Source organism: Lactuca virosa, chromosome 6, assembly GCF_052849685.1.
Source record: "Lactuca virosa cultivar CGN04683 chromosome 6, Lactuca_virosa_CGN04683_v6, whole genome shotgun sequence".
Taxonomy (NCBI): Eukaryota; Viridiplantae; Streptophyta; class Magnoliopsida; order Asterales; family Asteraceae; genus Lactuca; species Lactuca virosa.
The window spans coordinates 45,219,851-45,291,939 of record NC_136431.1 but is presented as its reverse complement, the minus strand read 5'-3'; the positions used below and the strand labels follow the sequence as shown (position 1 = coordinate 45,291,939).

General features: G+C 34.9%; 1 protein-coding gene across 1 annotated transcript; it reads right to left on the bottom strand.

Moving 5' to 3' along the window:
• Positions 1 to 21,237: 21,237 nt before the first annotated feature.
• LOC145120715 (GDSL esterase/lipase At5g03610-like) lies at positions 21,238 to 26,082 on the bottom strand. Its single transcript, XM_079056518.1, has 5 exons — positions 25,981 to 26,082; positions 25,656 to 25,883; positions 22,347 to 22,618; positions 21,749 to 22,055; positions 21,238 to 21,606 (listed from the first exon to the last, which is right to left on the bottom strand). Exons 1-5 carry the CDS (start codon positions 26,039 to 26,041, stop codon positions 21,392 to 21,394), a joined length of 1,083 nt encoding a protein of 360 aa, XP_078912644.1. The 5' UTR covers positions 26,042 to 26,082; the 3' UTR covers positions 21,238 to 21,391.
• Between the last annotated feature and the right edge of the window lie 46,007 nt (positions 26,083 to 72,089).

Here is a 72,089-nt window from a genome sequence, read left to right as displayed (position 1 = left end):
AGCTTCGAGGATCAATGTTGCATGAAAACATTGCTCCTAAACCACCAAAAACTCAAAAATGGATGTGAGAGGAGAAGGGAGGCTCAAATCTTGAAATGGAGGCTAGGGTTCTCCCAAGAGGTTCTAGATATGATGGAGGATAAGAATATACCCTAAAACATGAATCCTTACTTTTAAATACCTTGAAAACCCTAAAAATTTCATAGGCTTTGAGTTGCACAGTTCTCATGTCGTGAGAATATATTCTCACCTCGTGAGAACGGGTTTTCACCCAATTTCACTCCAACTTCAAACAGTCATAACTTCTTTGTTTCAACTCCGTTTTCAGCGTTCTTTATATGCACGGAAAGGTATTGACGAGCCCCAAAACCCTATATAATTACTTTTGACTTAAAACACATCAAACTAAAATCCTTAATTCAAAAAGAAGTCTGAAACATCACTTTTCCCATTTTACCCTTTGACTCCAAGACACAAACCAAGGCTTTAATCACTTATCAAATATTATCATCATCCAATAAGGTCTAAACCCCATTCCCTTGAAGCCTAAGGCCTTTACTTGATTCATTTATTATCCATAATCCCGAAATAAGAAACTTCTCGAAACAGGATGTTATAGTTGGAGCCATCCAGAATGTTCTGAATGCTCTAGTTATTGAGAAGAATATCAGCATCAAGTCTTATTCTTGTTGACAATACTCTTTCTCTCATCCAATCACCATTATGGATGCAAGACGCCTCCATCAATACAATGAGTCTTACTTTCATCTACTGACTCATAATCTGATAAAACCTCGAGTGCCCTCTTGTTGATCTTGTCAACTCATTAGTTTCATGGATTAGATTCAGTTAACTCATTGGTTACAAAGACTAGTTCCCGTTCTTATCTTGTTCTTGGTGAACATGAAGCTTGAAATCAATCTGCAATACTTCAACGACTAAAGGCATTTTCTCTCTTTGGTTCTATGAATTGTGTTTTAGTTTGATATATTTGATCTTGTTTCCTCATTATTTTATAAAAATGGTTTATGGACAAATTTCTCGGAAAAAGGAGGTTCATTTATGTCCCTTCAATTCAAAAGATTTGATGAATTGGGTCTTTATCTTATTTCTGAAAAAGCTGCACAAATATCGCTTTTAGAGTATTTCTTTGTTTGACTAACTCTTTTGTTTGTATTCTTTTATCTTGTACCATTTTAAATGATTTGACAATGACATTTCATAAGCCAAGTATGTTATTATTGAAAAATCATTGTCCCTAGAAGCATGTTGTTGTATGTGCCTAAATCTCTCTAAGTATCTCATCAGTAAGACCATCTGTTAAGATGGCATTGAGTCACCCCCTCACACTGATTGTCTAGCATCGTCTAAACTTTCAAAGTGAGATTGCCTGGTCCAAATCAGAAAATTATAGAAAGGCTTGGGTGTTTATTTTTGGTTAATCACTTCTTACCTGACTCCATCCCTATAAGCATGATTGTCGTATGCATAAAGTCTCATGTTCTGCTGAAACATCGAGCACAACCCAATGTCTTACCTTGATTGCTAGTCATCAGCGTAAGAGATACTTGTCTGGTCCTTAAACGACAAAGGGTTATTCATGTCCTTGACCTCCTAGTCTGAGGAATGACATGGTACCATTGAACAGATTAAGGGTGAACTTCAAAGTTATAGACTGTAACTCCACTCTATGATACAGAAGTTGAACCACTTCTTGTTGATGAGCTAAATTTGTTTATGATTCAAGCTGATTTCACCTCAGCGTGACTGACATAATCTATTATCTCCTTAATTCTTCTCAATAAAACTTTACAATTCACTGTGATATAACACACACTGATAAAAGTTTGTAACTCTATGTCGATGGTTAAGCTAAAACACCACAGCTTATCACACACATCATTCCACTCTTGCCCTTTTATTCTAACAAAAGTGATTAATGAGTCATCGTATGAAACCACACACTGATGAAACCTCGCATTACTATGTCAATGAATGATAGTTCAAACCCATACAATCAAAAGACATCATACTAACTGAATTACCAGGTGCAAATCTGATACACTGATCACTTCCTCCAGTACCAAATATGTTGTTGATGTAAAAAAGGGGTGGAGAGAGAGACATATACTTGATCCAAAGAAGCGCTAAATCGAAGGGGGCAGGTAAAAGCTAAATCTAAGGGGGAGCAGATATCCGTTGAGACTCATGATACACTGATAATACACTGGTTGTTTGCTGATGATACATTGGTTGTTTGTTGATTTCTCTTGAGATTAGCAAAAGATTGGAAGATCTTCAAATTGATGAATTCAGGTGGATAAAGCCTGAAATTGTGAAAGAAGCTGATAAATTTTACAATGGTTCTTTTGATGACTCCCCTGAAGAAGATTAGTTTTGACATCATCAGATAGGAAGATATTTTAAGGTCACACCTTATGATCTGATGAGTCAAACACCTTACATGCTGACTGGAAGCGTCATCGCCAACATCAGCCTCAGCGCCAGCGCCTCAAGACCTTTTTAGCGTCAGCGTCTAGATAGTGATCATATGTAATCTTTGTATATTAGACAGTTATATTAATATGTATAGAATAGATAGCAGATCTGATATCTTGGTGATAAGGATCAATTCTTATTATAGATTAGATATAATTCATTGAATGAAGGGAAATACTAGTATAGTTTAGTATATATTCAACATTAGGGTGAAGCACTAATGTGAACTTTTTGGTGACTGTTTTTGTGACATTCGTTCTCTTGGTGAAGAACAACCCCTTTCTTGGTGAAGAACAACCCATTTCTTTGTGAAAAACATCTTTATGATTAATTCGTGTTCTTTACTTTTTCTGTTATTTATTTGATTTAGTTAGTTTGTTATTTGTCAATTATACTTGAAGTGAATCCGATCGATACAAATCTTCAAAACTAAAGTTCAGTTATTCAATAATGAAACATAACAAAACACTAACCTCGCTAATAGTAGAAATTTTGATCGTTGCAATGTATTTCTCTCTAATGGTGTGTTTGGTTTATGCATGACGTGTGATATTCACATGGTTAAAAAATGAATTGGTAATGACTACTTCTAATTTTGAATAACTATGGAATCTTTGATAATTATGTATAGAAAATATGGGTGTTCATGGTGCAGTTTAAGCACAAACAGCACCATATATACGGCTTGAATTTTTCAGTAACCACAAACACACTAAACCACATTATGCAGTGTGGTTTTGTATATTTGGTTTGTGTGGTTTAAGTGTGGTTTGAAATATTATTTAACATTGTAAAAAAATTTTGTAATAATTAAATTTAAGCAATTTTTAATTTAGTAAATAATCTTTTCTTAAATCAAAGCTTATGTATCAAATAATGCTTAAAATGCACAATTACAGGTTGTTGATATAGTATTAGAAACATATATTTTTCAATGATGTTCGAAGCATTTTATGAAATGAGGAGGAATTTTATTAATATTGCATGTGTTTAGATCACACTTAAAGCTTGTTTATAATATCCGACCATTAAAATTTGATATTTAAGCTTAGACTATATATCAAGTATATCAAGTAACATACGCTTAAAGAATATAGAGAACAACTAAAATCGGTATATAGATCTAGTGAGTAACTTTTGTTTGATCGTTTATATATATATATATATATATATATATATATATATATATATATATATATATATATATATATATATATATATATAGTAGTCGTTTATCCGCGCCAAGCGACGGGTGCAAATAGTTTTTTTCAAAAATTAGTTTCTAGGGGCGGTTAGTTGTTTTGCGCAAATAGTTTACTACATATAAATAGTTATTAGTAAGAGTTATGTTTTTGGAAGGCCGACCATTTAAAGGGTTCTTTTGGGAGGCCGGTGTCACCTTTCACTTGACGCCATGCCAAGATTCCAACCCGAGTTACTCCCCTTTGGAGCTATAATTACTAATAGTTGACTATACATGTAATTACTAATACTTGACTCTACAATATTAATTGTGCAACACTTCTTTATACATCACATTTGAGGTATAGACTATGTCATCCTTAAACTTTTTTCAGGATTCACTAATAATACTTTTGTATTGTCACGTGACGTCCTATTAGATAATGCAACGTAAAGTTGTCCATTCGAGAATACCGATTCGGATAGATATCTACCTATATTCGGAATTGTTTGTCTTTGAGTTTTATTGATAAACATCATAAAACATATTCTACTTAAGGGCTTTTATGGATTATCCCTAAATATAAATGTATTGTTATTTTCGGTTAAATATAAAAGTATGTTGTATTGGATTAAAAATACATTTTTTAGTTGGATTAAAATTAAAAGTAAATCCTGTTTTGGGGTTTAAAATAAAAAATTATTTGTTGGTTTAGGTTAAAATAAAAAATAATTTGCTATTCTGGGATAAAAATAAAATACTATAATGTTTTAGGTTTATTTTTTATATATATAAACCTTATTTTCTGTTAAAATTTGAACTGTTACTCTTTGGTTTAAAAATAAAAACATATTCCTACTTTGAGATAACAAAATATGGTGATTTTTATGTTAAAATAAAAACAAAATATGGTGATTTTTATGTTAAAAATAAAACTATGTTGTTGTTTGTTTAGGTTTTGGATTTTGCTTTTGTTGGATTTTCGTTGTAAAGTTAAAACATTGCATTAAATTACAAATATTTATATGACAAAACTTATGAGAATACTATTATAAAATAATGTTCCGTAAGTTACACTAATTTATGAAATTAAAGACTTCCGGTTAAGTTTGGAATGTTTAGTTTTGCTTATAAGTACACTACATGCTTTTCGACGAATTAACCAAACTAAAATGTACAAAATAATGTCTCGTCAATGATCAAACTACTCATGCCACTAAAAGTTATTCTACTTCGACAAAATAGTATAAAAAATATCTTTTTATATGGTCACAGTTCCAAAACATGTTATCCAAAAAGAACATCGAAGTTGGATAAAAAAAATAACTCCAAAACATTAGTTTTTTTTTTTGGCTTAATCGTGCAATATGAAACATAATTTGCAAAAAACATAGCAACTTATTTTTTTTCTTATTGTAGAAAAAACAACGTACTATGGGAATTTAATATCAACAAATAACACCTTAATAATAATAATAATAATAATAATAATAATAATAAAATAGCAACTTAGTCTACAGAGAGAATAAAAACAAAGTAACCAAATCATGATTCATGAAAAACACTACTGGGACTGCAAATTAATAGAAATAAAATTAATAGTCACATGAGTAAAAAAACATACACCGGCTATTCTTGTATTATACCATTGTTTTGTTAATGCATAATACTTAAATGAGAAAAAAAAAACAATAAGATGTTATATTCTATTACACATACAAATAAAAATACGTTGGTATTTCTTGAATTTTGACACAATCTTGAGTTGAATGCAAGAAATAGCAAAGTACTTTTATTTGTTTGCATAATTTAGCATCGTACTTTCATCAAAAATTTAACAAAGGGAATTAAAACTAAAAAAGTATGTTACTATTTCTTGCATTTAGAACCTGATTTGGATAAATGCAAGAAATAACAATGTACTTTTCGGTTGTGGGTCTATGTCTGCACATATGAATCGTTGTAAAGTAAAGTGTGTTGCTATTATTTGGACACATGTACACGAAAATCATACTTTTCCAAAACCAATCCCTAATTATTAAAATAATTACAAAAACCAGCATATAATTTTTGTTACAAACAAAGTATAGCATTTTCTAATATAACATGTTACTAAAAATGAGAGTACAATGCTATATTAAACATTAAAGTATAGAAACGACAAAGGAAGAATACGGTTAATCCATGCACTAACCAAAGGCATGCTTCAATTGATCATCCTGTGTATCAGGAAGAAAGGAAAGTATATTGTTATTTTTTCATTATCCCTTTGTAAAATAATCATAAAATTACAAAGATTTTGCAACTGTAAGCTGATAAAATAATCATAAATAAAGTAATATAATTGCTTCTATAAACTAACTCACAACAACTATGAAAGTGGACATTAAAGTGATATCACAGAATAAGTGTTGCAAAGTAGGAATAGATCAATAACACTGCACCTTTATACACATTCTTGTAGATTTCCCTGTAAATTTTGAAATCAGGGAGAAATTAGTGATGTAGATCTATTTGGATAATACAATTATCATCCAGGGAGACTTGGGTGACAGAAGCAAGAATGGGATCTGCCAACTTGACCATTCTTAAGTTTAATGGACATATTTTGAGCTATTCAGAAAACCCAAAAAGGATAAATGACAATTGGTTACAATTTAGAAACTATACACATGTATCATTTGGTCCACATTGTTATCATTATCACATTATCCTTCTACATCAAGCAAAAAGAAGGATCAAGTGAAAGAAGAAATACTATTTTCAGGATTACCTGCATTCTAGAAGTCAAGTCGACCAACATCTAAGCCAAATCTACTTCTTATTTGGCCAAAAGCAACTGAAATCCCTTGGCATCTAAGGCCTCTAATGCAACCTGAGAAATGTACTTTAAACAATTATACATTTTACTCGTGACATAGCAATTCCAATCACACCAGGTTGGATCCACGGATGGCATCAATTTCATATTTGCATGATTCTTTGTAACAATTTTGTGTTCAGTCCTGTAAGTAGGCGGTGACCTGCCGTTACAGAAGGCAAACTGTAGACTTCATGAATGAAACATATAACATTCTATCAGAATAAGTTTAAGCCAAATAAAAAGTGAACCATTACAAAAACAGATATAAAAGTTAAAAATTAGAAGCATGACTATTAAGAGAAAAAAAAAGACAAACCTAGTGAATTCGAAAGGTATATTGAACCTAGTTGGGTCGATTCCCCTGATTTCTCCACCAAATAATTACAAAGATCTTGGGTACTATGGGTGAGGATCAGAGAAGGTAAGATCATAAACAAAATGAAATAAAAAGATGGATAAAAATTTTAAAACTATACCTTGCATTAAAACCGAGAAACACATAAATATTTGCACAAGATTCACCGCCAAATACGCACTTTCATTGCCAGCGGCCTGCAGGACAACATCTTCATGGGTTATAACTTTCTGAATTTTAACTCCATGTATTCAAGATGCACTTCTGCAAAACCCTAACAAAATCGATATATGAAATTTTGAAGAACCCTAACAAAATCGACCGATTATTTAAGAAATTTCATGTAAAAATCACAGCAAGCACTTTTTCATTGCATTTTATTGATATATGACTGTTGTCTAGACTTTTACCCATGCTTTTTCCTCTCCCATGCCTTCAGGGAGAGTGTGTAAATAACTTGGGTGATGAGGGGGCTGTGCAGCGAAGATAAGATTGATTTTGATTCCTTGATTCCCTTCTTTATTTCCATCCAAATTAATCGGTAGCTATGAGTTCAATCGTGACTGCACCAAGCAGTTGTGACGAAAATCTAGGGTTCTTAGAAATTGGTGGTGGTCGCCGTAAGGGCTAGAGTTTCTGATGCCGGTGATTAATACATATGGTTGTGGAAAAATTGTTTTAGCGTTTTCTTGTCGGTGGGTGGAGGTGGTGGTTTTGACGATGTGTGCTTCTCTGTGCGAGATTCGGGGTTGTAGGTTTTGGTGACGGCTGTAACAGATGTAGAGGTTTCAAGTATGTTGCTTCCTGTGATCACATCGAGTTTGGGAGTGAAGAACCAAATGAAATCCTAAGCCAATACAGAAAATCGAAAAGTACAAGAACTCAAAACCTTATTCTAGAAAACATAAATCGATTTAGGGTTCTTAGATGCTACTACCGGACAGGGGAGCGTTATCGTTGGTTCAACAACCATCGCCACACACCACCACCTCGAAAACCTTCTGCAAAAAAATTGAACCAAATCATCAAAAGAAGAAGATGACGAAGACAAAAGGATGACCGAGGAGATAGCAAACCACACCAAAGAAAAAAAAATAGATTGGATGTAAATGGTGGTCTCTGTAGAGATTATGAATGCATCACAATAAAAAGAAAAATCGATGGAAAATGAAAATCAAAAGAAATATCGTTAAAAAATTAACATCTTAGTTTCACTTCCTTACCAGGCTTCAATCGATCCGGGTTGTTGTTCATTTCCATGCACCAAATTAGAGTTTCACTTGATTCCTTTGTAGAGGCGTGTGTTTATCAGTAAACAATAAAAAGGTGAATGATCTGATTGATGGTGGTGATTGGTTTCTAACCGAATAATGAGAGAGGAGACATTATCATACGTACTTATAAAGCTAGCATGTTTCCTTGAACCTCATGCATTTGAAACCCCCATAAAATTTTGCAAACACCTAATGCATTTGAAACCTCCTATTTTAATGAATACCACTCAAAAGTCTCTTAATAATGATTAACAATTCAAAGGTTTTATAACTTATATAATATATTTAATAAACAATTAATGGATACTCTACTATAAAAAGGTAAATCTTTTTGAGTAAACACACAAATACAAATCACATACAAAATTCACAAAGAAAACAAGTTTAAAGTTTTTTGTATTGGTTTGAGGGCTTTGAACAAGTTTTCGAGCCATGTTATTATGTTGAAGTTTTTAATTTGTAAGTTTGTTATATACTAATTTTTTTTTTTGTATCTTCTTGATTTAAGTATTCTTTTAAGAATATCATTGTATGTTGTGGTTGGAATTTTAATGTAAATTAGATTAGATTCATGTTATCGATCATATGTTATTGAAGATGATATATAATATTTAATTAACTAATGTATACATGTTTGTATGTTCATGTTGCTTCAAAACAATAATTAATTAAAAATCATGGATATGTCATATTATCCATATTATCCATGTAAGCCTTTTTTAAAATGCAAATTGTCTATCTTATCACTTTATATTTTAGTATATGTTTAACATTTTAATTATAACAATAAGTGTTTTTTAAAACTTTCTTTCACTTATTAATAATAACAAGTGGTTTTAAAATTAATAACCAATAATTACAAATAATAAAATCAAATTACATGGATATATCATATTATTCATACAAGTCTCTTTTGAAATGCAAATTGTCTATCTTATCACTTTATTATTTAGTGTATGTTTCACATTTTAATAATAATATTAAGTGTTTCTTAAAAGTCTTCTTTAACTTATTATTAATAATAAGTGGTTTAAAACTAATGAATAACAATTTTAAATGATAATAACATCAAATTATAAATTATATTTAGCTATAAATAAATTGTATTTTAAATGAACATCATTATTGAAATTAGAAAATGATCGCATAAGGAAAAATATAATTAATCAATAATAATAATTGTTAAAAAGAATACTAAATAGATAATTATATTTAATTCTATTAATGAGGAATATGGGTTATGTCAATGAATATTATTGTTCAAAATAATAGAGATTATATATATATATATATATATATATATATATATATATATATATATATATATATATATATTAGTGTAAAAATATTATCTCAAAGTTAATGTCAATAACATAACCATTTTAAACATATATTTTTCAATATTTTAACAATATATTTTTAATCTTCGCTGCGCAACGCGCGGGAATTCGTCTAGTATAAATATATAAGTGAAGATGGTGTTTACCGATTCATTTGGCTTAAAGCTAGGAATATCAATACCAATTTAAATCCTCTTTATTTGGTAAGATAAGCATGTAGGTTTGAATGTTTCAATATTAATTTTACACTTGTACTTTATGCATTGTATTTTGTAATTTGTTGATGGTTTGTTGTATTATTAGCTTAAACACTTGGACGTCTTAAATCTATTTTAGGAAATAGTAAGGTTTGTATAATAATATAGTAAGATATATATATATATATATATATATATATATATATATATATATATATATATATATATATATATATATATATATATTAAACCAGAAACCTAATGACATCACTTGTAAAAATCAGGGCCATTTATTGGGTTTCATTCATTCATCTCAACCCTAGGATCATTTTGATGATGTCATCTCATCCTCACACAATAAAAAAATTAACACGCCTACACCATTTTGTAACACCATATATCAACCTTCGTCAAACCCCTGCGTATTAGTCTCCTCCTACTTCGGTAGCAATTGGTTACCACCATCTTCACTCACCTTCACTTTTATTCAATCTTCTTCTTCATGAGCCATTCATACGGACATATTTATTATATCTTCTTCTTGAGGACTCAATCAGAAGACACAGAAAGGGTTTTGTGTTTGGAGGAAAGGGTTTCCACTTTAGATGTCATTTGGGTTCGAACAGTCGCTTCGATTGTGTAATTTAGTATGTATAAACTTTTAGTTCGACAAGTTTTCTTGATTCGCCTACGTTACTAACCTTGGATTATTTCATTGTTTCCGTTTAATTTATTAGGTTACATTGAATAGAAATATAGCAGCCCCAATGGGCATCGGCTGTGGGTAAATCAGATATGCTAATCCGGTTTTCATCTGATTTGAGGAAATAAGAAAGTGAAGGTGGTGGTTCTTGGTCCGGTGGTGGCAATTTTGTTAGAGGGAGCATCGTCGGTGGTCGACAAGACCGAACAAATGGGAGGGAGAAGCAACGATTGTTCGTCGGTCGGCTTCGCAAACCGATGTGGTCTCCTGGGTTCGACGGTTTGAAGGGAAGAACGCGATGGGGTAGGGCATGAGCGATGGTCGATTGGGTCCGAAGAGATGGAGAGCATGAAGAAGCAGCGAAGACATTAATTGTGAATGGTTCATTAGGCGTGATAAGAGAGAATATGGTTTCAATTTTTGACCAATTCAATTTCGAGATGAGTTCCGTTAGCATCACATCCCATATTTAAGGGATAAGAATCACATTCGATATTTAAGGGATAAGAATAAACAAACTTGAATTTCGAAATGAGATACACATAATCAATCTTATTTTAAATTTAAAAATTCAAAATCTGATCTTTGACTTTTTAGTCAAATGCTGAATTTTAAGTCGTACAAGCCCTTAGGCACTGTTTACAACCATTTTAAGCATTGAATGATCTTAAATATTGGTTTGGTCAATATTAGAAAAAGTCAAAATAATAATCACGGTTTATTGACTAAGTCCCATGTATACTTACCTTTCCTATATTTTTGATGATCTAATCCACTATAAATTACCAAAGCTTCCTATCCTATAATTCTTGAAACCGTAAATCTGTGATCATCTAAAACCCTAATATCTAAAATTCATTCTTTTGCTCGATTACTATAGAAGAAAAATAATCATTGTTCTTTGTGAATTTGATTGGTTGTATGTGTGTGTCTTTTGCATACATAAGCCGCAACAGGTATGTGTTATTTGTGAATTCACATAATTTGTATGTGTGTTTGTGTTTTTTTGGCGAATACATAAACTCACTCTCAATCTCTCTCGGCTCCTGCAGAAAAAAAAAACATAGCAGGTATGTTCAATGGTGTTTGTGACTGTGTGTGCCTGTGTTTACATAGACAATATAACTCTCTCTCTCTCTCTCCCTCTCTCTCTCTCTCTCTCTCTTTCTATCTCTCTAATACAACAGAATACAAATACATAAATATACAATCTCCCCTCTCTCTCTTTATCTCTCTTTTTTCTTTAATTTTGTTTATGTGTTTTTTTGTGTTATCATGATATGATATCGGTTCCTGCAGAAAAAACAAACATAGCAGGTATGTTCAGTGTTGTAAAACTCCCCGAGTTGGCCGATTACTCCTCCGGGTACTCGTTACTCGGCCCCTTACCGAGGCGAGTTACTGAATCCCGAGTACTCCCCGATCGACTCCTTACCGAACTGAGCAATGTTGTAAAACTCGGTCAACTCGGTGATTAATATGTATAATATACTTAATGATTTATTATTTAAAACACACACATGTTATTATTATTAGATATATATCTTAAATTTTCAGTAATTATTCATGAAGTTAGACCGTTATATGTTTTTCTGTTTTTATGTATTCACATGTATCTAATTTTGTTATATATTTCAATCAACTTATGATTTTAGCTTATGATTTTGACTTATATAATTTCCCTAAAAATATTTCTACATGAATTACCGAATCCGAGTACTCCCCGGGTACTCGCGAGTACTCGCTACTCTGTAGTCGGCCGAACAGGTACCGAGTAACGAGTTCTACAACCTTGGGTATGTTAAATGATGTTTGTGACTGTGTGTGCCTGTGTTTACATACTAACACAATATAATTCACTCTCTCTATCTCTCTCTCTAATAAAATACAAAACAAATACATATATATACAAACTCCCTCTCTCTCTTATCTTTAATGGTGTCTCTGTGTGTTTTTTGTGTTAACATGACCGAAATATTCAGCATTTTAGCCTTCTTTTATTCCCTGCACTCTCTCCTTCTCGGTTCCTGCATAAAACATAAATCTTATTAGGTAATTTCTTTGTGAAATGTAATTAATATACATTCTAACTCTCTTTAATTGAATGATTGTGTTTTTTGTTAACCAGGTAGCAGACATATTGCCTCTCTTTCTCGGTCCATGCATAACAAATATATTGGGTAATTTTATTTACAATTTTTTCAATATTCATAATTTTCTTTCTAAAAATAGGGTATTAGGTGAAACACTGGTTTTTTTTCCAGGTTTAGGGTTTTTTGCAAGTTATATGTTCAGGGTAATGGATGTTGAGGTTGTTGATGACTAGTTATGTGATATCATTGTGTGTGATATATGTGGAGATGTAGGCTATGAGCACTTACTTGCTATATGTGGTAGATGTATGGATGGCGCCGAACACACATATTGTATGCAGATCATTAAAGATGAAGTACCTAAAAATGATTGGTTATGTGAAGATTGCAAATTTGGTGATGTTTACGATATTAAAAGGGTTCAAGTGGAACCATTCAACAATCAAACCACCAAATCTAAAAATGAAAAGAAGTTTTTGAATACACGAACAGAAGATGACAAGCAAATAAAAATTCCAAAATTACCCCTACAAGATGAAGTCATTATACTTTCAAATAAGAAAGTTATGAATGAAGAAGATTTCACGCAAAACGAAATTCCACAACTACCCTTGGAACAAGAATACAAATAAAACTCCTACAAGTTTATTGGATTCTGCTTAATGGAGGTTGATTCAGAACAGAAAGGCCTATCAACGACGAAAAGAGCGAAACTCAGCGACAACGCATAATGAAATTCTCCAGGAGGATCCGTATGACTTTGTTTATAATGATATCCCTAAAGAACATCGTGTGTTGAAGGGGTAAAAAGCATGTGTTCATTGTGGAGCAAAATGATTCCAATTTGAATTCCCTACCTTTTGTTGCATGGATGGTAAAACAAAGTTGGCATATTCCTCTATTCCCGAAGAATTACTCGAACTCTTCACATATCGAAACGAATTAGGCAAGACCTTTAGACACATGATACAAGCATACAACATCAACTTTTCATTCGCATCAATAGGCATGGATGTGGATAAAACAATGACAAATATGACATCTGGAGTATACACTTTTTGTGTGAATGGAGGAATATATCATAGAATCGATCAGTTAATCCCAAGGGATGGAAAACCACGGTACTTACAGTTGTATTTTTACGATGCTGAGTATGAGATGTCACATAGACTCAAATGGAAGAATATTGATAAACAAATTGCTCAAAAGTTGATCCGTGTTCTTGCCACAAACCCACACGTGCAAATATTGTGAAGACTTGCCGATCTGGGGCCGCTTGACAATTACAGAGTCACTTTGAATGCATCAGTAGAACTTGACCAAAGGGTATACAACAGTCCGACCACATCCGAGGTACCATAATAATTATTGTCTACTAATTATAAAAAAAATATCATGTATGACATACAACTATATATATTACACACCATATATAATCATATCGTTTCCATAATAAAAATTTCAGGTCGCTGGTATTTGGATTGAAGGTAACGACAACATAGCCTCATATAAACGAAGTATTTTCGTGTATGGCAGATCTGAAAAACCACGAACAATTCAATCTTATTGGGGATGTTATGATCCATTGTGTTATCCTTTATTTTTTCATAATGGTGCGTCTGGATGGCATTCTAATATCCCAAGACATGGATTTCCCATCAATAATATTATTAATGACGACGAAGACATCCAGGATGATTTAGAAGGTACACATATCATAAATTTTTAAATTTTAGTTATATTAACAAAGATTCATGTTTGTACAAATCATTAATTTTTTTTTTGTTAACGATGTCAACATTGTTTGGACTCTAATACAAAAGGAGGGCGGAATACTGTAAGTATGCGGGAGTAATATTGCTATAAGTTTCAAATCCGGTCAAATTATAATGCAATTTTGTTGGGAGGTAGATTACTACAAGAGTTTGTAGTAGATATCTACATCAAGATTGAGACTTCACGTTTGGAGTTTTGTAGAAAAAACCAGTCCAAAATAAGATTTTTCAACGAGACTACTTATATACCTCTCATGAAGTTGACCCCATCCGATAAAAAAATTTCATTCTGTTTTCAACGTAGGCAATTCCCAATAGCAGTTTGTTTCGCTATGACCATTAACAAAAGTCAAGGACAGTCATTATCAAATGTTGGATTATACTTGCATAGACCTGTCTTCACCCATGATCAGTTATATGTAGTTGTTTCTCGTGTAACAAGCAAAAAAGGTTTGAAGGTACTCATAAGTGACGAGGAAGGCCGTTCAACTAATAAAACAAAAAACGTTGTCTACAAAGAGGTCCTGCAACGTTTATAGATATTTATCGATTTCAGTGTTTCTTCTTCACATTTCAATAATAACAATAGCCATAAACTTTCTTTTATAATTATTATGCAATATATATAAATGTTTTTTATATTTTTTTAATACGTTCCCCCCGCGTTTAACGCGGGTTATAATCTAGTGTGTGTGTATATATATATATATATATATATATATATATATATATATATATATATATATATATATATATATATATATATATATATATATATCAATGTTGTAACAATCGTTCGGCGGTCGACTGGGTCAAGCGATTAATCGGTTTGGCGGGGATTAATCGGGGACCCAATTACGAATAAAACTATTTTAAAACTTAATATATTCTAAGAAAATTAGAATTTTAAAAAGTTAAATTATTAAATTTCGAATTATTTGGTATAGTATTTGAATATTTGAATATTTAAAATTTTAAAATTTTTTAAATTTTGGTGTAATATTTGAAATTTTGAAAATTTGAATTTTTTAAAATTAACCCGCCTATGAGCACTAAAGACCACCTAGGAGCGCCAATGACCGCCTAGCCCGAGTTTGACCGATATTGACCAAATTCCGCCAAGCATCCCTACTCGCAAGCAGTTGCAGACCGGCGGCCGCCTAGGCCAATATTTACAACACACACACACACTCACTCACACACACACACACACACACACACACACACACACACACACACATATATATATATATATATATATATATATATATATATATATATATATATATATATATATCTGTGTGTGTGTACCAACTGATCATTATGAAACGAAGATCAGTAAATAATGTGAGTAAATTTAAAGTCGAGAGGGGTGAATGTTGACGATACTACAAGGGTACAAACCACTGAATAGGTTAAGGTATCCTTTCGTTTTGTTATTACATAATTATGTTTACATAACGTATTATAGGGGGTTGTTAGACCATGAGTATGTGATAGGAGTTCGTGATATGGTGTTATTACGAACTCGATGGTATGTTTAGTAGATGAATTTCATGATGAAATTCTTAATTTGGTTGGTAAGATTTGTAAACCCTAGTTTATCGAAATTACCAAATACGTGAGATTAAGCTAAGGGCTTACAAGGCTAAGTCACAGTTGTATTTGGGAACTTGATTAATTTGGTAACAAATGGTTACCGAGATTAGTTATTGGTTGGTTGAATTACCACTGTGGTCGAGGTATTGAATGAAGTCCTAGTTGGTTGGGACAAGTTCTGGGGAACTAGATCTTTTGTGTAAATAGGTGTTGACAAGAGGACATTAGAGAGGCAGTGTAGAGCTTAAGATCAAAGCATAAGTTAGTTTTGACTAACCAGTCAAGTGAGTAACCACTCATTTTCTAGATGATGATATCTAGTTATAAAGTGATTATGTACTATGATTAGGTGTTAGTAATATTATGGTTGCATATAAAAATACATGGGGATATATATATATATATATATATATATATATATATATATATATATATAACCCCTTTTTTATTTCAAGCTCAGTGGTAGAGCGGTCGGCTGGTAACTGATTAGTCGGGCGTAGGTTCGAATCCTACTTGAAAAGCTTCCCTGGACTTTTTTGACTCTCTGGTTACTCCAGCCGTAAGTAAATATATATATATATATATATATATATATATATATATATATATATATATATATATATATATATATATATATATATATATATATATATATATATATATGTATTAACTTTGGCTAAGGTATATCCAAAGAAGTGTAATATACCATATGGTGTTCATAATATTATCTATATAGAAGGTGTAAAACAAATTTGGTATGTCTTAGGTGTAATGTGTTTATAATGTGATATGTATTAACAACTTAGTGTTATATAGGTGAACCTTATGGGGTATTATAGCATATCACTCTTGTGTATATCCAAAAGGAGGTGTTATAGAATTGATGGTTTTTGGTGAACCTGTGGACGATGTAAATCCATTGGTGTTTTTTCGTAAACCTTTGGACAATATAAATCTATTGGTGATTATTTGTGAACCTTTGGACAGTATAAATCTATTGGTGATTATTGATGAATCCTTACTGGGTGTGTTAAGTAGTGTGACTTGCTAGGTGTTGTAAGTCAATATTCATTAGGTGTGTTAAATGGTATGTGAATTGTGGGGTATGAAGTTATTTTTTTTGGAAAGGGAACTTCCCTAACGAGGGTTTCTGGGCCAGCTTTCGCGCAACGACTAATCCCCCGCTGCAAACATGAGGCTTTGTCTCATGCCCTGGAGTCACTGCAGGCGAACCTCCATGGCCACAATGGCTGAGTGGTGTAGGATACATTTATGTCTAGCTAACATATGAATAATAAACAGTATTGTTTTGAAAAGATACATCTTAATATACTGTAGAGACTAACAACTAGCAGTACGAAGGATTATTGTAACTGTCAAATAGAAATGTTGAAATTTAGGTGATCATTGGTGACATATCCAATGCAAGTGGTAATATATATATATATATATATATATATATATATATATATATATATATATATATATATATATATAAAGTGAATATACCCTTAAGAGTATATAAGCTTAGGTACCCAAACCCACCATAATACGTCGTTTTGTTTGATATATTCATTATAATGTTCTTAAACTTCAACCCCTAACTTGATTTACTTTCAAGATTCTCGAAATTTCACTATTATCTTCCTCTTATATCACATCTTTTTGCTGGACACCTACTAAGCTATATATTTTATAGCTGAAAAGGAAAATTGTGTAAGAGGAAGAGATAAATGTGAAATTTATAAAAATCCTGGAAGTAAATCAAGTTATAAGTTGAATTATAAGAACATTGGAGTATTACAATGTATATATGATATAAAACGATGTAGTATAGTGAGTTTGGGTACCTAAGCTTATATACCCTTAAGGGTATATTCACTTTTCCCATATATATATATATATATATATATATATATATATATATATATATATATATATATATATATATATATATATATATATATATATATATATATATATATATATGGAGATTGTTGGTGAGAGATCCAATGCTAGTGTCAAAGAATATTTATCTATGGGTGGTAATGCGCAATGTGGTGATTATAAATGTCAATTTGGCTTCAATGTTAGCCATATATATTATTTAATTGTGGCATATGGGTGAACCGTAAATCAAATACCTAGTGATAGTAGAATACGTTAACTATAAGAGTATAGTAACCTCAATGGTTGTAATACTATATTTGTTATAGTGGTGGTTTATTTAACTGTAATCCAAACGGGGGAAAATTCATTGATGTGTGTGTGCTTGTATGTGTATTGAATTTGCATCAGATTTCCCCAGAACTTCATTGATGAAGTTCATTCGTGTATGTATGTGAATTAAATCACTAAGGAAGGTGGGTGTTATAGGTGTATGGGGTGGATAATATTTTCCTTTTGTTTTTTTTTCAATTACTGAATTATTATAATACATAAAAAAAAACAAATTAAAAGGGCAAAATAGTGATTTTAAGTAATTTTAAACTTTTTAGGGACCAAAACCACAAAAAATTTCAGTTTTTGGACTAAGGGTGCAAGTTGAAAAGTTTTTGGATTCTATCCACATTTTTTTATAAACCACAGGGACCAATTTTACAGTTTAGTCTTTTTGGAAACTTGTGTTTTTTTGGTCATTTGTTGGCACAAGTCTCCAATTTTGGTATTTTTTGGAATTTCACAATTAAATAAGATTCAATGTAGTAAGAGTTAGAGTTGCTATATAGACTTTCATTTGCTAGTATTAAAAAAAACTTAACCGAAATCAAATTTCAATTAACTAATTAAGTATAATAAGCGAAAGAACATTTCCAAACGTAGTAATTAAATAAGATAATTTCAAGAATGAATATGGCAATTGTATAATATAATTTCAAGCGTTCCATGGTTTCTAATGAATATGGTTCAAGCCAAGAGGATTAACTTGAACCATGTTCATTTTAATGATCTCCGAGAGTTATGTAGATATATATTTGGATATATAAATATAGATAGATATAGACAAAATTGCAAAAACGGTCCCTATGGTTGGCAAATTTATGTACTTTTGGTCAAAAACGAAATGTTGGTGCACCATTGGTCCAATTTTGAATACCTTGTGCGATTTTGGTCCCTATGATTGACATCTTTGTGTGGTTTTGGTCCACACCCAACTTAAAAAGACGGATATGCCCTTATATTTCTTTTATTAATTTCCTTTTTAATTTCTTATTATTAAAAGAAAAAGAAATAACACCTACCCCACCCCTCGTACCCCACTCACTTATATTCTCTCTCTCTCTCTCACACACACACACACACACTCTCTCTCTCTCTCTCAGCATCGTTGTCCCTTTCTTCCATCGGATCTATGGTGTAGAACGAAGTCGTCACCGCTCCTTCCTCGATGTACGAACATATCTGGGGCGTCTGGTGGTGCTGGAGGATGGTGGTGGCAGTAAGGGTGTTCTTGAATGTGTTTTCTTGAAAGAGAGAAAGAGAGATGAGAGGTGAAGAAGATGAAAGCTACCACCGGAGAGAGAGAGAGAGAGAGAGAGAGAGAGAGAGAGAGAGAGCGAAAGAGAGAGAGAGGGCCATTCTCTAATTTTTAATTACTTAAAATCATTAAAATTTATATAAAAATAAGAAAAACAAATATAAAGGGTATAATTGTCTTTTTAAGTGGATAGGGACCAAAATCACTAAAAAGATCCAATTTTGGACCAGTAGTGTACCAACATTTCGTTTTTGACCAAAAGCACATAATTTTGACAACCACCGGAACCATTTTTGCAATTTTGTCTAGATATAAGACTAAACTGCACAAATGGTCCCTGTGGTATGTCAAAAATTGCCACTTTGGTGCAAAAAGGTTTGGACTAGCATCAGAGGTCCAAAGTTTTCATTTTGTTGCGAGTTTGGTCCAAAATTTTTAAAACTTTCTATAATGACGGATTTTCCCTTTATTATTTTATTTTTCAATTTTCTTTTATTACAACATTATATAAAACAATTAAAAATAAAACAAAAATAAAATATATATCTCTCTCTCAAATTTTTAAGGAAACTTGCAGGTCAGATTATCCCTTCATAAACACCCAACAAACACACAAGCACTTCCCATTAAAATGTTCGTCAAGCTTGCATATATTCCTGTAAACCCCAATGTCCCTCTCTGCAACTTGAAATAATCTGAATTCTTTTCCTTAGCCCTTAGGTCTATGGATTTAGGGTTTTAGATGGTTTGGTATCTTTAGAAAACAACAGCAAAAACTATATGATTTCTTGTTGCGGTTTGGATCTCAAACGCAAATGGTTCAGATCTGGAGGCGGGTTTGGTAAACAAGAAAGCCTTATTTCCGCTCTTGCTACTGGAATTCGTGGTCGCCGGCTATCTCACCTCCATTTCCTCTGCAAGGCTCTACGTCATCACCCCCATCCGGAGCTCCGGATTTGAGTTTACTGGTTCGTTTTTGTTTTTGGGAACATCAACTATGGGGGAAGAACGAGCCATGGACGAAGAAGATGTTGTTCCAGATCTGAAACGAGGGTTTGCAAGCTCAAAACAAGAAGGACGACCGGAGAAAGAGGATGACGAATTCGGTGGTCGTTGGACGATAGATCGAGTGCTAAATCGACTTCGCCATTTCCTCTCACCTGCATATCGACTTCGAACAGCAACAGGTAACTGTGATTTAATCAATGGCGCACAAAAACCCTCATGTGTGTGGGTTTGTTCGACCGGAAAGCAGTGACACACACACACACATCAATGTGTCGATCGCAAACAGAGGGGATGAGCACGAGAGATCCTGAGAGAAATTAGTTGCATTAAGTTTGTAGAGAGAATAAAAAGGAGCGGGCAAGAAAGGGTGTGATCTCAAGATCTGAGATTGAAGAAGATGATGGTGGTATGTGTTCTTGGGATGTGGAGAGAGAGAGAGAGAGAGAGAGAGAGAGAGAGAGAGAGAGTATTTTTTTTCTATTATAAAAAAATTATAAAAAATTATTTTTTTAATTAGAAAAGTATTTAATGAAATAGGAAAAAATAAGGGCAAAATCGTCATTATGAAAAAGTTCAAAGCAGATTGGACCAAACTCGCAACAAAATGAAAACTTTGGACCTCTGGTGCTAGTCCAAACCTTTTTGGAACAAAGTGACAATTTTCTTCACAGGGACCATTTGTGCAGTTTAGTCTAGATATAATAAAGATATAGATTGAGACCATTTTATGTTACAAAAGCCAATACCTAGATTTAAGCAGATGTGATTCAATTATATAATGTGTAGCTTTGTTGGTTACAAAAGGAGAAGGTTTATATATGTAACTTAAAGGCCCGACTCTTGCTTTTTTATTTGATCTTCTAACCAACATAACATTTAAATTTCGAATTTTATAGACTAAAAAAACACATTATCATTTAACAAAACAATCGCCAAAGATCCCTCAAGATTGGGACCCATCAAACGGCTTCCCTAACTTATAACCAAGAATAAAAGATACACAAAACATGCAAAAGAACAACTCCTAATAGTAAATTTGATTCAAAGATGACCTAAGTGTCAAATAAACCGCACGCCATCCGGCCTGTGTTGGATGCACCGTGTCCCAGAAGAACGTGCCCTCAGGTTTACTACAAACAGTATAAAGTTGTTTTCCATTTTCATCTAAACTTCCACAGTTGGAATCGCTTGTTGTGGCTACACAACATGGCTTCAATGGAGTATCAAACCTCAAGCTCCCTGAATTCAACAATTACACATGAATTTAACATTCGCGACCAAATTAGCATAATGCTTAATAAGCAACAAATTAGCGACGGAAATGGAAATCAAATTTGTCACTATATTCAACTTCATGAAAACAAATCAATTTATGAAATACCTGTGAATTCTCCTTTGTTTTTTAGGACTGTGTTGAAGGAGCTAAAAAGATCAAGGATGAGAAAAGCCGAACTATTGGTGTTGTTGTTGAGTGTTGCTACGACTTGTTGCAACAATTGGTTGTGGAAATTGACTGCTAAATTTTGTGTGTCGTTGCATTGATTGTATGATGATGAGACTGTGATTTGTGGAAGGCAGCCTAGAGGTTGTAAGCCACCAACCACCACTCGTCGTATACCAATATCGTGAATTCGTTTCAAGTTTATTGATATTTGATTGACAACACGGGTGATAAATGTAGGCAAACCCTACATAAATTATTATCATCACCCATTTAAAAATATGATTTTATTAGAAGAAAATAAAATCATGGCAATCAATTAGAAAAATAGGTGTCACATTTGTAGTAAACAAACCAATGAGTATAAAGTTAAGTCAGATTTCAGAAATCAGAACATTAATTAAAGCTCTAAAAAATGAGCCACATTAACTACTGTTTCTAACACGTCAAATGTCAAAACCAAAAAGATGTAGCATATACGCATGAAGTGATTGTACCTTACGCATCAAAGGATGTACGTTAGGAGAGGTTTAATTACCTGGTCAGAACCACCGGAAGAGGTGTAAGCAGCGTAGTCGTTGCCGGAAACGGTGACAAGAGCCAACGCAGATTTCAAATCCCATTTTGCGTAAACTGAATCTTCAATTAGTCCTTCAAGGAATCCAATCTGTGTGCTCATGTTTGGCTGAAAATTGCCAGTGTCAAACACTCCGGTTCCACCGTAGGCAAAATTGACTCCACTCCGGAGTTTGTTTGGCGCGTATTTTCTCCATTGGTATGGTAATGGAGATTTGAGTCCCATGAACCTAGCTGCAAATTCATAGTATTTTTTAGACCCCTTGATCTAAAGGGAAACAAAATCGAACATAAAAACGACATGGAAATATATTATTTGTTTAAATATAGGAATAAAATGAGCATTCATTAGTGGTTATTTGATATGCTTTTTCTTGAGTTTGGTAATAGGCTAACTTAGTTAAATTCAGACGGGTTGATACCAAAATTAGAAATTTAGACTGTTTGATACCAAAATTAGAAGTCTCCGATTTAATCATAGACATCACTAATGCTAATTCAATCAGGTCAGTTATATTTGATTCGGTCTTAGACTATCACAGTGTGATCCCTTCTTTCGGTCTGAATTCCGTTCCATGGAAATGTGTGTGTGTGTTTTTTTAGTTCTTAATAAAATTAAATGGTATAGTATAATTAGAAATTATTTTTAATTTTAGTAACAATAGTATTTTTAAACTTCATTAATTACTTTATGTTATTTTCTAACATGACTAACAATATTTTTTGATTTAATTGTATTTTAAAATTTTATTATATCTAATTTATGTTTTGTAAATTATATTTTGAAAGTGAAAAAAAAAATTAGACTTAAAAGGTCAAAAGTACAACGCTTTATTAGTAGAAATAGATGTAGATTGTATCTATACGAATTTTGAAGGGTGATTTTGGAATATATATATTTAGATAATAATTTCTTAGCGTGCAAGATGAAAATGCAAGTTTGATTGTAAAGAGGGACAATTTAAGGCTGGCACAGGGCATCATAACACTAAAATTATTTGATATATACTCACAAAAGCAAGCTTTTGTGCTTTCTCTTTTTTCTTTTTTATGGGCAATGGCACTACACAAAAGTAAAGTTACAATAATCGTTACTTGCATTGTCTACTTGTACCATATGCATTGTGTAGTTGTAGCTTTCTTTTGAATAAAAAGTAACATTGTTTTAAAACAAATAAGTAGTATTTAACATTTTAGTCCCTCAAGTTTTATTGCAATGCCTAATTTGAACCCTCAATTATTTTATGTTAGAATATTTAGTACCCTTTCGTGCACACAATGTTGTTGGATATTTGGGGGGCAAAAAGAAACCAAACATTTTTTTTACTACTTTAGGTGTGTATTTCGTACTTAGAAATATCAAATATCATAATCTCTCTAATTAGGGAACTTTTATTCCTTTTATATAATAAATAATGTGAAAATGACATAATTGACACAATTATTGGATAATATATTGACGTGAAAGTTGGGGAAAGAAAAATATAGCATACGTGTCAAAGACTAACGTATTTTTTTTGTAACAACGTTGAAAGTTGAAGGGGGTAAAGTGTAAAGTATCAAAAGTGTATGACATGACGTGGAATGATGATGAACAAAGAGTAAAGCCAAAGACCAAAACATAGAAAGAGAAAGCTAAAGAGTAAAGACCAAAATAATGTTAATGTTTTTTTTTTTTTTTTTTTTTGCCATGTGTTAAATTGACCTATATGCCATTACTTGAAAAATAAAGTTGGATAACACCTTCCATGTAACAACATAACACACATCACAAAAAGGTGAAGGACACAAAGGTCATTATAGATAATATATAGTAATTAAATATGTAAACATAAAAAAGCAAATAAAAAGCAAGCGCATCACACCACCACTTTCTAATTATCATTACTCAACAGTGGCATCATACCAACCAACTTTTTAAAAAGCACAAATTCATGTTTCAACATCTATAATATTTTTTTTTTCAAGTTATTTTATTTATAATAAGTACATGTCAATTATTTAATATACACGTTTACCACTTAAATCTAGGTAATGAAACGAATGATTTTTCCAAAGATTAGCACAACTGTTCACTTGTCGATCATATTTGAACCACTTTTTAATACTAGTTGTCACTTTCTATTGAAATTCGAAAATTGATATATTTGACCTTATATTGATCAATGACAACGAAGTTCTAGAAATTGCTAGAAAACAAAACAATATTATTTTGTTAGATAAAAGATATGTGACTTACGATTGAAGCATAAGGATATTGACAAAGAGAAGAGATGAAGCATATGCTTACGAATTACGTTTGTCTATAAGATCTTAATATAATGACACAAATTGTCCTTATAGGTGGCAAAATATACAATGCAGGTTCTTTTAAAGATTTTTTTTAACATGATTGATCATTTTTCAGGTTTAAAACGTACATGGTGGTTCATTTTTTTTGCCAACCACAACTATCTATCGTGTGTTTTAAACCTGAAAATAACCAATCATTTTAAAATTTTCTCAAAAGAATTTGCAGTGGTATTTTTTGTGTGCCACAAGGATCATTTGTGCAATTTTATCTTGGATCTATCCTCTCTAAGTATATAGATACCTATATAGATGTAGTATGTGTGTATACAAAAACAATATAACACTATTTAATAAATTTGAATAAAATTTATAAAGATATTATATAAATATTTACAAAAGAAAATTTTAATAGTATTCAATTATCTTTTTTTTCTATTTATCTTTCTATCCATATAAAATGTTAATAAGTGTTATATTTTGATAAAATTAATAATATTTTAAGACATTTGTTTTTAAGTAGAAATACTAAGCACGAAGAAATATATGATGATATTTAATTTCACTTTACAAAAACAACTTCTCACAAAGGAAAACGGATTGTTTGACAAATAATACTTAAATTCAGTATACTTCACATACCAAAATGTCAAAGTATTAAACTTTTTTAAAGGTTCAATGAATATTAATGTAATCAAAGCCTCCTTTAATGACATTAACTTCTTAATGTAATAATCTTATAATCCTTTATCAATTTAAGTAATAAATTGAGCATGATTGCTCACAAAGAACTTTTAGTTATCTTGATCAGTAGAAACTAAAAAAAATAAACAAGTTTTAACGATAATATTCTAACATATGACCCCATAATAATAAAATTTCCAACTAAAAGCAGCTGGTAATTTTTATGTTTCCAAGAGGACGCGTGGGAATTGAATCTTTATGCATATAATGAAAGCAAGTAATGGTGTTTGGATCATACCGAGGTAATCGGTGAGTACACGGCCGTCGGAGTATCTTCCGGCGGGTTTTCCAGGGAAAGTGAGACCGTAAGGGGTTTTCCATGAACTAGCCAGCGATTTCGGGTTGTTTCCGGTGTCAGCATACGAATCTCCGAACACAAAAAGCTTCGTCGGCCGAAATCCGCTGCTCTTTTGACAATTCACTGTCTTCATTCCTTGATTTTCTCCATTCCCCCATACTGATTCTCCTACACAAAGACACAGCAGGCAATTCAATACACAAAAGGAAAGAGCTGAAATAACTAGTTTTGTCGATGTCGATTGAAAATTCTGACGTAAAATTACCAGAGATTGTGAATAGGAAAAGTAGGAAGAAGATGTAAGAGAGGATACGCTGAAGCTCCATTGATGAGAGAGAGAGAGAGGCAAATCAAAACAGAATCTGAACAAGTATATCTTATATGCAGGGACGGAGGGGGCGGGCTTTCGGTTAGTTTCTAAAAATGTCCTTGGAATTTTAAAGAGTTTCATTTACTACCCTTAAATTTGTGGTCGGATATCTTTTGTGATCCTAGTAGATAGGACTATTTTTCAACTTTACTCTCTTATGTCCAACATTACTTCCTTTTCTTTAGGAGAAACATTTACTCTTTTCTATTGAAATTTACAAATTCTATGAAGAATAGCAAATAAAAACATATAATAGTTTAATATAGGATTAAAATTAAAATATTTTGGAAAACATATATATATATATATATATATATATATATATATATATATATATATATATAGGTCCGGTACTTGTGAGGACTCATTTTAAAGTAAGTACTCGTGAGTACACATTAAAAAAAATTGAAAAAAAAATCTAAAAAAAATACAAATCATAAAATCGAGCATAGATTTATGTCCGGGAGAAAAAAAATTAGAAAAAAATTTTGCATCATTAAAATTGATCCATGATTCAATTTTACTTTTTTATTTTGCATTATTATGATCCATGATTCAATTTTAGAGATCCAATTTTTTTTTCATTTTTTTTCTCCCGGACATAGATATATGCTCGATTTTATAATTTGTATTTTTTTTAGATTTTTTTCAATTTTTTTAAGATTTCCTCACGAGTCCTCACTTTAAGATGAGTCTTCACCCGATCTTTTATATATATATATATATATATATATATATATATATATATATATATATATATATATATATATATATTAGTTCAATTGAGAAAAAATAACAAAAGTTGAGAATGGGAAAATCATTCTCAGCCAATTATTTATTTTTGTCGCAAAAAGTTTTGCGTACCGGCCGACAGATGATAAGTAATATTCATATATGAATATAAATATAAGTGTATTAATATATGAATCCACCACCTCCCCTCCGTCACCGACCACCACCATCACCACACCAACCACCACCGCCACCTCCGCCACCATCCATCGTCGTCATATTCATATATGAATAGTCAGTACCTCTATACTTATTCATATATGAATACACTTATTCATATATGAATATACATATCCATATACATATTCATATATGAATATTACATGTTCTGTCGGCCAAGTACGCTAGAGCGTTTAAGCGGCAGATTCAAAATAAGCTCGATTGATTGCATGAACCACACCATTTTCTCTTTTCAAAATTCTTTTCTCTTTTCAAAGTTCTTTTTATAAAACGATTTTCTTTAGAAAATTTTCATACCAATTCCTTAGTTTGAGTTCAGACACACCCGAGAGCGTATCCGAATCCCTCAAACCAAGGCTCTGATACCAACTTGAAACATCCCAAAAATACAGTCCAAAAATTTCGTTTTAAAATTATTTAAGAAAACCATAATTCATCAACATCATAATACAATCACAAGTTATGTATTCCCAAAACATCATATCAAGATACTGTATCAAAACCATGTGTCAAAACATCAGAGTCTAAAACATCCCAGGCTATAAACTGTGGTGTGTGTCATGCAGTCATCCCGAGCTCTTCCCCTTGCTAGTCGAAGTACCTGAAACCAAAACTGAAAACTGTAAGCACGAAGCTTAGTGAGTCTCCCCAAACTATCACATACCATACACATAACATGCAACTAGGAGATACGAGCCCCGCCCACTCTCATGGAGATTCGTGCCCCGCCCACACTCCACTGTCTAGGAGATTCGGGCCCCGCCCACACTCCGCTGTCTAAGAGATTTGGGCCCCGCCCACACTCCGATGTCTAGGAGATTCGGGCTGCGCCCACACTCCGCTACTAACATGCATACAAGTATCACACAGACAACAAGTATATATGTTCCTATCAAGCAGTCACATATCTATACTCAAATAATACTATGAGGTTCGGGCCCCACCCACACTCGGCTACTATGATATTTGGGCCCCGCCCATACTCAGCTACTAACATATCACATATACGGGCCGGCCTTGGTGCCGTAGATCCGTTCCTACTGAAGGAAACTCACCTCGCAAAGCTGACTGCTGAAAATCCGAGTGAGGAATCTCCGACGGCTGCTCCAACGACTCCCCGGCTATTACTATCACAATAACACTTAGGCAAAACCCAATAATCCTCCTTAGGGTAAAATGACCATTTTACCCTTGGTTAAAGTCAACGCTTTGGTCAAAGTCAACCTTCTGGTTGACCCAACTTGTCGAGTTGCTCCATCAACTACCCGAGTCCTAAAATCCTGTAATCGTGATCTAACTCGTCGAGTCACCTCCCTGACTCGCCGAGTTCCCTGGCTACTCATAGTCATGATTTATCGAATCAACTCATCGAGTCCCTTCACCGACTCGTCAAGTTCTACCTTAAGCTAAAACAGGACAACACAACCCAACTCGTCGAGTTCCCCTATGGACTCGATGAGTTCCTCTGTCTGTTTGGCCATCTTAACAGATTAAGCCTCTACTCTCCAAATCCAACGTCCATACTTCATCTACACACTCGAAATAATCTTTTAAGGGTAAAGTTTCCAACTTTACCCGTTGATAACCCTTCTTAATGGGTTTAGCTAAAACCCTAGTTCTTTTAGGACATAGAACTTTGTCCAAAGGCCTTATTACTCCAAACCAAAGCATGAAAACCCAGATCTAGGTCCTAGATACCACAATAACACGTAAAGCCTCAGACTTTCCTTCCATGCATGGCCTTTTGGGGCACAAAAGTCCATAACAACACCTTAGAGCTTGCATGGGGGCTTCAATGGCATAAAGTTTGCACCTTTATTCCTTAACAACCCTTAATGATCCCAGATCTGAAAGGATCCTTGCTTGGGACGTCCAAATCACAAGGTTCAAGCTTCTTGGACAAAAACCCTCAAAAGTGGACATAATGAGATCTAATGAACAAATGATCAAGTTAGAGACTTGATTACCAGAAAGTGAAGGGGATGGAAGGAAGTCTCTGGATCTACTATCGTCTCCTTGAACCCTCTAGCTCCTTCTTCTTCTTCAAGCTTCAAGAACACACAAAAGTTACTCAAGAATGGCTCACACACTCACAAAATGCTCTAGGGTTTTGAGGATTAGGGTTTGGGACTTGGAGGCTGGAAATGAGGCCAAAAGGTGGGGATTAAGATGCTTAAATAGGGTGCAAAACCCCGAAATTAGGGTTTCACTCTGGCAGACCTACTCGCCGAGTCGAGGGCTCTCGACTCGTCGAGTAGATTGCCTAAAACCCGCGTCCAAAACTCGTTTCTACTCGACGAGTCTAGGGCTTCCAACTCTTCGAGTAGCTCTATTAAAATGAATAAATTATACATAAATGCGTACCAGGAACCAGGCGTTCCATTTTCTATGAGAATGATGAAGAGCATTTGTGTATTTTATTACGTTATGAAGGTGTGATGGAAAGATTTAAATTTTGTAAGAATGAATGATGAAACATTTCATTCTGTTGGAATCAAATCATACTGTTTCTATTAGAATGATGAAGAGTATCTGTGTATTTTATTATGTTATACAGGTACTTTTTTTTATTTGGTTTAGGAGTTGAATACTTAAAGTTATGTTAGAATATTTTGTAATTTTAGTATATGCAATTCTTTCAGAATTATTATACAATTAAGTGTTCTATCAAAATGATTAATAGTAATTGTATATTATATTTAGTTTTTGTAAATGGTGATGGAAAGACTGATATTCTGTAAGAATGAATGGAGAGTAACTAACTGTGTTTATGCGATTCAGCAGTTGGTGCCCAAGCTGAACAAGAGCCGATTAATATTGTTAGTAAAAGTGTAAAAAGCGGAAAAAAAGGAAATATTCTGCAAGAGGAACACCTGAAAAGGTGAAAAATAATTCTGGAGGAGCATAGCCTGAAAAGAAAAAAAGCAAGAGGTTTGAATAAATTATTTATGGAGAGTGAGATGGGATCAAAGAGAAAAAAATGAAAATGTAGGAATTGGTATGAATATGGAAGTGAAGGAAGATAATGGTAAAGGTGAAAAGGTTATGATTGATATACAGTCAAAGAAATCTCCCAAGAGAAAAAGAAATCTCCCAAGAGAAAAAAAGGGGAATAAGGAGTATGAGAATGTGAATTTGAAACAGATTTATGATAATGTTAGAAAAGTGAGTAAGGAGTATCCACCAGGTTTACGAAGACTTCCAACTAGAATGAATCTGGGAAGGATTAGTGCAGCTGTAAAAGTGATGTCCCATGCACAAAAAATGGGATTGTGTGTATGGGTTTTAGATCACTATTGAATATTGACATGGACAATACTCCGGGGTTACTTAACTACTATCTCTTAGATCACTATGATCCAGAAAGTAGTCGTCTAGTTCTAAAGAATGTTGTGATTACAATTACCAAAGACACCGTGCATGATATGTTGGGGTTACTAAATGATGGGGAAGACTTCATATTGATGCCAAATTTTGAAAAAGGAAATGAAATTCTGAAAGAATGGAAAAATCAATATGAAAAATGGGTTTAATGGTGAAGAATACCTAAAGAGGATCAAAAACACAAAAAGAAAAAAGGAAAAGAAATATTGGAAACAGTGGCAGGAAATAGTGCAGATAAAAAAAGAAATATATGCAAGGAGATTGCAGATGCTGTTGAAGATGATGAGAACGGATAAAGGGGGAAAAGAGGACCAAACGTAGCTGTGTATGGAAAGTCACCGTTTGTTGAAAGAATTATTCGAATTGGTGATAAAGTGAAGAAGGAGGAAATGGAAATATATAATTTAATTTTTGCATCAAAAAGAGATTATGGGTAATTGTGAAGATATATTCTATTGTTTTTTTTATTATACAAGATATTTGTCAATTAATTTACTACAAAATGGTTGTACAAGGACGAGATTTGGGACATCGGAAGCGGTCACGTATTGCATCAAGGATATGCATATCATTTTAAAAGCAAAACATACATCCATGCTATAATCATTGATTGTTAGACAACATTACTCAACAAAATGGAGGAACTAAGGGTTACAGAATCCGTTACTAGAGTTTTCTTAGATAAAAACTTTTTGGTATGAAATAATTTTAATATTATTAACAAATATTAATTTGGGTTTTATTTTGAAAATTTTATTGTTTCCTTTTTTTTATAGACATATGAGATTCTGGATGTAGCAGTTGCATACAGTACAAAACAATCAATATTTGATTCGACGTTGAGACTCCACATAAGGAGTCTACCAATTAATCGGAGTTTTAGAGATGTTGGTCTGGTAATTTGATTAAGAATTATGTTAGATATTTTATTATTTTTAATATAGTTATAGTATATTGTTATAATTTTTGTTGTATACAAGGTATTCTTTCTAGTAGTTGAGGGGTAAATATTATTACCATGCTTTGATCTAAGGGTACCCACCTACTACATTATAGATCATGTTAACAGAACAGGCACTTTGGCGAATATATATGGAAGCAAACCAACTGTGGTGGTAAGATTAATAATTTAATACTAGTATTTGTAAATGAGTTTTTTAATATTGATAAATATGATGTATAATAAATGTATCATATTGTTTTACAGAAAAAATTGTTTGGGAGCTACTTAAAATCATAACATCACCAAAAAGCAACTACTTTTAACAAAATGAAACCTCGTGTGATGAATATTCCTTGGAGAGTAGCAAATAAAGGATCAGACTGTGGAGTGTATCTTATGAGGCATATGGAATCATATATGGGGGAAGGTGAAAGGCGTTGGGATTGCGATTTTACAGGTAAAACACAGAGTGATGTTATTGCTCTAAATAATTTAAGATTTAAATACATGGCAAGACTTATGAAATCCGGCTACAACAAGTACAAACATATGTTGGAGAGAGATGTAGAAGCTTATGAAAGGCTTGATCCGTTGGAGAAAATGGTTCTGATGAATTAAGTGAAGGAATCTAGGTAGAAGAAGAGACGTGGAAGGCATTGGTTAGAAGATGCATAAGTTGTTTTTCTTAATAAACTATGGTAGAATGGGGTTTTTTTTTTTGAGAATTTAGTGATTGAACTATGGTAGCATGTTTTTTTTGGTATTATTTTTTTTGTTTGGGAACATTAGAAAATGACCGATGTTATGAAAATTATGAAATAAAGTTAGGTTTTAGCTTTTAAATATTTACAACTCATTTTATTTCTTTTTAATCACATACTTTATAATTTTATTTTAGTTTTGATGACAATACATTAAAATACAGTTTTGTGTTGTTTTATAATGTTTTGATATTAGGTATGTGGAATCGTTATTCTTAGTTAATGTTAGTTGTAAATAACAAAAATAATATGATATTGTTCTTAAAGAATGAAAAAATCAAAATAGGTTATGAAAGTTAATAAAATAAAATGTATCACTAATTGAAAGAATTTAATAGTGTATGATATTATAGTCATTCCGTTTAGTGATTTACTATATTATTATGTAGAAATGATTGTGCTAGTATATGGTTTTCCAATACATGTAACATAAACAAGACATTGTGTAAATTAGAATTGTATTAGGTAGGTATAATCAAAATGTATACCATATTATTATGTAGACATGATTGTGTTGGTATATAGTTTTCCAATACATGCATACATAAACAAGAGATTGTATAAATTAGAATTGTATTACATAGGTATAATCAAAATGTATACGGATATAATAATGATTGGTTGGTAGATATTATTCTGTTGGAATTTGTAAGCATCTTAATTGATTCGGTCTTTTGGAAATGCTATGTTTATTGGTTATACACAGTAGTTATGAAAATGAATGCTTATATAGGATTGTAATGTTTGCGTAACACGCTTGAACAAATGAAAAAAAAAAGTATTCACTAGTGCATAACCATAGTAATTCATTTATTAAGAAACATAAACAATTAAAATGAATGTCAATCAAACACATGAAACATAAATGTTACTGTATTATCATAATTTAATAAAACTATCAAAATTAAGACTACTTTTCCATGTTTTTTAGAGGACAATTTCATTTATCATGCGAAGCTATTTGTTTACATGAACCACACTTTCTCTTAGACTTCAAACTTTCTTTTTCCAACATTTCTTTTTTAGATTTTAATCTCTTACCATGACTGCCAATTTCCTTATTATGAATATCAGATGGATTCTCAATGTCAGGCACATCATGAAGCGAATCCACACCTAGAATTTGGTTCTAGAATGATTCTATTGAGGGCATCTCGCGCATTGGACGATCATCTACAGAAAAAAATTTCAACTTATTCAGCTCTTCAAGGTATGACTTTAATTTAGCAGGATCATGGCTCAAAAATGAAACACAATGGTCTACAGTTGAAAAAAATATCAATAGCCATCATGTCAGAATTTGAATCGACAAAAGTATTAGAGAAACGCCTCTTAAGTAATTTCGTTGGAATAACATCCCGACGCCAACGTCTCAGTATGTATTGTTCAGGAAACTGTTCAATACTGTAAAATTTAAAAACACAGAATATGTGCCTACACAAAAGTCTGACATGTTCAAAATGCATGCAGCTACACTTGAATGAACCATCTGTTGTTGAGTTGGTAACCTGGAAAATGTATGATAGTAGATGACTATATGTTAGTAAGTCATAGTATGTGATTAAAAAGAAATGATTACATAATGAAATAAGAACATACCGTGTATTCATTATCCTTGATAAGACAATCGTAATGGTATTCCTCAAGTTTATAATCAACAACGGGACTTGTTGGTTGCCTAGTGCTTATGTTCTTTTGTTTCTCCAAAACAATAACCGTGTCAACACCATTGCAAGAAGTCACGCTCATTAGGAAACAAGTATTTTCAGAATCTGGAATCTCTTTCTGAACCTAATAAATTTTTTTACAAATGTACACCTTTGAAGCATGTGGTTCGTTTGGATTAGATGTGATGAATCTAGGAAAAGTTGTTGTTGGGTTTTAGTTCAAAAATAGTTTCATAAACTAGAAAATATGGCAAACAGAAGACTTTAAATTTAGAACATAACATAAACATTTTATACCCACCAAGGATCTTCTTGCAAGTTATAGAAAGATTTAAACACCAACCAAAGAAAGGATGAAGAAACAACAACCTTTGTTGTTCTTTGGGTCCTCTTGGGAGGCTTGGAAGTTAATGAAGAATGTGGAACCTTTGAGACACCAACATGAAGCCAACTTGATGTAGATGCTAGTCAAACCTCTTAAGCTTTATGTCCATATCCAAATATGACTTAAAGAGAGCAAAATGCAAGAAAGTAATCTTCTAACACTTCTTTGCAAGAGAGAATATGAAAGAGTATGAGGGAGCTATGGTTTTTAGTGAGTAAAAATGAAGGGATTAAAGCCTTCATAAAGCTAAATCATTACCTAAGGGTTCTTAACACTTTAAGCACTCCACATCCTAAAGCCTACATGCCCCTCATGCCTTTTAAGCCATGCTTACTTTCTCTTATTATATTCAAAAGAGCATGTCTTGTTTCCTAGAAACTAGCTCATATTTTTTTTATATATATAAATAAAAGAGAAGAGAAGTTTATAAATTTCTTATAACTCTTTATAAGATATAAACTTTAACTTTTAGCTAAAAGACAAAATAGTCTTTCTAGTCCAAAATAATGTACATGACTTAATAAATCATACCATATGATATATATTATGTTTCTTGCTAATGAAAATTAGTATTTCCAAGAAATAAATACTTTCCAATTAATTATAAGAGTTTATTGAATATTTATTAAAATCATTTTCTAATAAATAATCAATTATATCAAGTTGTTGTTAGTGTGACCCATTAGTATCATATGTTAATCAACAATATCACTTTAATATGATTCTTGAGCACACTAGATCTTTCAATCTCCCACTTGCGTAAGATTCATATTAGACTGATATAGACGGTGGTGAACGTCTAGCAACAATTCACTGCACCCAACAACATATGACTTTGTGCCATCCAATCAACTCCCTATTCCCAAAAAGCTCAAAGTTACAATTGGTGTATAAGGGAAGTTTATCAGTTATCCTTTTGTTGCAGACATCATGTTGAACATGAGATACGGATCACGATCAATCTCATTAGTTGTTCAACTTTTGGTAAGGTGCCTTAGATGTCTAACTCTCAACACATAAGAGGAACAAATCCCATCTTGACTACATAAGCCTCTTGCATAGTTCACACCATACTTAAAACTGGCTTTTATAACTGCCCGGTTAAGTAACAACATTTGACCATATCAAAGCATAGTACTTCCTACACTTAAGTCCCACTATGTATATCAGGTGATAAGGATACTAAGATAATACCTTTTAATCAAGTATCATTCTTGATAGCGATCCATGAGATGATCTTGATGCGGGTCAGTTCAATACTAGTTCTCTGACAAGTACCTATGAAACTTGGTTACAACCACTTTCCTACTTTCATCTAGTGAGATTCAACCAATCAAATTCATATTAGTCTTACTTTATAATTGCTCCCACAATTATAACCGACTATGAACCTTTAGAATAATAACTATAACACTTGGTTTTGGATTTGCTTCGTTGCTCGGGGTTGCGGCCCAATCATCAGTGGTTATGGGGCTTAGGGCCTTGGGAAAGGAAGGATTTGGCCCATTTTAGATGTGGGTGTCATGGTATAAGTGATCCAAGTGTTCGACTGTGTCTTCGGAGGCCAAGGGTATAATCGTAATTTGATATCTCGATTTTTATGGATTTTGGGTTCTTGTTCAGGAAGTTTTTAGGCAAGGGTGATTTGTTAGAAGCATAGGGCTTCTCGTCACCTTTCAGTGGATATAAAGTTCGTCAGAAACGGACTTAGAATGAAGAAGTTATAGCTAAGTTAAGTTTAGGGTTTTAAGGGTTCCATGAGTACGCGGGGCGTAGAAGGTTGCATGGTCGCGGATGGTTTGTGAGTACGCCGGGCGTACTAAGGGGTACGTGGGGCGTACTCCCTTTAGAGAAAAACCCTAACTTCAGGGTTCCTACCCTATATAAACAACCTTATATCATTGGACTAAACCCTAATCAGCTTCAATAACCTCATTTCGTCCTAAAACCCTAGTTTTGCAAGGAAGTGTGAGATTTGAGCTTAAAAGTGTATTTGATGGCCTTTCTTGAGGGTGTACAAGAAGAAGAAGAAGGTGGTGTTCAAGTTTTGTTCCAGGAAGGAGCTTATGGATCCTGCATCTAGTTCATCTTGGAGAGCTTTTGAAGGTAAAAAGTTGTATCTTGTCTATCCTCCTTGCTTTTTGAGTTAGGGTTTTCTAGAGTCCACTTTTGAGTCCATAAATCGTCTCTTGTGAGTTTGGGCAACTCCAGAGGTTAGAAAGGCGAGATTTGGGACTCTTGGACTTGGTTATTGTATAAAAATGCAATCTTGATGTCTCTTATGGATTCATGCATGAGTTAAGACCTTTGGTAAGGTCTTAATGAGGTAGATTGAGGTAGATTGGTAAGGTCTTAATCAGGAAGGTTTGGGCCTTGGCGGACTTCAGATCTTAGGGCTCTAATGGTTTTGGGCCTAGACTTGCTAGTGTTTGGGCCTGAAATTATCTTTGGTCCAATATTAGTATGTTTGGGCCTATTGGGCCTTATGTCCCAATATAGAATTGGACTTTGATGCTAGGCCCATTAGTGTGGGAATAACCTTTGGGCCTTGTGGTGCCATTTCGGGTTGGGCTATTATTGGGCTTGTTTTTCTTGGGGTTTTGGTTGGCCCAGATGTGATTATGTGTATCAGATTAGGTAAAAGTTTTTGGGCTTGAGGGTAAGGCCCATGTAAGGGTTGGTGCCAATTTGGAAAATTGGGCCATAAATCGACTTTGAATGACTTTTTGGTTGGTGGGCCTTTATGATGAGGAGTTTGGACCTTAGTCTTGGTCTAATCTAGGTGAGGGGTAAAGTGGTCTTTTACCCCCCCCCCCCATATATGGATTATTGGATTAGGTTTGGAACCCGATTGCTAAATTGTGTGTTATTTGTTTGTTAGTGCGGGGATTTTAGCGGATCTGTAGTCAGAGAGTATATGTGGGATTCAGCTGTCCGAGGTGAGTCTTCTCACTATATCCATGGGTCGAAGGCACCAATGTCGGCCCATTACGTGTTATGTGGTATGTTAGTTGTCTTTGTGATACTTGCATGGAAGACCCCGAGGGGAGCCCATGGCATTCTAAGTAAAGACCATGGGGGAGCCCATGGCACTTGGATATCAAAAAATGTAGGGGAGCCCATGGCATTCCAAGTCAAGACCATGAGGGGAGCCCATGGCAATCGTATGTATGTTGCATGATATTATGTGGTTGTATTCTATATGATATTTTAGGGAACTCACTAAGCTTTGTGCTTACGGTTTTCAATTTATGTTTCAGGTACTCTGGTTTTCAAATGGAAGGGCTCGGGATGATTTCAGAGCACACACCACATGTTTCCGTTTTCTGTGAAATACTCTGATTTGTCAATATTTTGTTAAAATTTAATTACTCAGGTTTTATGGGGAAGTCATGTATTAACAGTTTATCAATCTAAAAACAAAAAATTTTATGTCATGATTCTCGGGTCGTTACCTATACCTGTTATCTGATATGATTTGATATGTGAATCATATGTTAGTTAAGGCTAAGGATCTGCTCAGTTTTGCATGATAGAACGCTAGGAGAGATGCTTTTGTATGCTTGTTGTATGAGCTTGTAGACTTGCATGCTAGTTTGATTAGCCAGTGATAGATCAGGCTGATATGTGACGCTTTGTAGCCTTGAGAGTATTGGATCCTAAGCTAGATTGTGAATAGTTATTGGTATCAGTAATTGCTTAGTGTATCCTTTAAAAATTGTATATTGTCAGGATCTTGTAGCCCTAGAATAATTGATTTGGCCTTATTTCCAGTTATGTGTATAATTTGCATGCATAAGGCAACCAACAGTAAGGATGGAATTTGTAGCATAAGTAGTGGTGTGTGGGGTGAATATCCTATGATGGTTCTATGGATTAAAGTGTTACTGCACGAATGTTGCTTGCTTTGTGCTTTATGGAACTCCTAGATGATGGGAGTCAACTACTAAGTGGATATGATGGTATTCATGAGGTGGATGACTGGCATTATGAGGAGTTCTTCAGCAGCTGATGGCAGAGTGAGGTCGGGGATCTAGGTGATCCTAGGGAGTGCTGCAATGGTTGTATTCGCATTGTGTAGTGGGTTTTTGTGCATCAGTTTGAGAGGGTGACTTAGAGGATTCGGGATGACTCTTGAGGAAAGTATGGATAGGTGTGGAAGGTAGTATTGGGCCCGTACTACTAAAAACACATGATCCATACTCGAATCAAGAGAGTCTTGGAGAATCTAAGAAGTTGTGAAAGGAGGATTTTTGGGTGTATTCTGATCATTGGCATGTTGTATTTCAGTTTGGAGATGATCACTCAGGGAGTTGTTTCTGGTTCTGGTCTGGTTTCCGGCTAAGGTGCAGGTACTGAGCCGATTAACGAGCAGTTGCGGGAGTTCATCTCATCAGAGATTTCTCGCGGTATTTCAGAGATCTTGGATGAGCGCTTGGGCGCGATCCGCGCCGAGGTTATGGCTACCATTGGGGCTCATACTCTATCTTCTTATGAGTGGGATGTAGATTCGGAGAACCTAGGGAAGAGGGGGCCAGATCAGGTGCAGGCAGGGGAGGGTCCCGGGAAGAGACCCAAGACTTCGGATCAGCAATTGAGGGACCGACAGGGTCGGGGTCAGTGCGGCACGTGTGGGAAACTGCACGATGGAGTTTGTCGTCCGAGTGGTATGGGTTGCTACAAGTGTGACAGGTTTGATCATGTAAGCAGGGATTTCCCTCAGGGGCAAGCCCGTTATGTTTTATCTGTGACGAGGTGGGCCACAAGAGAGTCGTATGTCCGAGGAGGAGGGAAGGAGTAGTGAGTGCACCTGCTCCGGGTATTTTGCGGATCTCTGATCGTCGTGAAGGTAGGGCAAGAGCCCCAACAAAGAGGAGCCAATCATTTCAGTGTCAGGTGGGGGAGACTCGTGCTCCAGTAGGTCATCTTGCAGGAATGTTATCTTTTGCTTCTTCTTCGGTTGTTATCGGGATTTAGATTGGTTGGAATGTTTTGTTAGTTCGGGTAAGCATTATATTTGGTTTAATTCCCTGTTGGGTTATATAATCGAGAATGGTTAATGCCTTTTGCATGTCTCGAATCATTAGTGGGTTATTAAAAGGTTATATCTCGTGTGGTGGGTTCCAATGTGTTTGGTTATTATTTTGGTTTTGGTTGAAATCGGTTCAGGGGCACTGTGTGGAAGGTTTATGGTTGCGATTCGGTGGGTTGGTTCTCCAGGAATCATTAGGGTTCAGTGGTTTAAATATTGGTTCTGGTGAGAGCAGTGGTTGCCTATGAGAGAACCGTTGGGTTCGAGTATTGTTGTTGGTAGGAAGAGAAAGGCAGTGGGAAGAAGGTAGTATTAGTTGCATGAGTTGATTTGGTCATCAGAAATGCCAAGGGAGCTTCATATTTTCTCAGGTTGCAGTCGATTAGGATGCATGGATTCCTCGAGAATGGGAGTAGGGATGAAGATTCGTGTGACATCCCCATTTTCACGGCCAGAAAAGACCGATTTTGTTTATGATTTATAAAAATCAGAGTACTTCTTTTAATAAAAATGTTGCGGAATTTGTTCCCAGAAAAAAACATGATAAATACGTTATCATAGCATTTCCGAAGAAATGTATTTTTATTCATTTTAAAACATTTGGGATGTCATCGTCAATACAGAAACATAAGCATAAACAGAACTTACACTTATTTACATTAGTGATCTACATCTCTTTTAAATCTCTCAGTGTAAAGTAGCTTCGTATCGACACCTGTGATACAAATAAGCTTGAGTGGGTCAGGTTGGGAAACCTGGTGAGTACATAGGGATTTCAATCCCACAATGTTATATCATATAATTTAGAACTTACAAAATATACGATTTCACCATATATATATAAGAAACTCTTACCCCACCCCGTTAATCCTCACAACGAGACTATCCATACTCTCGGACCTTAAATTTTACCTCTTTCTTAGTCCATACTCTCAGATCTAATCCATGCTCTCGGATCAATAAGTGTGCGCATTCCATACTCTCGGGTTAGGGACATGTGTCTATGTGTAAATCCATACTTCCGGATTAATGACAAACAACTGTGTCCTGTCCATACTCCCGGACTAAGGAAAACTGACTATGTCTTAATCCATACTCCCAGATTAATGACATTTGACCGTGTCCAATCCATACTCTCGGAGTAGGGACAATGACTATGTCTAATCCATACTCCCGGATCAATGAAATATACTAAAGTTCTATTCTCTGAGTATAACTCACTCGTACTCGTAAGAAGATTCTACCCAATATTCCTCATAATTAATTTAGGTTTACTCTTTGTCCTAAATCATCATATATAATCAGGTATGTTCTTTAGCACGTATTTCAGACAACATCAAATAATTCGCACATAAACATATATTTAATACATCAATCAATACTTGTATTAAAATCATGTTCATGAAAGGGACTATGCACTCACTTGATTAGGTGGTGATTCCGAACTCAGACAGCGCTTCGTTATCTCAAAACAATTTTCCTCGACAAAACAGCGGGTTTTTATTAAAAACCGGACTTTGTTGGAGCAGCGTTTCCGAGCCGAAAGCTTTTCTTCTCAGAGCCATCGAGCGCTCCGGGGCTTTCTTCTCGTGCTAGGGAGGTTCCCTAGACTTGGTAGGGGTTTAGGGAGGTTAGAGAGAAGTTAGAGAGAGAAAGAAAGGCTTATGGTGTGAAGAAATTATGAAGAGTTCATCTCTTATTTATAGGAATTTTATAGTAAAGTAGTCTCCAAGCTTCGTCCGTATCTTTCGCGTACGAGCTCCGTTTTCTACGTTCTTTATATCCACACATTGGTATTTACGAGTACTACAACTTTCATTTAGACCCCGTCGGCTAATTCTCCTTCTATCTCATATTTACAAAAACTGTATCGTATTTATCGCGCACGAAGAGTAACGACTAAGCTTCGTCCATATCTTTCGCATACGAGCTCCGTTTCCGATGTTATTTATATCCACGCGTTGGTATTTACGAGTACTACAACTTTCATTTAGACCTCGTTGGCTAATTCTCAACCGATCTTAAATTTAACAGTAGGAGGTGATTACACTGTTAAATGTCCGCGTAAAATTTATAACTTTTACATACGGATTCCGTTTTCGTCTGTCTTTTTGTCGTTGAGTTCCTATTAATGAGATATTCAATTCTCATTTAGGTCGCGTTGGCCAAAAACCGCTCGATCTAAAATTCGAATTTCGGGCTGTACACTGCTAAGCCGAAACTTCGAAAAATCATAACTTCCTCATACGAAGTCAGATTTGGGCGTTCTTTTTATGGACGCTCTTGGTTTAACGTTTTCTACGACTTTAGTTTAGATCGATAAGGCTAAAATTCGCTCTATTGTAAATTCACTATTTACGCTTCCCGGTGCCGTGCCGGTTCCGTCGCGAAACTTCGACAGGTCATAACTTCTTCGTTATAACTCGGATTTCGGCGTTCTTTATATCTACGGAACCCTTGAGACATATTCTACAACTTGGTTCAGATTATTTATTCTAAATAATCTTTTGTCGAAAATTTGTTTTCGACCCCTATTATTTCTAAATTGACTAGACCGGATCTACGGGCGTTACAATTCGTCAGGCGGGACAAGTGTTATGATTTTCCGTCGCCAGCATAAGAACTCAAGGAAATTGGTATGGTATCATGGGACGTGAATTGGACTATCTGATTGGATAATATTTCAAGAGTATCCTTTAGGATTCCGAGAGTTGGGCGATCATTGAGTTTGGCTAGCAATGGAACACTAGTTTTATTCAGTGCAAGATATGGGCGGTTTATGCTATTTGAGGGAGATAAATCAAAGATCCGTAAGGATTAAGAGGTGAGAGAGCTTTGTCGAGTCCAAGTGGGGGAGAATTAATTCATTGTTCATATTGAGGTTGTGGTGGTAGGAGTTCAGGAAACTCCCAATCACAGGTCGGCATCTCCATCGTTATTCATAGTAGGTTGTGGGATTCGAATGTGTGACCCGAACTCCTGATTCGTTACAGGTAAACTGCGATGGGATCGTAGCATTCACCAGTTCAAGGTAAACTATTATTAGAAATGGTCGAGTGTGATGGGGAAATTAGTTCGTTCCTTGGGCACGTCGGTCAGGATTGTCGAGAAGTATTCCTTTTTTTGGGTTGAGGACCGTTGGGATCCGGGTTGGAGTCGGGCATGTATAGCTTTAGATGAATAGGACCCATTAGTGAGGCCCGTGTGACTATGCTAAATCAGGCCGTTCTGGTAGGGACCATTGGATCAGGGTATCGGGTCTCGAGATGCAGGATCATGAGAGGGATCAGTGTGTGACGCAGAAGGGTTTTAGGATGTATGGCCTTGTTGATTGGACTCTGGGGAACCTGGTGGTTGGACTAGGTGAGAGACTAGTAATCTCAGAAATGGTTTGAGAATATATATTTATCGGTCAATTGAGGAGTGTCGATAACTACAAGGTAGTAGTGTGGTATGTAAATGCAGGTTTGGGGATCTCGAGGTATGAGTGGTGTATCGATTTGGTTTTGGGGTAAGATCTCGAGTCAGATTTCGCGAGTGATCAGTGCATGATTTTGTTCCAGTGGGATAAGAATTAGGGGTATTTATATGCCAAAGGCATCAATTGCGGGGTTCAAGGGTAAGGAATGGATTTAATTGATGGCAATTCGAGCCAATGTGATGTGTCTTGGGCTGGTTCTACCTGTGAAAGAGCCATATTTTGGGAGTCGTGTGGGGCTGCTGTGTGTGTCTTTTGGTTCTGCAATCGGATAAGGTGTCTGGTATTTCGGGTAGTTGCCATACGAGCTTGGATCAGGGAGGCCTCAATTGTTTTTTGAAAGCATCTAGGTGGCATCAAGATGAGTCGAAATGGTTCCGGTAATTTGGGATTCGTGTGTGGAGTCACTTGTTATTCGGGGGAAATGTTAAGTCGCTTGCAGTGGTTCAAATAATCTCAAAGTGGTTGATTTGACCTTGTGCGCAACTCTCGTTTGAGTCTAACCGTTGCAGGGATGAATCTTCTACTCAAAATATTATCTAAGTCTTCTGTCCAGTATAAGTATTATGCCGATATTTATGGTCAGTGTGTTTGTTTTCATAAGTTAAATCAAGATAATCAGGGTTGGAAGTGTTATGTTTGGTCCGTTATTCGATGAGGTTTTGGATTGGTAATGTTTCAGCGTAGGCGGTCTATCGGGGAGTCAGACCATTATAGACCTCGGGTCTCAGATAGGTAGAAATGGTTTTTGCAGGGGCTAAAGGTTTGTTTTCTTTGGGGATGGAAGTTCCGGTTTGGGTTTCGGTTTTCTTGGGAAGGTTGTCTTATGCACAGAATTTTCGGTTGCGTTCCTCAGGATGTTTGTTTTGATATGAGTGGTAGTAAGAAACGATTTCAAGGACGAAATATAATTTAAGTGGGGGAGAGTTGTAACATTTGGTTTTGGATTTGCTTCGTTGCTCGGGGTTGCGGCCCAATCATAAGTGGTTATGGGGCTTAGGGCCTTGGGAAAGGAAGGATTTGGCTTATTTTGGATGTGGGTGTCATGGTGTAAGTGATCCAAGTGTTCGACTGTGTCTTCGGAGGCCAAGGGTATAATCGTAATTTGATATCTCGATTTTTATGGATTTTGGGTATTTATTCAGGAAGTTTTTAGGCAAGGGTGAGTTGTTAGAAGCGTAGGGCTTCTCGTCACCTTTCCGTAGATATAAAGTTCGTCGGAAACAGAATTAGAACGAAGGAGTTATAGCCAAGCTAAGTTTAGGGTTTTAAGGGTTCCATGAGTACGCGGGGCGTACTCATTGAGAACGCCCCGCGTAAAAGGTTGCATGGCCGCGGATGGTTTGTGAGTATGCCGGGCATAGTAGGGGGTACGCGGGGCGTACTGCTTTCAGAGTAAAACCCTAATTTCGGGGTTCCTACCCTATATAAATAACCTTATATCATTAGACTAAACCCTAATAAGCCTGCATAGCCTCATTTCGTCCTAAAACCCTAGTTTTGCAAGGAAGTGTGAGATTTGAGCTTAAAAGTGTGTTTGGTGGCCTTTCTTGAGGGTGTATAAGAAGAAGAAGGCGGTGTTCAAGTTTTGATCCAGGAAGGAGCTTTTGGATCCTGCATCTAGTTCATATTGGAGAGCTTTTGAAGGTAAAAAGTTTGTATCTTGTCTATCATCCTTGCTTGTTGAGTTAGGGTTTTCTAGAGTCCACTTTTGAGTCCATAAATGATCTCTTGTGAGTTTGGGCAACTCCAGAGGTTAGAAATCGATATCTGGGACTCTTGGACTTGGTTATTGTATAAAAATGCAATCTTGATGTCTCTTATGACTTCATGCATGTGTTAAGACCTTTGGTAAGGTCTTAATGAGATAGATTGAGTTGTTGGGATCATATATCACATGCAAAGGCATAATGTTTCCAACTTTATGCCATAGAGTCACTATATCGACCAAGATCTAGAAATTAACTGAAGGGTCTACATTCATTAAGCACTTAATGGATTTTGTGCATGAGCGGTTTGTACGTTGGGCGTACTATGTTGTACGCTGCGCGTACAGCCCCTTTTCCCATTACGCTAAGCGTACAGAAGAGGTACGCTGGGCGTACGCTCTCAGGAAGGTTTGGGCCTTGGCAGACTTCAGATCTTTGGGCCCTAATGGTTTTGGGCCTGGACTTGCTGGTGTTTGTGCCTGAAATTATCTTTGGGCCAATATTGGTATGTTTGGGCCTATTGGGCCTTGTGGACCAATATGGAATTGGAATTTGATGCTAGGCCCATTAGTGAGGGAATGAACTTTGGGCCTTGTTCGGCCTTGTGGTGACATTTCGGGTTGGGCTATTGTTGGGCTTGTTTTGCTTGGGGTTTTGGTTGGCCCAGCTATGATTATGTGTATCGGATTAGGTAAAAGTTTTTGGGCTTTAGGGTAAGCCCCATGTAAGGGTTGTGCCCAATTTGGAAAATTGGGCCATAAATGGGCTTTGAATGACTTTTTGGTTTATGGGCCTTTATGATTAGGAGTTTGGACCTTAGTCTTGGTCTAACCTAGGTGAGGGGTAAAATGGTCTTTTACCCCCCCCCCCCATATATGGGTTATTGCATTAGGTTTGGAACCCGATTGCTAAATTAGGTGTTGTTCGTTTGTTAGCGCGGGGATTTTAGCGGATCTGCAGTCAGAGAGTATCTGTGGGATTCAGCTGAAAGACCCTAACTTTCGTATTTCTGAAAGACCCAAACTTTCATACTTCACAATGTTGTTACTCCAAAACATGCTACATGCATATTCCTAAATAATATTTTACATTTATAATTTCGATTACAAACGACTGGATACAAACCAACCATTTCAAAGTTTTAACATTTACATAACTACCCAGGATATTAAAGTTTTATACAAACATGAGTACAAAATACAATAGTGTCAAACTATTTAAAATCTTCTATCAGTATATAACTATACTGGTTGCTTATTGCCTGCAAATCTGTTAAAACATTGAGAGGGGTAAGCGATAACAAAGAGACATAACAATTTCAATACTTGATAAACATCAATAACGCTTCGGCCCAAATGGCACAGAAGACATACAATTTCTGATTAAAACTGGCCTTACACGGGCAAAGTTTCGACTTGAAAATATAATTTTCTTGGGAACTTCGGAGCATCGGGACTTGCTTCGGGTGCCGGGGATGATACCGGGACTTCGGAGGGTGTTAGAGGGGCTTGAGAGAGGCTAGAGAGTGAATGAGAGTGAGAATTTGTAACATAAACCCGGAGGGCTCGATTTCTATTTATAGGCTGAAAAATCGACTCTCACGTCGTGAACCATGTATGTTCACGTCGTGACTTTGATCCTGGTCATACCCTAGGGTTGCCGTGTGTCTTCTAGGCTCGAAACTTGTCGTTCACTGAGTTCACGTCATGAACACTGTGTTCACATCGTAAATGCAGTAAAATTCTCGAAGTTTGTGCTCCGAATTTCAAAAATCCATATCTTTCGCATACGAGCTCCGTTTTTGACGTTCTTTATATCCACGCGTAGGTGAGATTATGCTCTACATCTTTCATTTAGACTCTGTCTGCTAATTTTGACTTTATTTTTAATATTATATTTTTAACGGGCCTAGACAAGAAAAATCCGTTAAAATTTCATAACTTCTTCATCTGACGTCCGTTTTCGTATGTCTTTTTACCGTTGTACTACTATTGACGAGACCTTATATCCTCATTTAGGTTGTGTCGGCTAAAAATCACTCGATCTTTATTTCGAGTTTTTAGCTGTCTACTGCTATTTCGAAACTTAGAAAAATCATAACTTCGTCATACGAAGTCAGATTTGGATTTTCTTTTTATGAAAATTCTCGGTTTAACAAATACTACAAATTTCATTTAGATCACCAAGGCTAAAAACTTAGTTTATCAAAAACTCACTTTTTACGTCATTCGGCACCGTGCCGGTTTTGTCTCGGATCTTCGATTGGTCATAACGTCTTCGTTATAACTCGGATTTCGATGAGGTTTTCGCCTAAATGTTTCTAAAGAGATTCTTTACAACTTTTAATAATAAAATTTTACTTATTTCAAATTTTATATTCTCGTTAAATTTCGATATTTGTCTTTTGATTGGAATCTCATAAGACTTCCAATATTTTCCGATTGATTCTAAACATAGTTTTACTTCATTTCTATTAAAAACCATCTGTTAGAACTCAATACTTAAATTTCATATAATATTTCATAATATTATTTACTTTTAAAAATACATAACACGATAACTGAACGTGTATGTTACAAATATCTCGTCATTTTGAGGATTTCGTCCCCGAAATCTCATCGATATAAATAACTGGGGATATTTCGATCTTCTCTCATTCTTATTTTCCCAGTTATAATTTGGGCCTCGATGGTGTTTCCACTTGACGCGTACCAACTTCAAGACATATGCACAAAGCATATCTTCTACCGTTTGGATTGTTCTCTCCGTCTGACCATCTCCTTCTTCAATTCTCTGACTGAAATTTCATCACTATACGAGACATGGTTCTCTGAACCAATCAATTCACTTCGCAGATCTATATTAGTCGGACTCGATTCTTTACGACCATTAAGGTCTGAACGAAGATCATCTTCTTAGTCATCACCGAAACGAAGGTAATGACATACTCGAACAAAAACGAAATCAATTTCTAGCTTCTTGGTCACCTTGTGACTTTCCCTGATCCAAGTGTGAGTCCTGTGCTTCCAGTAGTATAGGCCTCTACTACTATTCACACATACTCATACTTGTCCAAAGTATTGTCTCACAGTCCCCAAGTTCTTATCTCCTAAAATCACAAAACGATTTAACACATACGAATGTGTCCAAATAATCTTAAAATTTCCCTAGACTCTACTAGGACTTATTCCATGCATATCTTCAACATAATTGTGCTTCAACTCGGTTGGTGATGGAAACGTCAGACGATAAGACAACTTTAGAAATTACACCAACCGTTCTATCATCCCGCCAATCAAATGTGTACATTCGGATGTACCGTACTCCTATATACATAATGTTATTTTATTAGATGCATTCTAAAGGCAAGATACCATTCTTACGATATCTTCCGATAGGTATCATTCACTATCGTAAGCCTTCTCATTTCCTCCATTTACTCAATTAACTATGAGTCTTCACCATGATGTTATGTTCACAAAAGCAGGCGTTCAGCATATCGGAACGAGAATATAGATAGAGGAAGGTTTTGACGTGTATTCCTCCTTATTACTCTGAAAAGTTACGTGCCAGTTCTAATATCGTAATTAAACATTTAGAATCCTGAGCACATAAATATTCTAGATCCGGTCGGCAACAGACGATAGATCCGATCAAATAATAGCATATAAGGCATATAATGCTATAACATAAATCATTTAACACATAAAAGCAATTTAGGAATCTAATCCTAAAGTAAGCTAGTGCTTGTGTCAATTCAGGTGTACTACCTAAAATATATTAGACACTCGTCTCACAATCATCGCTTAGCATTCTAAATTTAAGTCTAGAAATCCTACAAATTCCTAGTTCACTTAGACTAATAAATTTTGAAGTAACTTAATATTTTAAAATACTAGGGTTTATCACTACCCAATACCCCACTTAAATCTTTCCTATGGTTTGTATCCATATACTTACAAATGACTCCGTTCATATATTGAATGTTAGACAATTTAAGTCTAAATATCAATCCGTGATATTTAGTTCGCTTAAACTAGTGCTCTGATACCATGATTGAAAGACCCTAACTTTCGTATTTCTGAAAGACCCAAACTTTCATACTTCACAATATTGTTACTCCAAAACATGCTACATGCATATTCATAAATAATATTTTACATTTATAATTTCGATTACAAACGACTGGATACAAACCAACTATTTCAAAATTTTAACATATTGCATAACTACCCAGGATATTAAAGTTTTATACAAACATGAGTACAAAATACAATAGTTTCAAACTATTTAAAATCTTCTATCAGTATATAACTATACTGGTTGCTTATTGCCTGCAAATTTGTTAAAACATTGAGAAGGGTAAGCGATAACGCTTAGTGAGTTCAATAATAGATACAATATAACGTTATGCCATATATATACATCAATATGGCAGAAGTAAAGAGGAACAACAAAGGCATATGTGAAATCATGTGACAAACGTTCCATAACAATCAATGGCTCGATTCAAAGATATACAGTCAAAGAGACTTAGCAATTTCAATACTTGATAAACATCAATAACGCTTCGGCCCAAATGGCACAGAAGACATACAATTTCTGATTAACATTATGGTAGATTTCAGGCTTATAGCCCTGTCTAACCATCAGCCAATGCCATAGAATAGAAGTCATTCTCTTACGAGACATGCTCTACATAGCCAGAGGCTACATACCAATACCACTGTGAATCTAAGTCCTTTCACTGATCACATGGCCAAAGGTATAACTTTGCTATCAAAATAGCGGAAATAATAACACGAGATGATAACACGGAAAAGCACATAGCACATATAACACATAACATACAATTGTTCCTATATATTGAACTCACCGTGAAATAACCGAAGGAATAAATGATATGTTGGGCAGCACTTCGGCTCTAAATATGACTTTCTGCGATGAAACCGGGGATTTTAGTTGAAAACCGGCCTTACACGGGCAAAGTTTCGACTTGAAAATATAATTTTCTTCGGAACTTCGGAGCGTCGGGACTTGCTTCGGGTGTCGGGGATGATACCGGGACTTCAGAGGGTGTTATAGGGGCTTTAGAGAGCCTAGAGAGTGAATGAGAGTGAGAATTTGTAACATAAACCCGGAGGGCTCGATTTCTATTTATAGGCTGAAAAATCGACTCTCACGTCCTGAACCATGTATGTTCACGTCGTGAATTTGATCCTGGTCATCCCCTGGGGTTTCCGTGTGTCTTCTAGGCTCGAAACGCGTCGTTCACTGAGTTCACGTCGCGAACACTGTGTTCACGTCGTAAATGCAGTCAAATTCTCGAAGTTTGTGCTCCGAATTTCAAAAATCCATATCTTTCGCATACGAGCTCCGTTTTTGACATTATTTATATCCACGCGTAGGTGAGATTATGCTCTACATCTTTCATTTAGACTCTGTCTGCTAATTTTGACTTTATTTTTAATATTATATTAATATTATATTTTTAACGGGCCGAGACAGGAAAAGTCCGTTAAAATTTCATAACTTCTTCATCCGACGTCCGTTTTCGTCTGTCTTTTTACCGTTGAAATACTATTGAAGATACATTCGATTCTCTTTTAGGTTGTGTCGGCTAAAACTCACTCGATCTTTATTTCGAGTTTTTAGCTGTCTACTACTATTCCGAAACTTAGAAAAATCATAACTTCGTCATACGAAGTCAGATTTGGACGTTCTTTTTATGAAAATTCTCGGTTTAACAAATACTACAATTTTCATTTAGATCACCAAGGCTAAAAAAGTAGTTTATCAAAAACTCACTTTTTACATCATTCGGCGTCGTGCCGGTTTTGTCGCGGATCTTCGATTGGTCATAACTTCTTCGTTATAACTCGGATTTCGATGAGGTTTTCGCCTAAATGTTTCTAAAGAGATTCTTTAAAAATTTTAATAATAAAATTTTACTTATTTCAAATTTTATATTCTCGTTAAATTTCGATATTTGTCTTTTGATTGGAATTTCATAAGACTTCCAATATTTTCCGATTGATTCTAAACATAGTTTTACTTCATTTCTATTAAAAACCATCTGTTAGAACTCAATACTTAAATTTCATATAATATTTCATAATATTATTCACTTTTAGAAATACATAACACGATAACTGAACATGTATGTTACATCAGCTGTCCGAGGTGAGTCTTTTCACTATGTCCATGGGTCGAAGGCACCAATGCCGACTCATTACGTGTTATGTGGTATGCTAGTTGTCTTTGTGATACTTTCATGGAAGACCCCGGGCGGACCCTGTGGCACTTGTATATCAGACCATGTGGGGGAGCCCATGACATTCCAAGTAAAGGCCATGGGTGGAGCCCATGGCACTTGGATATCAGACCATGTGGGGGAGCCCATGGAATTCCAGGTCAAGACCATGGGAGATCCCATGGAAACCGTATGTATCTTGCATGATATTATGTGGTTGTATGTTATATGGTATTTTGGAGAACTCACTAAGCTTTGTGCTTACGGTTTTAAATTTATGTTTCAGGTACTCCGGTTTTCAAATGGAAGGGCTTGGGATGATTGCAGAGCACACACGACATGTTTCCGTTTTCTGTGAAATACTCTGATTTGTCAATATTTTGTTAAAATTTAATTACTCTGGTTTTATGGGGAAGTCATGTATTAATGGTTTATCAATCTAAAACCAAAACTTTTTATGTCATGATTCTCGGGTCATTACAATAACATTATTCATGGATTAAACATGTTAATATAGAACACAACAAGTATTAATGTGATGACTATATCCCAATATATTATAACATTATCTAATTGTTGTTTTTGTAATGTTCCAATATCCAAATAATAAATCCAAATAAAAACCCCATTTCTAGAATAATAAAGTCTTATAGATGAAGTGTGACCATTCATACTTAGCTCAAAAGAATGACTTTATCAATGGATCTGACAAAATTTAATTTGTGTCAATTCTATGAATGTTATCATCTCCATACTTAACTTTACTCTAGGCATAGTTAAATTTCTTAGAGAATATGATTGGTGTTATTTCGTGACATAGTCTCTTATCTTGATTAAGTATACTCTCGAAGTCACAAAGATTTCTATGTGATCCTTGAATGGCAGAGATCAACATAGTTTTTTCAATGATTCTCATTCATCCAATCATATTTGAATTAAACTTCTAAAATAGTGTATTCTTATTATGTATTTGATTGTGTCATTATGTTTTGCTTGGACCTCATTCCAACAAGACTTACCCTTCATTCCATAATGAAGTCAAAATCCAGTTATAATTCATAATTATTTATATATGTTTAGAAATTAACATCTTGTGTAGCTCTTACCATAAAGATCCTTTCTAAACTGATTGTCTCATATATATTCTCTTAGTTCTTCTAAAATACTCTTAGAATGCTATCTTAGTCGTCCAATGACTTAACCATGTATTCAATTAGTATCCTATGACATGCTTACAACATGATCAAATACTATGTCCTATGCATAATATGGCATAAATGATGAATTCATTTGCCAAGCAAATGGAATATAAATCATTTCATCTAGTTCAAACCTATGAGCTAGGTACAATGCCAAGAATTCTCCAAAAGAATCTTGTGTCTTGATTCCTTTCAAGATATTTCCAATATATGTATAAGGATATGAAACTTTTAACATTCATTTTATCTATCCCTTATATATTTCACATTCCAAGAATGTATTTTCTCCTTCCTAAGTCTTTCAATTTAGAAACACTTTCCGAGTCAAGGTGAAAACGACCCTGCTTAGTCAGAATGTGATTTCAAATGATTAATTATGTCTCATTCATACAAGATTAGGAATTTCACTATACTCCCCCTAGTTCCTAGTAAACACACATGTTCTATTCATTTTGATATAAAACCATACCATGTGGTTTTACATTAAAATGATGATTGCAACATTGAGATGTTTGCTTTATATCCACAAGTGGATCTCCAACTCTACACATTTTGTTAGGATAGAATGGATTAAGAAAACCTCCAGGCTAATCTATATAGATAAATTCTAGTAGATGTCTATTAGAAAAAGTGGTCTTTCTTGAAATCTATTTACTATATCTCATGTTAAGAATATGAATTTATAGTAAATAATATCCTTGTTGATCTAATCATAGCTACTTGTGAAAAAGGTTTGATCACAGACAATGTAATGAGTATGATGAGGATCATAGTCAATGACATGAGTATGAGAAAATCCTTTACTACAATTCTTTTGTTAAATGTGTATGGTTATCCATGTAACTTATTCTTTCTAGAAGAAATATTTACTCCTTCTAGCCTTGCTATAGGGAGAAATTTTAATCAAGCCCATAGTTGATTCACATACATGGATTACATCTCATGTTCATGACTCTAATTCATTTATCAGATTCGAGATCTGACATAACATCTTGGTATTTGATGGATTTTCCAGAAACCATCAATAAAAGCTCATCAATTAGAGATTCCACATTTCTCAATTCATAGATGATTTCTACCACTAATGCGAACAATTTGTGTTTGTGAATAGCTATTATTCAAGTTTAACAATCCTTGTTAAAACTAGTGCCAACTATTACTACATAAGGTTATGGTTCCTGAGCAGCTTCAAGTTCCATGTACCTCCCACTCGCTTTGTCATTAGAAGCTTGCTTTCTACTAACTTAGCTTTCACAAGAGTAAGAGAACTTATTTTTGGTGGGTTTGCATATTATAATCTAAGCCACATTTAGAGTATTATACAAATATGTATTTAGTAGATTTTGGGTTTAGAAGCTTTAGTCCAATATTGGCTTCAAATCCACAAAACATTAAGTAAGATGAGGATGAAGCATTTCCATACTAAGTCTTATAAAGTGTTTAATCTACTTATTAGTTTATATTTGTACTCAAGTTACAATTATTAGTGTTATATGTGTTATTCCAAGGAAATAAAAGGAGGATATTTCTACCGATTAGAAAGTAAATCATACCAAGTAAGATTTTATTCATCCTTTATTATCATTAAGGCCTTAGATAGTTCTTACTAACTTGTATCTTGTGCTTAATCTCAAACATTCATTAGAAAGGAAGTCATACACCAAAGTATATAGTTCCTTACTAATTATTTTCTCTACACTTTAGTGAAAATATGTAAGTACGATATTAAGTATCAATCGAAATCACTAGAATTGGTGCAGAATCCCAAACTAATGATTAATGAAAAACAGTTAAAACAAATTAAGAACACAATTATCGAATCTTCAACGCACACTATATTGCTCAGTAGTCTAGTACATATGATTCTTAATTACTCTCGGTTCCCTCTTTCTCTCTAAACTCGATCTCAGCTTCTTAAAAGGCATCACCGTGATGCTAAAGATGTTTCTAACATCAAACTAGGAATAGTTCAATGCCCAAAAGAGTCACCTTGTGTGATCTAGGAGGCCCATGTTTTATGGACTGAACACCTTTAAGCCCAAGAAATCCAATAAGGCCCACATAGATGGATTTTGTTTCTTTTGTGGAGAAATTGGACACTGGAAGATGATATGCTCCTCTTATCTGGAAAGAAAGTCTTGAAGAGACTAGTACTTAAGGTATCTACTAGATAGAACTCATACTTTTCATATAACACTTAGGTACTTGGTACTTAAATGTTAATCTAATTTTTGTAAATTGCTTGCCGATATTTACAGAAGAGTAACCAGTTGAGCACAATCAAGTTGGAACTACACTCTCAGAGTTTAGTTTATTAATTATGCTAAGAACATAATTCACTTATATTATGAAACAATATTTGTTTTGGAACAATGTGTGTTTTAATTTAGCTTTCCTAAATATATGTCTCAGTTTAATTTATGAATGATTGACTATTTACCTAAATCGTTTTTAATAACAATCACCTTCATATTCAGAAATGATTTAAATTCTATTTATGAGACTAGATCTCTTAATAAGATTTATAAAGTAAATTTCAATGTTTTATAAATAACAAGTTCTATATGCAAAATATTTTGACTTAAAATTGTTTTAAATCAAACTCATCTTTGACATTGTTATCTTTATTATATAAATGACATTCACATATTCCAACTTAAAGAAAGTGATCCTTGAAGGAAAATAATGCAGTTTATTTGACATATGTAAATCTTATTTATATATAAAATATTCCTAATGATATTTTCACTAAGTAGTAGAGAAAATAATTATTAAGGAACTATACACTATGGTGTATGACTTCCTTTGTAATGAATGTCTAAGATTTATCATAAGATACCAAATCAACTTTATTAACAACTATAGTAGTTATAAATTATATTTTACATGTTAAAACATAATTGTGAAATCTTTGTTGAAGGTTTCAAATATAAAGTTGAAATAGAAACCGGTATCAGGTGATGTACTCCCTTCTTGAGGTCGAGGGTTCAAGCCCCGTCGTAGACATAGGTTGAATTAGGTGTTAGTTTAGGTGTAGATTATATATTTATATTTTCCGGTTAAAAAAAAACTATCTAAGGCCTTAATGATAATAAAGGATGAATTAAATCTTACTTGGTATGATTTTCTTTCTAATCAGTAGAAATGTCATCTTTCTATTTCCTTGGGATAACACCTACAACACTATCAATTGTACCTTGAGTACAAACACCAACTAACTAGTAGATATGCCATTTTCTTCATAATTTTGTATGGAAATACTCCATCCCTATCTTATTAAATGTTTTATGGATTTAAAGCCTATGTTGGACTAAAGCTTTTAAACCCAAAATCTACTAGATACATATTTTTATAATACTCTGAATGTGGCTTAGAGTATTATATACAAACCCACCAAGAATAAGTTCTATTATTCCCTTGATAGTTGAGTTAGTAGAAAGATGAATTTTAATGACAAAGCAAGTGGGAGGTACATGGAACTTGAAGCAGCTCAAGAACCATAACCTAATGTAGTTTGAGTTGGTACTAGTTTTTAACAAGGATTGGTAAACTTGAATAATAGTTATTCACAAACACAAATTGTTCGCATTGGTGGTAGAAATCATCTATAACTTGAGAAATGTGGAATCTCTCATTGATGAGATTTTATTGATGGTTTCTAGAAAATCCATCAAATACCAAGATGCTATGTCGGATCTCGAATCTATTTAATGACTTAGATTCGTGAAAATAAGATGTAATCCATGTATGATAATGAAGTATGGTCTTGATTGAACTTCATCTTTATAGTAAGGCTACATTGAGTAAGTGGTTCTTCTAGAAAGAAAACATTACATAGATAACTAAACACATTTAAAGAAAGACTTGTTATAAAAGGATTTTCTCATACTCGTATCATTGACTATGGTCCTTATCATACTTATGACATTGACTATGATCAAACCTTTTTCACAACTAGATATGATTAGATCAACAAGGATATTGTTTACTATATATTCATATTCTCAGTATGAAATATACCAAATAGATTTCAAGAAAGACCACTTTTCTTAATAGACATCTACTAGAAGATATTTGTATCGATTAGACTGGAGGTTTACTTAATCCATGTTATGCTAACAAAATATGTAAAGGTTGAGATCCACTTGTGGATATAAAGCAAACATCTCAATGTTGTAATCATCATTTTAATATGAAACCACAAGGTGTGCTTTTATATCAAAATGAATAGAACATGTGTGTTTACTAAGAACTAGTGAAAGCATATTGACATTCCTAATCTTGTATGAGTGAGACATGCTGAATCATGAGAAATTACATTCTGACCATGCTAGGCCTTTTCACCTTGACTCGTAATGTGTTTCTAAAATGAAAGACTTATGAAGAACAAGATAAATTTTTGGAATGTAAAATCTATAGAGATAGATAAAAATGAATGTTAAAAGTTTTATATCCTTATGAATATATTGACAATATCTTGAAAGAGATCAAGATAGAAGATTCCTGTGGAGGAACCTTAACATTGTCACATGGATCTAATTTTGAGACAACCTCAAAAGGACCTAGCTCATAGGTTTGAACTAGCTGAAATGATTTATATTCTATTTGTTTGGCAAATGAATCCATCATTTATGTCATATTTGATGGGTTTTGAGCACTATAACAATCCTATGGTGCACATACAACACTAAATGCTTTGGATCATAGTTTTCTCAAGTTATACATGCAATTTCATTTCTTCCAAAGCATGAACCCTAACTAGCATACAATTTGAGATATACAACATAAAACAAGTTAAATAAATACCTCTTTGTTGTAGCTTGTAGAACTTAGCCTTCCAAGAGCTTAGTACCTCAAATGTGATACCTATAATAAGTCACAAACACCATAAGCAAATGGAGGATAATGAGAGAGAGGCTGGGAGGCACCAAAAACGGCTAGGGTTTCATCATAAAATTCATGGCCGATTTTAGGGTGCTTAGGGGTTACTTTTATAGTGTGGAATTCCTAGGGTTTTGTAACGCCCGTGTTTCTGGGCTAGACATTAATGTTGTTAAGAATGTGTTATTTGAGTATTATGTGTTTTATGCTTAATTATGTGGCTTAATTGAATTAAGAATAAAAATAAGCGTAAAAATAAAATGTTAGATAAAGCTGATATTGATGCATGAAGGCGTAGGGGTCGGGGCAAGGTTTCCGAATATATAAAGAATGCTGAAATCCGAGTTATAACGAAGAAGTTATGACATGTCGAAGTTTCGTGACAGAACCAACACGGCACTATATGACGTAAAATACGAATTTAAGATAGAGCGATATTTAGCCTTAGTGATCTAAACGGAAGATGAAAAGTTCGTTAAACCGAGAGCGTGCATAAAAAACGTCTAAATTTGACTTCGTATGAGGAAGTTATGATTTTTCTAAGTTTCGACTTAGCGGTATGCAGCCCGAAACTCGAATATGAGATCGAGTGATATTTGACCGAAACAATCTAAACGAGAATCGAAGATCTCATCGTTAGTAGTCCAACGATAAAAAGATAGACGAAAACGGACGTCGGATGAAGAAGTTATGATTTTATAACGGAGTTTTCCTGTCCCGGCCTACTAAAAATAATATAATAAAAATAAAGTCAAAATTAGCCAGCGGAGTCTAAATGAAAGTTGTAGAACATAGTCTCACCTACGCGTGTATATAAAGAACGTCGAAAACGGAGCTCGTATGCAAAAGTTATGAATTTTTGAAGATCGTGGCACGCATACCAAAGCTTATCCGAAGCGTACGCCCAACGTAGCGCTTAGTACGCCCAACGTACAGAGTACGCCCTGCGTACTCCGAAATTACAGCCAACGTAATCCCAGTTTCAGCACCCTATAAATAGAACTCAAGGGCTGCCGAGTTTTGTTGCCCAATTCTTTCTTTCTCTCATATATTTTCCTCGTTTTGCGTGCAAGAAATACCCCGAAGCCCCGGTATTATTCCCGAGACCCGAAGCAAGTCCCGAAGGCCCGAAGATCCCGAGAAGTAAAGTTTCTGAGCCGAAACTCTGCCCGCGAGAAGCCCGATTTTCAGGAAAAGCATCCCGGTTTTTATCGGAAAAGATTATTTTAAGAGACGAGGTGTTGTCCGATCATTTTCTTATCAAGTGAGTGTATATTCGTTTTCTTCTAACACATAGATATGAAGTATTCTTTATAAAATGCGTGCTATGTGTTTATATATTATTTGTTTATTTGAACTACTGGTTGAATGGATGTTTTGTACAGGTTTTAAATGTATATATTTTATCTACTAATATGTTGGGTAGAACATGGGTAGACAGTTGGTGTGTGATGAAATAAAATGATGTGAGGCCTCGTTGTTGTTGCTGATTCAGTCATCTAGCGGAGTTTAGATGACGACCACGGACTTTTCTAGACGGTCCAGTGGAACGCTAGCATGCTCATTACCTGTAGGTGTCAATGAACTTGGGTGTTCATTTGCTGTACTCCATCCCCCCATGGTTGCCTTATTTGACATAAATTGTTGGGGAACCCCCCCAAAGCAGTGTTGTCACCCCGATGAATATCCTTAGGCTAGGTCCCTTGTGATAGTTGTTTTAGGGACATAAAATGAGGATAACGGGAATGGGTAATTGGGTTATTGTTGATTGACAAAATTAATATAATCATTTATTGTGGGTTGAAAACCCTATATGCTCACCAGGCTCCCAAGCCTGTCCCACTCAGTTTTTCTTTGTATTACATGTAGTGGCACGAGAGCATAAGTTGGATGACATCGTCAAGATATTTTTGGATTATAGACCAGTAGTTATATGTAACTGTTGTAAGGTCTATTTTGTATTGTTTATGCTTTTGGTCTGTATCGGAACATGACATCCCGAGTTTTGATATATAATGAAAATACATTTCTTCAAGAAATGCTTTGATAAACTTTATTTTATCATATTCTGTTTTGGGGACAAATTTACGCAACTCTTTTAAATCAATGGATTTACTCTGAAATTATTTTAAAAGCATAAATAAAACCGGTCTTTTCTGGCCGAGATTTTGGGGATGTCACAGTTGGTATCAGAGCATTAGTTTAAGCGAACTAGGAATTTGTAGGATTTCTAGACTTAAACTTAGAGTGCTAAGCGATGATTGTGAGATGCGAGCACTAGTTTATTTTAGGAAAATTTCCTAAAGTGCTTTTATGTGCTAAATGCTATATGTTTTCCATATATGATATTATTTGTTCGGATCTATGGTCTGTTGCCGACCGGATCTAGAAACCTTATGTGTTTAGGATTCTAAGTGTATGACGACGGTATTAGAACTAGCATATAAACTTTTCGGAGTGATTTGGATAATTATCTATCGTGAAGGAAGATCTAAATTCACCTTGTTCGGTGTATAGATCAACGATGGCAAGAACAAGAAGTGGTGCTAGAAACGCAAACGAAAACAGGAATCAACCACCCGTAATCGAGCAAATACATGTGGTAGCAGCAGCACCTGAGCTGGTGATAATGGCTGGTGTACAATTGATGATTCAGACGACGTTGGATCGTCAGATGGAAGAAACTAGACGTCTGCTTCAACAAAATCGTGAAGAACTTTCAATTCAAGTTGAAGAACCCGAAGTGAATGAAGGGCCGGCGGAAGGAGGAAACTTCAGTGGGACTGTTGGTCAAGCTAACCCACCAATTGTTAGGCAGAATAACCACGATGGAGGGAATGATGGCCTTGGATGCAAGTACAAAGATTTTATGACTTGCAAACCATCGACCTTCACTGGAAAGGAAGATCCGATCGGAGTTATGGATTGGATCTCAGAAATGGAGTTGGCCTTTATGACATGCGGTTGCAAGGGAAAACTACAAACCATATATGCAGTACGTCAGTTAAGGGGTGGCGCTGTTCGTTGGTGGAACGCTCTGGGAAAGACCCTAAGCCCTAATGAGCCACTGCAACTGACTTGGGCAGAGTTCTTGGAACAATTCAAGCGCAAGTTCTGCTCGGCCCAAAATCTACTGGCGTTGGAGAACAAGTTTCTGACATTGACAAAAGGCAGCATGACAGTTGATGAATACACCAATGCATTTACGGACAAGATGGAGTTTGCTTTGCGCATCGTCCCAGATGAGCTGACAAAAGTTGACCGGTACGCAAAAGGACTCCAATGGGAGTATGCAGTGCCAGTACGTCAGGCACGTACTCTAGAGGCAGCTATCTGGGCTGCCAAGTCTGTTGAGGACATGATCAAGGAGAGAACCGCCAACAAAGTTGAAGTTGGTGATAAGAGAAAGTTTGAGGGAACTTCAGGTTCCAGCAAGAAAAACAAATCTTCAAAGTCTAATTCGAAGAAGTTTGGAGGAGAATTGAAATGGTGTGAAAAGTGCAAGAAAAAGCACTCTGGGAAATGTAGCGAGAATGTGACCTGTTACAAGTGTGGAAAGACGGGGCATTATGCCGATGAGTGTCCGTCCAACAAAAGAGTGTGCTTTGGATGTAACGAAGGGGGGCACATTTTGAAGGACTGTCCTAAAAAGAAGGAGGTAGCAAAACCCAATATTCCGCCAAAGCCGAAGGCGAGAGCCTTCCAGATGACACTGGAAGCTGCGAAAGATGAAGCTGATGTCGCTTCAGGTACCTTTCTCGTAAACAATTTGCCTGCCCAAATTTTATTTGATTCTGGAGCCAACTACTCCTTTATATCGCATGAGTTTGGTAGAAAACTAGCTTTGCCTGTTGATAGACTAGATAATGCTTTATTAGTCGAAGTTGCTAGTGGCAAGTTTGTACCTGTTAGCCATCGTATGAAAAACATCTTAATCGACCTAAATGGGAATACGTTCCACGAGGAATTATTGCCTATCGAACTTAACGGTTTCGACATCGTGTTGGGAATGGATTAGCTTAGCGCCAATGACGCCGAGATATTGTGCAGAAAGAAGATAGTCAAAGTAAACCCGCCAGGGAAAGAGTCATTTATGGTGTATGGGGACAAACGCAGGGTAAATTCTGGAATCATTTCTCTAATGAAAGCCAAAAAGTGTTTGGCCAAAGGATGTACATCATATTTGGCATTCGTGATTGACGCAAAGAAGGAGAAAAAGGAGATGAAGAGCATTCCTGTTGTGTGTGAGTATCCGGAAGTATTTCCCGATGATCTTCCTGGATTACCACCTGATCGACAAATAGAATTTTGTATCGACTTGTTACCAGGAACGACGCCAATAGCAAAAGCACCGTATCGACTAGCACCAACAGAGATGAAAGAGCTTATGACACAACTTCAGGAGTTATTGGACAAAGGTTTTGTTCGACCTAGTTCATCACCTTGGGGAGCCCCGGTGCTATTTGTAAAGAAAAAGGACGAGAATATGAGAATGTGTATTGATTACAGAGAGCTAAACAAGGCAACAATAAAGAATAGATATCCATTGTCGAGGATTGACGACCTGTTCGATCAACTACAAGGCTCAAGTTATTTTTCAAAGATAGAGCAAAGGTCAGGATATCATCAGCTGAAAGTAAGAGAGCAGGATATCGAGAAGACTGCATTCAGAACGCGATATGGACACTACGAGTTTTTGGTTATCTCGTTTGGACTAACCAATGCTCCAGCAACATTCATGGATTTAATGAACAGAGTCTGTAAGCCGTTCCTTGATAAATATGTGATAGTGTTCATAGATGACATTTTGGTTTATTCGAAAAGCCAAGAGGAGCATGACAAACACTTGCGCGAAGTGTTAGAGGTCTTGAAGAAGGAGAAGCTGTATGCTAAGTTCTCGAAATGTGATTTTTGGATCCGAGAAGTCCAATTCTTGGGTCACGTGGTCAACCAAGAAGGAATAATGGTTGATCCAACAAAGATTGAAGCTGTGATGAAGTGGGAACAACCAAAAAGTCCCACAGAGGTCTGAAGCTTTTTGGGATTAGCCGGATATCACCGAAGGTTTATCCAAGGCTTTTCTTCGATCGCTACTCCATTAACAGCTTTGACTCACAAAGGAGCTACTTATGCTTGGAGTGATAAACACAAAGAAGCATTCGAGTTGCTGAAGAAGAAGCTATGTGAAGCACCGATTCTTTCTTTACCCGATGGAGTTGAAGACTTCGCTGTCTATAGCGATGCGTCTGGTGTTGGGTTGGGTTGTGTTTTGACCTAAAGAGAAAAGGTGATAGCATATGCGTCTCGACAGCTAAAAGAGCATGAAAAGAACTACCCCACTCATGATTTGGAGTTGGTAGCGGTAGTATTTGCTCTGAAAATTTGGAGGCATTACCTCTATGGATCGAAGTGCAAACTTTTCACTGATCATAAGAGTCTCCAATATCTCTTTAATCAGAAGGAATTAAATATGAGGCAACGACACTGGCTGGAGTTACTCAAGGACTACGAATGTGAGATACTTTACCACCCCGGTAAAGCAAATGTTATTGCTGATGCTCTCAGTCGGAAAGTCAATCTTGAAAGAAAAAGGCCAAGAGCGCTGAGAATAGAAGTTGTCTCGACAATTGTGGATAGTATAAAGAAAGCTCAAGAGGAAGCTTCAGAAAAGAATGACCGAAAGGAGGAACGTTTGGGCAAAACATTAGTGTTTGGTACAAACGCTCATGGACTGAAGGTATTCCAAGATCGTATTTAGGTACCTAAGTCAGGGGGAATAAGAGATCTTCTGATGGAAGAAGTTCACAAAACCATGTACTCAATTCATCCCGGTAGCACTAAAATATATAGGGACCTGAAACCCTATTACTGGTGGCCGACCATGAAGCTTGACATTGCAAAGTATGTGGCGGAGTGTGTGACCTGTGCGAGAGTCAAGGCACAACATCAGAAACCATACGGGAGTTTAGAACCTTTACCTGTGCCTATGGGTAAGTGGGAAGACATCACTATGGATTTTGTCACTAAACTGCCCAGAACAAAGAATGGTCACGACATGATTTGGGTGGTCGTTGATCGCTTCACTAAGAGTGCGCATTTCATAACAGCCAATGAGAAATGGTCTATGGATAAGCTTGCGAATTCTTACGTAAAGGAAATTGTGAGGCTTCACGGTGTTCCGTTAACGATTGTATCAGAGCGTGACAGCCGTTTCACCTCAAGATTTTGGGGAAGTCTACAAGAGGAATTGGGTACCAAGTTGTGTTTGAGTACAGCTTACCATCCACAGACTGATGGTCAAAGCGAACGAACGATACAAACACTTGAAGATATGCTGAGAGCATGTACCCTGGAATTCCAAGGTAACTGGGACGAACATTTACCTTTGGTAGAATTTTCCTACAATAATAGTTTCCACTCGAGTATAAAGATGGCACCTTATCAAGCCTTGTACGGACAGAAGTTTCGTACGCCGTCTTGTTGGCTTGAGGCTGGGGAAAAGTAGTTTATGGGACCTGAGATAGTCCATCAAACTGCTGAAAAGCTGAAAATAATCAGGGAGAGAATGTTAGCAGCTCAGGATCGTCAAAAGAGCTATGCTGACAAGAAAAGACGACCGATGACTTTTGAAGTTGGAGATTCGGTTTTGCTTAAAGTCTCACCGTGGAAGGGACTTATAAGGTTTGGAAAAAGGGGAAAGTTAAGTCCAAGGTTTATTGGACCATTTAAAGTTCTTCAGAGGATTGGGAACCAAGCTTACAAGCTCGAACTACCCGAAGAACTGAATGCAATTCATAACACTTTCCATGTGTGTTATTTGAGGAAGTTCACGGGAGAAGTTCCCGATATAATTCCAATTTCTGAGTTAAGAATTGATGAGAACAAAAGGTTAATTGAAGAACCGGAGGCAATCGTTGACCGAAAGACTAAGAAATTACGATGCAAGATGATCGAATTAGTGCTTGTCCGTTGGAAACATACGAATGGGCCAAATCTCACCTTGGAAACAGAGAGTGACATGATGAGTCGCTATCCGCATTTGTTCGTGGATGTGTGATTCCGGGGACGGAATCATTCTAAGGTGGGGAGAGTTGTAACGCCCGTGTTTCTGGGCTAGGCATTAATTTTGTTGTAATAGTCTAGGTTAACCCTTGTAACTCATTTTGGAATAATAAGAATGTGTTATTTGAGTATTATGTGTTTTATGCTTAATTATGTGGCTTAATTGAATTAAGAATAAAAATAAGCGTAAAAATAAAATGTTAGATGAAGCCAATATTGATGCATGAAGGCATAGGGGTCGGGGCAAGGTTTCTGAATATGTAAAGAATGCTGAAATCCGAGTTATAACAAAGAAGTTATGACCTGTCGAAGTTTCGCGACAGAACCAACACGGCACTGTATGACGTAAAATACGAATTTAAGATAGAGCGATATTTAGTCTTAGTGATCTAAACGGAAGATGAAGAGTTCGTTAAACCGAGAGCGCGCATAAAAAGAACGTCTAAATCTGACTTCGTATGAGGAAGTTATGATTTTTCTAATTTCGACTTAGCGGTATGCAGCCCGAAACTCGAATATGAGATCGAGTGATATTTGACCAAAACAATCTAAACAAGAATCGAAGATCTCATCGTTAGTAGTCCAACGATAAAAAGACAGACGAAAACGGACGTCGGATGAAGAAGTTATGATTTTATAACGGAGTTTTCCTGTCCCGGCCTACTAAAAATAATATAATAAAAATAAAGTCAAAATTAGCCAACGGAGTCTAAATAAAAGTTGTAGAACATAGTCTCACCTACGCGTGGATATAAAGAACGTCGAAAACGGAGCTCGTATGCAAAAGTTATGAATTTTTGAAGATCGTGGCACGCATACCAAAGCTTATCCGAAGCGTACGCCCAACGTAGCGCTTAGTACGCCCAACGTACAGAGTACGCCCTGCGTACTCCGAAATTACAGCCAACGTAATCCCAGTTTCAGCACCCTATAAATAGAACTCAAGGGCTGCCGAGTTTTGTTGCCCAATTCTTTCTTTCTCTCCTATATTTTCCTCGTTTTGCGTGCAAGAAATACCCCAAAGCCCCGGTATTATTCTGGAGACCCGAAGCAAGTCCTGAAGGCCCGAAGATCCCGAGAAGTAAAGTTTCTGAGCCGAAACTCTGCCCGCGAGATGCCCGGTTTTCAGGAAAAGCATCCCGGTTTTTATCGGAAAAGATTATTTTAAGAGACGAGGTGTTGTCCGATCATTTTCTTATCAAGTGAGTGTATATTCGTTTTCTTCTAACACATAGATATGAAGTATTCTTTATAAAATACGTGCTATGTGTTTATATATTATTTGTTTATTTGAACTAGTGGTTGAATGGATGTTTTGTACAGGTTTTAAATGTATATATTTTATCTACTAATATGTTGGGTAGAACATGGGTAGACAGTTGATGTGTGATGAAATAAAATGATGAGAGGCCTCGTTGTTGTTGTTGATTCAGTCATCTAGCAGAGTTTAGATGACGACCACAGACTTTTCTAGACGGTCCAGTGGAACGCTAGCATGCTCATTGCCTGTAGGTGTTAATGAACTTGGGTGTTCATTTGCTGTACTCCATCCCCCCATGGTTGCCTTATTTGACATAAATTGTTGGGGAACCCCCCCAAAGCAGTGTTGTCACCCCGATGAATATCCTTAGGCTAGGTCCCTTGTGATAGTTGTTTTAGGGACATAAAGTGAGGATAACGGGAATGGGTAATTGGGTTATTGTTGATTGAAAAAATTAATATAATCATTTATTGTGGGTTGAAAACCCTATATGCTCACCAGGCTCCCAAGCCTGACCCACTCAGTTTTTCTTTGTATTACAAGTAGTGGCACGAGAGAATAAGTTGGATGACATCGTCAAGATATTTTTGGATTATAGACCAGTAGTTATATGTAACTGTTGTAAGGTCTATTTTGTATTGTTTATGCTTTTGGTCTGTATCGGAACATGACATCCCGAGTTTTGATATATAATGAAAATACATTTCTTCAAGAAATGCTTTGATAAACTTTATTTTATCATATTCTGTTTTGGGGACAAATTTTAGCAACTCTTTTAAATCAATGGATTTACTCTGAAATTATTTTAAAAGCATAAATAAAACCGGTCTTTTCTGGCCGAGATTTTGGGGATGTCACAGGTTTAATCTTGTAAACCCTAATTCACCATGGACTCTTCACATTTGATAGGCCCTTTGGAATAAAACCTTTATGGACTCTCATGTAGTATTAGTCCATCCTAATCAACATGGATCATTAGTCCAAACTATAAGTATAACTGATTTACCTAATCAGTCCCCATTAATTTAACCAGTCTCTTCTGATCACTAAATTAATTCCAAATTAATTCTTGATCAATACTAATTAAATAATATGATTTCTCAATTAATATATTATTGTTATAATATATTAATAAATCACAAATAACCTCTTTCTCAAATATCCATCTTATCAAATTGCTCCGGCGAAGGCAACCCAAAAGGACCATGCTACTATCGGGTCAAGTACATACCAATTATAGTTATGGGCTTAGATACCTAATCCAACAATATTATGCATAAGACTTGATATATGATCATGCTATGAGCATATCATAATATACCAACTGAATAGATGGTTTTTTGGATTAGGTGTCTAAGCCCATAACTATTATTGGTATGTACTTGACCCAAGAGTAGCATGGTTCATTTGGGTTGCATGACATCGGAACAATTTGGATAGACTTTTGTGAGAAGAGGATATTTATGATTTATTCATATATTATAAGTTCTACTATATTAATATGAAATCATATTATTTAATTAGTAATGATCAAGAATTAGTTTGGAATTGTGATCAAAAGAGACTAATTAAATAAATGGGGATTGATTTGGTAAATCCTTCATTCTTATAAAGTGGGCTTATGATCCATAGTTCTTCATGTTGGGCTAAACCCATGTGGTGACCTGTGGATACTCCATGGAGGTTAAAACCCATGGATCATGAGGAATGTGGAAAGCCATGAGTTACATGGTGTAACCCTAATGTGCACATTATATAAGAAGCTTCATAGCTCAATAAATGGCACCTTTAAGTGACAAGAAGTGAGGGCTAGCCGATTTGTGAAGCAAGTGTTCTTCTCTCAAGTTATTCCAATTGTTGGTGGTGTTGTGTGATTCCATTTGAGGTGCAACATTTGGGGCACTAAGTTCTTAAAGGTCTAAGGCTTCCAACTACAACAAAAGGTATGTCTTCTAACTTGTTTTATTACCCAAGTATCAAAGTTTTGTATGCTAGTTAGGGTAATACCTTGGAATGTTCAGGTTTGCATGTATAATAGAGAAAACATAGATCCAAGGTATTTTGGGTTGCATGCACACCTTAAGAGTGTTAGAATGCTCAAAACCCAACATGGTTAAGTCACCTGATGACTATAGTAACATTCTATGAGTACTTTAGAAGAACTAAGAGAATATATATGAGACATATAGTTTAGAATAAAATCTTCATGTAAAGAGCTACATAAGATTCTAATTCTAAACAAATGTATATACTTATGAATTATAATTGGATTATGACTTCATTGAGGGATGAAGAGTAAGTTTAGTTGGAATGAGGTCCAAGATAAAAAAAATCACACAATGTACTACAAAATAAGAATACGCTACTTTAGAAGTTGAAATCTAATATGATTGGATGAATGAGTTCATTGAAAAACTATGTTGATCTCTTCCATTCAAGGATCACATATAAATCTCTGTGACTTTAAGAGTATACTTAATCGAGCTAAGAGACTCTATATCACGAAATAACACGAATCATATACTCCAAGATATTTAACTATACCTAGAGTAATGTTAAATATGGAGATGATAATATTCGTAGAGTTCACACAAATTAAGATTAGTCGAACCCATTAATAAAGTCCTTATTTTGAGCTAAGTATGAATGGTCAAACTTCAACCATAAGACTTTATTATTCTAGAAATGCGATTTTGATTTGGATTTAGTATTTGGATATTGGAACATTGTAACAACAACTATTATATAATTTTTTGATATACTGTGATATGATCATAACATCAATACTTGTTGTGTTCTATATTAACATGTTTAATCCATGAATAATCTTATTATTATAAACGTTCATAGTCGGTTAGAATTGTGGGAGCAATTAAGAAATAAGACTAATATGAATTGGATTGGTTGACATTCACTAGATGAAGGTAGGCAATGGGTTGTAACCAAGTTTCATAGGTACTTGTCAGAGAACTAGTATTGAACTGACCCGCATCAAGATCATCTCATGGATCACTATCATGGATGATACTTGATTAAAAGGTACTATTTTTGTATCCTTAACACGTGAGATACATAGTGGGACTTAAGTGTAGGGATCACTGTGCTTAGATATGGTCAAACGCTAGTCCTTAACCAGACAGTTATAAAAGCCATTTTCAGGTATGGTATGAACTGTGCGAGAGGCTTATGTAGTCAAGATGGAATTTTTTTCCTCTTATGTGTTGAGAGTTAGACATCTAAGGCGCCTTACCAAAAGTTGAACACCTAATGAGATTGATCGCGATCCATGTCTCATGTTCAACATGATGTCTGTGACAAAGGGAAAACTGGTAAACTTACCTTATGCACCAATTGTAGCATGGAGCTTTTTGGGAATTGGGCATTGATATAATGACACAAAATCCGTATGTTGTTACGGGCAGTGAAATGTTGCTTGACGTTCACCACTGTCTATGTCATTCTATATGAGTCTTGCGCAAGTGGGAGATTGAAAGATCTAGTCAGTTCAAGAGTTATATTAAAGTGATATTGCTAATTAACATATGATAAGGGTCACACTAACAACAACTTGATATAATTGATTATTTATTAGAATTTGATTTTAATAAATATTCAATAAACTCTTGTAGTTAATTGAAAATTATTTATTTCATGGAAATATTAAATTTCATTAGCAAGTAACATAATATATATCATATGGTATGATTTATTAAGTCATGTACATCTTTTTGGACTAGAAAGCTTTTTGTCTTTATCCCAAAAGTTAAGTTTTATATTTTATAAGAGAGTTTATAAAATTTATAAAACTTTGACATTCTTTTATAAATCCTCTAACTAGTTAGACTAGTCATGGTCTTTAAATGTAGCTCTTTCTCCCTTGCTCATTCTCTTTAGTTTTTGGTTCATTTACTTGAAGAATACTTGCATTTTTTGCACTCTTGAAGTTCATATTTGGATATGAACTTCAAGCTTAAGAGTTATATGAGTTTTACAAGACTAACATATTAAATAAAGTTGGTAACTTGTTGGTGTCTCAAAGGTTCCACATTCTCCATCAACTTCCAAGCCTCCCCTTGAGGAGTTAAAAACTACAAAGGTTGTTAAACACTTCTTCCTCTTTGGTTCTTGTTTTCTTTCCAAACTTTGCAAGAAGATCCTTGGTGGGTATAAACTTGTTTTATGTTTATTCTAATTTCAAGTCTTCCGTTGCCTAAAAATTATATTTTTGAATAAAAGCCCAACAAACAAATCATGTAGACACTTTCCTTAAAACTATTTGTACCATATGTCTAGGATCGACAAATATTTTCTCATGTTAATACGTTAACAACATAGTTTAAATCTCAAACACGAGATAGAAAGAAAGAACCATAATTGTATTGTGAATTGTATCAAATTCATTAGTCTTGAATTTTGGAGTGTCGCCTCTATTTATACTCACAAAATTAACAAGGATGGTAAAAATATGATTTTTGGGAAGTTATTTGTGGTTATCGAGAAGCTATAACTATTTTGTAGAATTTTGATAAGGTCAAAAATCTTAGAACAAGTCAGGAGATCTTTGAACAAGGTTCACCCGTTCTTTGAATGTTCCCAATAGTTCTTTAAGAACTCAACATCACAAATCGTTGCACCGTGTGTTGCAGATCTAATAAGCAACACCATAGATCTTTCCATCGTGCACCGTAGATAATTAAGGCAAGCATGTAGATCTTTTCATCATGCATGATAGATCTTTGCATAATGCAAGATAGTACTTGTAGGCAATACATGAGATCTTTACACTATGCACCATATATTTTGTAGGAAATATCGTCGATCTTGATGTAACACCATAGCTTTCCATTACATTCCAACTCTAAAAGTTTGTAGAGGTTTCAAGGCATTTCCTGAAACCCCGGGAGACTCTGCCCCATGGACTTATCAGGGGGTAGCCCTCTTGACCCCTATATTTCATCGTGTTTGGGATCAATATTGTCTGATACAATTGTGCACCCCACACCACCTATTTTCTTTTAGATCATAATGTTGAATCCTTGTTGAAACTAGCATAAATTCTAATACAATCAAATGATATGTGATAGACCAGTGACAAACAATGCATTTTGATTTCAATTTCTACATTTATCACTATTACGCGAGAAAGCAAAATGACAACGATAAAATGACACAGGAAATTAATGTGGTTCGGTCGATGTGACATATGCCTATAGGTAGGAACCGAATAACTCTTCTATTACTCGATAGTTTTAAAATTTATTAAATTGAAATCCCTAAAAACTATAGGTCCGAACTGTCACACCCCCAAACCAGAACGGCGGAAACGTCCGGGGGCGAATGGAGTGACTTCATGTATAGTATCATAACAATTGAATAGTAATGAAACATAGCAACTCAAACATTCATACATTTAGATTTAGAGTATTACATTGTTTACAAAACACAGTTGTTCGAAAATCGAATACAAATAACTAAAAAGTAAATAACATGAAATGACGACACCGGCCCTCAAGAAGGGTTGAATACCTGCCTGCTAGATCCCTGAGAATACAAGTCGTTTTGAAAAGCGTCAACTAAAAAGTTGGTGAATTCATAAGCATTTTTGTACGAAATAGTTTTACACATGTTTAGAATAGTTCTCGTAGTATTTTTCAGAAAATCCGATATTTTCTATAAAAAGTTGCAGTCTCCTTTGTTTCTTTTGTTATACTTGTAAAGAATGTGTTCCCAGAAAAATGCAGTATCTTTCCTTAAAGATGAAATGTAGTTGAAAGTAATTCCTTTGTATCTTTTCCTTATAAAGTAATAAAGTATCTTTCCAGAAAATCCAATATTTTCTTAAAGGTGAACTGTGGTCTTATACCCTAAGACCGAGATGGAAGAGAGAGTATCGTACAGAAAATAGTTTATAGCTTCATTTCTTTTAATAAAGCTAATTAAGTATAAGCTTTCCGTAAACCAGGTCTTAAAACCCCAAGACCAAGATGGAGGTGAATATCATACAGAAAATAGTTTATAGTTTCATTTCTTTTAATAAAACTAATGAAGTATAAGCTTCTCGTAAACCCAAAATCTTTTTGTTTATCCCTATGTGAGTCCTTACAACCATACTAATGACTAAACTCCTGGCTTGCCATATTTTAGGCGTCAGTTTCTAAGATATTTATCACCCTAGACTGGCCTTGCCTAGCTATAGCGAACAGCTTAGGTGTAGGGGTGTCAACCCCGTATAGATCTATACATAATTACCCCTCTCTCCCTCCAGGAGACTTTGATTGTAACTAACAGGACTTACCGCGTACGCTAGGTAGGTAGGACAAAAGGTGTCTCACAAGAGCCTTAACAGATTTACGTGAACTATGACTCCTTTTCTTGTAAAAACAGGATAGTTATACCTTTACATGATTAAACGTATATTTGAAAAACGTGATTCGTGACTTCCAAACTATACTGATTATAGTTTATCTTGTTGGTTTGAAATCATTTATATACTCTTTTATATAAATATAAAGGTGTGTTCCAGCATGAAAAATATGAAATCAAAACATAGTACTTAAGTATTAAACCCACTAGATTAGTAAATGACTATACTGTACCAAAGTTTACTAGTAAAACTATCTTTTACTAAAGGTTCCCAAAAGCCATGTAGTTTACAGATCTTTGCTTTTCCTATGATTTTATAATATTAATCATGTTAGTTTTGCTGATATATATATATATATATATATATATATATATATATATATATATATACATATCACAATATTTATACCAAAACTAGAGTATACCATAACTTGTACAAATAATAATTTATCCTTAACATAAAGATGAAAAACTTGTATTTATTTGTGGAATAAACAAATTTTGACTTGTATCCCCCCCCCCCCTAAAACATAGAAAAGCTTGAAAATATGGGGGTATGAAGCTCACCTGGTTTGGTTTGGTGGATGGTTTGAAGTGTTGTGAAGAGATTTCAAGCCCTAAACACTTAAAGAGTTTGATAAACTCTTTGAAACC

Excerpts from the sequence above, each read along its gene's own strand:
- LOC145120715 (XM_079056518.1), bottom strand. The coding sequence starts at position 26,041 with ATGGAGCTTCAGCGTATCCTCTCTTACATCTTCTTCCTACTTTTCCTA. Across the intron at positions 25,884-25,980 it reads TTTCCTATTCACAATCTCTG|GAGAATCAGTATGGGGGAAT; the intron begins GTAATTTTACGT and ends GTCTTTGTGTAG. Across the intron at positions 21,607-21,748 it reads AAACAAAGGAGAATTCACAG|GGAGCTTGAGGTTTGATACT; the intron begins GTATTTCATAAA and ends TGTTGAATTCAG.